A 69,624-nucleotide genomic window follows, 5' to 3' on the forward strand; every position below is an offset into this window, starting at 1 on the left:
TCAAAGAGAAGGAATCACAGCACGGAAAATGGCCCAGCTCTAAATATACAAACAACATTAAAAACAAAACAAAAAACATAACCCCCTCCCCCCCAACACATTATTATTGACATTCCTGGTACATTTCCTATAATATAATGTTGCAGACAATGCTTCTTTCCCAGGGAGTCCAGCTCACTCAGGAGACATCTAGTTGGTGCCTCAGGAAAGCCTGGGGGTGTTGAGTCCTCTCTGCCAAGCCTAAAGCTTTTTATGATCTCAGTATCTCACAGAAACATCTGTGGTATAAATGAATCTAAAAGGGGATGAAGGCAGGCAGGCACCTGTCACTGTTCTCCAAATCAGCCAAAAAGCTGAAGAGCGTGGGTTCCAGGAGACAGATGCCATTAAGAGTTGAGGGATGGAGGGCAGAACAAGAGGAAGCACCAAATGAGTGGCTGCTTTTGGTTCCAAAGCCAAAAAAATGGCCCCACCAAAAATGGCAGCTGGTGTGATGGAGGAACTCCCTGATCCTGGAGTCATGCAATGAAAATGATGGCCTTGGAGCCCCATCCCTGTGACAGCCACAGTCCAAGAACCAGAGCAATTTACATCACATTGCACAGTTTCAAATGAATGGATTGATCCTAGTTTAGGAGGGTGAGTGCTTTGACAAAGTGTGGAACAAGGTAAGCTACTACCTTGAACCCCAAAGCACAGCTGTAGCATCATCCTTGGCTTTCCATTTCTTTTTTTTTTGAGATAGAGTTTCACTCTTCTCGCCTAGGTTAGAGTGCAATGGCGTAATCTCAGCTCATTGCAACCTCCACCTCCCAGGTTCAAGCAATTCTCCTGCCTCAGTCTCCCAAGTAGCTGGTATTACAGGCGCCTGCCACCATGCCCAGCTAATTTTTTTTTTAGTGGCTGGCCTCAAATTCCTGACCTCAGGTGATTCGCCCACCTCGGCCTCCCAAAGTGCTGGGATTACAGGTGTTAGCCACCGCACCCGGCCTTGGCTTTCCATTTCTGCAAAATCAGAGGCCACTGCTGCCACTTGTTCTGTGGAGATGTGCCTTCCACTTATTACCACCCTCTTCTCAAAATGGCACTCATGGTACTAACTTTTAGAGATCTCCAGAGGTGTCAGTTGCACCTCTGGAAGTAAGATGATTTCCCTGCCCATACTTCTCAAAGCACTTCCGTTTTTTTTTTTTTTTTTTGAGATGGAGTATCGCTCTTGTTGCCCAGGCTGGAGTGCAGTGGTGCGGTCTTGGCTCACTGCAACCTCTGCCTTCCCAGGTTCAAGCAATTCTCCTGCCTTGGCCTCCCAAATAGCTGGGATTACAGGCACCCGCCACCACATCCGGCTAATTTCTTTTTGTATTTTTAGTAGATACGGGGTTTCACCATGTTGGTCAGGCTGGTCTCAAACTCCTGACCTCGTGATCCACCCGCCTCGGCCTCCCAAAGTGCTGGGATTACAGGCGTGAGCCACCGCGCCCGGCTAGCACTTCCCTTTTTAAGCTAGTGCTGGCATGCCACCTTCCCCTCAAAGCAGAGTCAACTTCCTTTTGTTTCAGAGTTTTGTACTGGCCTCTGTAGGCCCTTTTCAGGATACAAAATAAAGTGCCCTTCTGCATCCACATGCAAATGGGTTGCCTTCCAGTGTCAGATCTGTGTTCCAGAGTTTGGTCAATGCATCTTTACAAGAATAAAACCACATGCCTACACAGAGAAATGAGCCTGTAAATGGCTTTCTGGATAGGGTTACTCGTTATCTTGACACTTCCCCTAAAAGAAATTACTTTCTTGGTGTAAGATGATTAGGACATTGAATGACCTACTCTCAACTTCTGGAAGGGCAGCTCGTTTTGTCCATTTTTCAATGAGGGAGTGGGAGGAACCCAACATTTTCAGTTACAACAATAAGATTTTGTTTTGTTTTTTTTTAAAAAGGGTCCTATGTGGAAATGAGTGGGACAATGATAAAAATAAACAAATAATTAAAATTCCAAATCAAAACATAACTCCTGGCCCTGAGATCCCCAGTTAATCCTCTAAGACCACAATCTCCACATTGTGAACTTGATGCTGGTGTTCTTCCATCTCAGCCACAACTTTCTCCTCAGTCCTCAGCTCTGTCTCCAAGATGACCGCTTTGCCCTCAGTATCTTCAGCCTCTGGGTCCGGGGCTGGGTCAATCTCAATGATGGTCTGCCCATCCTCTGAGGTGCTTTCAACAGCCTGAATTGCCGAGGTTAGGCCGGACTCCATGGCCACCAATTCCACAGGGCTAACCATGGTGGTCATGTTGCCCAGTGTACTCCCATCCTGCATGGCAGTAGAGCTCAGCAGCGCCAAGCTAGATGAAGGGTGGATGGTCACTGTGTCTGGTGAGCTGCTCTTGGCAGAGGAGACCACTGTGGCATAGCGGAAGAGCTGAGGGCCAGAAGGCAGTGTGTGGACAGTCACAGGACTGGAGCCCTGGCTGAGGGTGGCCACTGGAATATTGCCCATGGAAAATGATTGACCCACTGGGGTGATGGTGATGGGTGAGATGACTGTGAACTGAGGCTGCTGGACAGGAGGAGAAGGGCTCAAGACAGTGGTGGAGGCTGGCCGCTGGAGCCGGGGCCGTTTTGGAGGCTTAGGAGTGCTCACAGGCATCAGTACCACATTTTGAACCGTCTGAGATTTTAGCCTGTGATCCTGGGCTTGTTTCTTCTGCTCCTCCAACTGGCGTTCCAAGTCTATGGAAAAAAAGAAAAGACTGTGTGGAGGGAAGTAAAATCTTGGGAGCATTAAACTGAGAGTCAGGAGACTTGGTGTCTCTGTCTGGTTTTGTTACTAAGTAGCCTCAGGCAAGTCGTGATATTGTTTTCCTTCTTGTTGTGCTTTTTTTTGGGGGGCAGGGTCTGGCTATGTTGCCTAGGCTGGAGGGTAGCGGCTATTCACAGGTGCTATCGTTGCACACTACAGCCTCAAACTTCTGGCCTCAAGCGATCCACCCACCTCACCTTCCCAAAGTGTTGGGATTACAGGCATAAGTCAGTGCGCCCAGCCTGCACAGTCCCTTGGAACTCTCATGGACCTAAAAAGAAGCTACAATGGCCACTCCAAAAAACAGTGGTTTTCAAACTATCCTTCAAGGCAAGAATGCCTTGCTGCATTGGCTGGAAAACTACTTTGCTGGTGACTCAAATAGCCACAGTTTACGATTGTTGCCCAGAAAGGTCTACAGAAAGTTACAGAAGAAGTCCCTAAAAATTACAGAACTAAAAGAGGTCTTAAGAGTTCAAACAAATTCATTTTAACAGGGATCCAGAGAGGGAAAGTGACTAACTTAAGATTATAAAGGTAGGGCCAGGACAAAAATCATCTGACGGTCAACTTGGTTACCTTTGCATTATAATATGCCTATCACTATCCCTCTCCCAAGTGTCCAGTCCAACCTAGGTGACCCCTGGTAAGTTAGGTTCCACAATGGAACCTCTTTATTACTTAGTACCTGATAAGCACCCAATAATCAGTTACACTTGTAGAACACTTTGCTCCCTATGTGTTATATTGTGATATAATAAGAAATACATATTTAGTCTCTGACCCTGGATCCTGGCACACAGCTCCTAAAAATACATGGATCTCTAGAGCAGTAAATGTCTTTATATCTCTTTTTGTTTGTTTGTTTGAGACAGAGTCTTGCTCTGTCGCCAGGCTGGAGTGTAATGGCGCGATCTTGGCTCACTGCAACCTCCGCCTCCCTGGTTCAAGCGATTATCCTGCCTCAGCCTCCCGACTAGCTGGTACTACAGGCATGCACCACCATGCCCAACTAATATTTGTATTTTTAGTAGAGATGGGGTTTCATCATGTTGGCCAGGATAGTCTCAATCTCTTGACTTTATGATCCGCCCGCCTCGGCCTCCCAAAGTGCTGAGATTACAGGCGTGAGCCAGTGCGTCCGACCTAAATGTCTTTATATATATATACACACACACACACATATATATACGTATATATTATATATATATATATTTTTTGAGACGGAGTCTCGCTCTGTCACCCAGGCTAGAGTGCAGTGGCGCGATCTCGGCTCACTGCAAGCTCTGCCTCCCAGGTTTCTGCCATTCTCCTGCCTCAGCCTCCCGAGTAGCTGGGACTACAGATGCCTATCACCATGCCTGGCTAATTTTTTGTATTTTTAGTAGAGACAGAGTTTCACCGTGTTAGCCAGGATGGTCTCGATCTCCTGACCTCATGATCCGCCCACCTTGGCCTACCAAAATGATGGGATTACAGGCTTAAGCCACCGCGCCCAGCCAATGTCTTTATATCTTAATGAGATGACCGGTATCCGGGAAGCTTTAGCTAGATTCAAGATGGGGGCTGGTCACCAGAAAGAACCAGGCATGATTGAAGGATTAAGACTTTCAGCCCTACCCCTACAACCTCCAAGGAGTGGAGAGAGGCTGTAGGCTGATTACCAATGGCCAATGAGGTAATCAATCATACCTATATAATGAAGCCTCCATAAAACCCCAAAAGTACAGGGTTCAGAGAGCATCGGATTGTTGGAGGTTCCTGAGAGTGGCATGACTACAGAGTGCATGGAAGTCCTACTCTCCTTCCCACCTTGTCCCATGCATCTCTTCCATCTGGTCATTCATCTGTATCCTCTGTAATAACCTTTATAATAAACCCAATAAACATTGAGTGACTGCTTCTCTGAGTTCTGTGAGCCACCTTAGCAAATTAATCAAACACAAGAAGGTGATTGTGGGAACCCCAATTTATAGCCAGTTGGTCAGAAGCACAGGTCATTTTGCAGTTTGCCTTCAACAATTAATTGGAAAAAAAAAAGCACAGGTCACAACCTGGGGCTGAATGGGAGGCAGTCTTTTTTTTTTTTTTTTTTTGAGACGGAGTCTTGCTCTGTCGCCCAGGCTGGAGTGCAGTGGCCGGATCTCAGCTCACTGCAAGCTCCGCCTCCCGGGTTTACGCCATTCTCCTGCCTCAGTCTCCCAAGTAGCTGGGACTACAGGCGCCCGCCACCACGCCCGGCTAGTTTTTTGTATTTTTTAGTAGAGACGGGGTTTCACCGTGTTAGCCAGGATGGTTTCGATCTCCTGACCTCATGATCCACCCGTCTCGGCCTCCCAAAGTGCTGGGATTACAGGCTTGAGCCACCGCGCCCGGCCGGGAGGCAGTCTTTTGAGACTGCACCTTACCTGTGTGATCTGATGCTATCTCCAGGTGGACAGTATCAGAATTGAACTGAATTATATATACCCAGTCAGTGTCCACTGGAGAGTTGATTGCTCGGTATATGCAGAAAAACCCCTACACATCTGATTACAGAAGTGTTCTGTGCTATACTGAGTGTATGAGCATGGGAAAAACACTTTGGTTTTTCCAATGACTTATACTATAAAACGCCAAGAGTGGCCGGGCACACTGGCTCATGCCTGTAATCCCAGTACTTTGGGAGGCCGAGGCGGGTGGATCACTTGAGGTCAGGAGTTCGAGACCAGCCTGACCAACATGGAGAAACCCTGTCTCTACTAAAAATACAAAATTAGCCAGGTGTGGTAGCACATGCCTGTAATCCCAGCTACTTGGGAGTCTAAGGCAGGAGAATCACTTGAACTTGGGAGGTAGAGGCTGCGGTTAGCTGAGATCGCACCATTGCACTCCAGCCTGGGCAATAAGAGTGAAACTCCATCTCAAAATAAATAAATGAATAAATAAGTAAATATAAATAAAAATAAAAATAAGGCTAGGCGTGGTGGCTCACACCTGTAATCCCAGCACTTTGGGAGGCCAAGGCAGGCAGAGAGATCCCCTGAGGTTGGGAGTTTGAGACCAGCCTGACTGACATGGTCAATCCCCATCTCTATTAAAAATACAAAATTAGCCGGGTGTGGTGGTGCATGCCTGTAATCCCAGTTACTTGGGTGACTGAGGCAGAAGAATTGCTTGAACCCGGGAGGCAGAGGCTGTGGTGAGCCGAGATCATGTGACTGCACTCCAGCCCGGGCAACAAGAGTGAAACTCCATCTCAAAACAAAAATAAATAAAATAAATAAATAAATGGCCGGACGCAGTGGCTCACGCCAGAAATTCCAACACTTTGGAAGTCTGGGGTGGGCGGATCACAAGGTCAGGAGATCGAGACCATCATGGCTAACACGGTGAAACCCTGTCTCTACTAAAAATACAAAAGAGTTAGCCAGGCGTGGTGGCGGACGCCTGTAGTCCCAGCTACTCAGGAGGCTGAGGCAGGAGAATGGCGTGAACCCAGGAGGCGGAGCTTGCAGTGAGCCGAGATCGCGCCACTGCACACCAGCCTGGGCGAGAGAGCGAGACTCTGTCTCAAAAAAAATAAATTAATTAAATAAAATATATAAATAAATAAATGTCATCCCTAGAAGAATGTCCAGGTATAATACTGAGTAGCAACTTGAAAAATATTAATAGGGCTGAGCGCAATGGCTCACACTAGTAATCCCAGCACTTTGGGAGGCTGAGGTGGGTGGATAACTTGAGCCCAGGAGTTTGAGACCAGCCTGGGCAATATGGCAAAACCCCATCCCTACCAAAAATATAAAACAGCTGGGCATGGTGGTACACACCTGTAGTCCCAGCTATTCAGGAGGCTGAGGTGGGAGGGTCACCTGAGCTCGGGGAAGGTCAAAGTTGCAGTGAGCCGTGACTATGCCACTGCACTGCAGCCTCAGTGACAGAGTGAGACCCTGTCTCAAAAACAAACAAAAAGAAAAATATTAGTATGTCACGATGAAAAAAAGCAGAAAACAAAACTTTATGTACACAATGATTAAAACCATCTGAAAAAATAATACAGACGGCCGGGCGCGGTGGCTCAAGCCTGTAATCCCAGCACTTTGGGAGGCCGAGACGGGAGCATCACGAGGTCAGGAGATCAAGACCATCCTAGCTAACATGGTGAAACCCTGTCTCTACTAAAAAATACAAAAAAACTAGCCGGGCGAGGTGGCGGGTGCCTGTAGTCCCAGCTACTCGGAAGGCTGAGGCAGGAGAATGGCGTAAACCCGGGAGGCGGAGTTTGCAGTGAGCTGAGATCCGGCCACTGAACTCCAGCCTGGGCAACAGAGCGAGACTCCATCTCAAAAAAATTAAAAAAATAAAAATAAAAATAAAAATAATACAGACAAGGGACCAAACGCCTATATTTCTAACAAATATCATTTTTCTGATGGTTTAAAGGTTTTCTTTTTTTTCTTTTTTTTTCTTTTTTTTTTTTTTTGAGGCGGAGTCTCGCTCTGTCGCCCAGGCTGGAGTGCAGTGGCGCGATCTCGGCTCACTGCAAGCTCCGCCTCCCGGGTTCCCGCCATTCTCCTGCCTCAGCCTCCTGAGTAGCTGGGACTACAGGCGCCGCCACCACGCCCGGCTAATTTTTTTTTTTTTTTGTATTTTTAGTGGAGACGGGGTTTCATTGTGTTAGCCAGGATGGTCTCGATCTCCTGACCTCGTGATCTGCCCGTCTCGGCCTCCCAAAGTGCTGGGATTACAGGCTTGAGCCACCGCGCCCGGCCTTTTTTTTTTTTTTTTTTTTGAGACAGAGTCCCACTCTTGTTGCCCAGGCTAGAGTGCAATGGCACTATTTTGGCTCACTGCAACCTCCACCACCTGAGTTCAAGCGATTCTCTTGCCTCAGCCTCCTGAGCAGCTGGGGACTACAGGTACACACCACCACACTCAGCTAATTTTTGTATTTTTAGTAGAGATGGGGTTTCACCATGTTGGCCAGGATGGTCTCTATCTCTTGACCTTGTGATCTGTCTGCCTCAGCCTCCCAAAGTGCTGGGATTACACAAAATTTCTGATTACCACAAACAATGGAGAAAGTGCTAAATTTATATCTACCAAACAAGCAGTATCAATAATGTGAAAAAGACAAAGATCAATTTGTGTCTTCTGCCACCAACATTATTGAATTAATGGAGCAATCTAAGAGACATCTTAATCCTCCACAAGACACAGAAGGGGGACTATGATGTCAACTGCCTTCTTTATTTCCTTTGTGCCTCTTTTGTTTCTTATCAATACACCTCACCTGCGGCTTTTTTTTTATTTTTATTTATTTATTTATTTATTTATTTTTTAATTATTTTTTTTTTTTGAGACGGAGTCTCGCTCTGCTGCCCAGGCTGGAGTGCAGTGGCCGGATCTCAGCTCACTGCAAGCTCCGCCTCCCGGGTTCACACCATTCTCCTGCCTCAGCCTCCCGAGTAGTTGGGACTACAGGCGCCCGCCACCGCGCCCGGCTAGTTTTTTGTATTTTTTAGTAGAGACGGGGTTTCACCGTGTTCGCCAGGATGGTCTCGATCTCCTGACCTCGTGATCCGCCCGTCTCGGCCTCCCAAAGTGCTGGGATTACAGGCTTGAGCCACCGCGCCTGGCCTTTTTTATTTTTAAAAGCAAAATCTGAAACTATTAAAAAAAAAAAAAGTTACCCTAACATTAGTCAACAAGAAAATGGGAAGACAAGAATATTAGCATATCACCAAAGAAGAGAGATAAGTTACACATACCTGTCAGAGTATAGAGAAACTGTTCTTCTCCCTGCTCTACTTGGTTCCTTCTGTTGTCTAAAACCTTCTTGACTGTGTCCATTAGGCCAAATGTGTGTGCTACATTGTTGAGAACAGCAGCATCTATTTAAAACAAAAGACATGCCTGTCCAGTTAAAACAGATATGTTACACCACTCTCCATTGTGCTGTTTATAAATATGAAACAACCAGAAATTATGGGACTCTCCTAACTGCATTTTAACACATTTTTAACCAAGATTTATTACATGTATAATGAATTCTGGTTTAATTGTTATATTTTTGTAAGTCTTTCCATATAAATAAATACAAAGACCAGGCTGGGCATGGCGGCTCATGCCTGTAATCCCAACACGTTGGGAGGCAAAGGCGGGAGGATCACTTGAGGCCAGGAGTTCAAGACCAGCCTGGGCAACATAGTGAGACCCTTGTCTCTACTTACATAAATTTGAAAAAACTTTTTTTTCTTTTTTTGGAGACAGAGTCTTGCTCTGTCCCCCAGGCTGGAGTGCAGTGGCGTGATCTTGGCTCACTGCAACCTCCACCTCCTGGGTTCAAGCGATTGTCCTGCCTTAGCCTCCCGAGTAGCTGGGACTACAGGCGCCTGCCACCACACCCGGCTGTTTTAGTAGAGACGGGGTTTCACCATATTGGCCAGGCTGGTCTCGAACTCCTGACCTTTTGGTCCACCTGCCTCGGCCTCCCAAGGTGCTGGGATTATAGGCATGAGCCACCGTGCCCAGCCAATTAGAAAGATTTTTAAGGGCCGGGCACGGTGGCTCAAGCCTGTAATCCCAGCACTTTGGGAGGCCGAGACGGGCGGATCACGAGGTCAGGAGATTGAGACCATCCTGGCTAACACGGTGAAACCCCGTCTCTACTAAAAAATACAAAAAACTAGCCGGGCGAGGTGGCGGGCGCCTGTAGTCCCAGCTACTCGGGAGGCTGAGGCAGGAGAATGGCGTAAACCCAGGAGGCGGAGCTTGCAGTGAGCTGAGATCCGGCCACTGCACTCCAGCCTGGGTGACACAGCGAGACTCCGTCTCAAAAAAAAAAAAAGAAAAAAAAAAAAAAAAAAGAAAAATTTTTAAGGCTAGGAGCGGTGGCTCACATTTGTAATCCCAGTCTCTAACAAAAATACAAAAATTAGCTGTGTGTGGTGGCATGTCCCTGTAATCCTAGCTACATGGGAGGCAGCCAAGGCAGGAGAATTGCTTGAACCCAGGAGGCAGACATTGCAGTGAACCAAGATCATGCCACTGCACTCCAGCCTGGGAGACAGGGCTAGACTTCACCTCAAAAAAAAATTTTTTTTTAATATCTTGCATCTGTTTATAGTTCTGACTTTAGGTTTTGAAAACATGGTCCCTATACTAGATAGAGTTAAGTTTCATCTCAATTTTGCTATTTTCTATCTGTGCAACCTTTGGTAAGTCATTTCACTCTTTTCTCATCTAAAATGAATGGAACTAATAATACTCTGCAAAATAGACATGAAGATTAGAAATATATTTTAAGTGTCAAACATGAGGATTGGCATGCAAGATTATTATTTTTATTATTATTATTTTTTTGAGATGCAGTCTTGCTCTGTCACCCAGGCTGGAGTACAGTGGCACAATCTCAGCTCACTACAAGCTCTGCTTCCCAGGTTTAAGCGATTCGACTGTCTCAGCCTCCTAAGTAGCTGGGATTACAGGTGCGCACCACCAAGCCCGGCTAATTTTTATATTTTTATTAGAGACAGGGTTTCACCATGTTGCCCAGGCTGATCCTGAACTCCTGATCTCAACTGATTCACCTGCCTCAGTCTCCCAAAGTGCTGGGCGTGGTGGCTTATGTCTGTAATCCCAGCCCTTTGGGAGGCCGAGGTGGATGAATCACCAGCCTGACCAATATGGTGAAACCCCGTCACCACTAAATACAAAAAATACAATAAAATGGCCGGGCATGGTGGTGCATGTCTATAGTCCCAGCGACTTGGGAGGCTGAGGCAGGAGAATTGCTTGAACCTGGGAAGCAGAGGTTGCAGTGAGCCGAGATTGCACCATTGCACTCCAGCCTGGGAAACAACAGTGAAACTTGTGTCTCAAAAAAAAAAAACCGGGCCAGGCACAGTGGTTCACGCCTGTAATCCCAGCACTTTGGGAGGCTGAGGCAGGTGGATCACGAGGTCAGGAGATCGAGACCATCCTGGCTAACACGGTGAAACCCTGCCGCTACTAAAAATACAAAAAATTAGCCGGGCAGGGTAGTGGGCACCTGTAGTTTCAGCTACTCTGGAGGCTGAGGCAGGAGAATGGTGTGAACCCGGGAGATGGAGCTTTCAGTGAGCCGAGATCACACCACTGCACTCCAGCCAGGGTGACAGAGCGAGACTCCGTTTCAAACAAAAAAACGCTCCGCCTCCTCGGTTCACGCCATTCTCCTGCCTCAGCCTCCCGAATAGCTGGGACTACAGGCACCCGCCACCACGCCTGGCTAATCTTTTGTATTTTTAGTAGAGACGGGGTTTCACCGTGTTAGCCAGGATGGTCTTCATCTCCTGACTTCGTGATATGCCCACCTCAGCCACCCAAAGTGCTGGGATTACAGGCATGAGCCACCACGCTTGGCCCTCTGTTCCCTTCTATATAAAACTTCTGAAAAGAACTGTAAGCCAGGTGCGGTGGCTCACGCCTATAATCCCGGCACTTTGGGAGGCTGAGGCATGCGGATGGCTTGAGCACAGGAGTTTGAGACCAGCCTGGGCTATATGGCAAAAATCCAGTCTCTACAAAAACTACAATTAGCCAGCTGCAGTGGTATGTGCCTGTAGTCCCAGCTAATTGGGAGACTGAGGCAGGAGGATCAATTGAGCCCAGATGGGTAAGGCTGCAGTGAGTTGTGACTGCATCACTGCACTCTAGCCTGGATGACATAGCAAGATCCTGTCTCCAAAAAAAAAAAAAAAAGGTCAGTATTTGTGTTCATTGCTTCCTTAACTTGGACAACTTTACCTACATTCCTTCCACGGTCACCTCACTTGGTCCCATGGTTTGAAATAACATACACATGCTGAGCACTCCCACATGTACATCTCCAGCCCTGACCTCTTTCCTGTATTCCACATTCATACTTCTGTCTAGATGAGTGACATCTCTATTTGATGGTCCAATAGTCATCTCAATTTAAGAGGTAAAACTAATTTTGATTTCCTCTCTAAACCTGCTCCTTTCCCAGTGGCCATCATCTCAGTAAATGGCATCACCACTCACAGCTCAGGCCAGAAATGTGTGAATCATCCCAGTATCTCTCTTGCTTTTTCACCCTGCATCCAATCCATCAGCAAGACTTGACAGTTTGACATTCAAAATACATTCTCAATCTAATCACTTCTTCCTAAGTCTACCGCTACCCGCTCTAATCCATGATACATTATCTCTTGCTTGGACTAATTCCTTTAAGAGCTTCCCAACTGGTCTTCTTTCTACTTTTTCCCCATAGAGTCTGAGTCTACTCTCCACACAGCAACCAGAACAATCTCTTAAAAATACAAATCTGGAGGCCAGGCACGGTGGCTGACGCCTATAATCCCAGCACTGTTGGAGGCCAAGACAGGTGGATTACCTGAGGTCAGGAGTTCAGGACCAGCCTGGCCAACATGGTGAAACCCTGTCTCTACTGAAAAATACAAAAATTAGGTAGGTGTGGTGGCAGGCACCTGTAATCCAAGCTACTCGGGAGGCTGGGACAGGAGAATTGCTTGAACCCAGGAAGCAGAGGTTGCAGTGAGCTGAGATAGCACTCCAGCCTGGGCGACAGAGCCAGACTCCATCTCAAAGGAAAAAAAAAAAAAGATTCTGTTGTCAAGTTTGCTTAAGTGTATGGTATGTAAGGTATGAGTTATAAAGAAGTAACAACAAATGACTAACAAAAATAAGAATTCGCTGGGTGCAGTGGCTCACACCTGTAATCTCAACACTTTGGGAGGCTGAGATAGGTAGATCACCTGAGGTCAGGAGTTCGAGACCAGCCTGGCCAACATGGTGAAACCCCATCTCTACTAAAAATACAAAAAACCTAGCCAGGCATGGTGGTGTGTACCTATAATCTCAGCTATTCAGAAGACTGAGACAGGAGAATCACTTGAACTTGGGAGGTAGAGGTTGCAGTGAGCCAAGATCACACCACTGCACTCCAGCCTAGGCAACAGAGTGAGACTCCGTCTCAAATAAATAAATAAATAAATAAACAAATAAGGATTCACTGAACATACGAGGTCTCACCATAATCCCATTTCTTTCTTTCTTTCTTTTTTTTTTTTGTGATGGACTCTCGCTCTGTCACCCAGGCTGGAGTGCGATGGTGTGATCTCCGCTCACTGCAACCTTCGCCTGCCGGGTTCAAGCAATTCTCCCACCTCAGCCTCCTAAGTAGCTGGGATTACAGGCACCTGCCATCACGCCTGGCTAATTTTTGTATTTTTGTAGACACAGGGTTTCACCATGCTGGCCAGGCTGGTCTTGACTTGCCGACCTCAGGTGATCCGCCCGCTTCAGCCTCCCAAAGTTCTGGGATTACAGGCATGAGCCACAGCGCCTGGCCCATAACCCCATTTCTATCAGATTAGAACATCCTTTTACATTCTGCACAGCAGCACCCTGAAAGTATTCAGAAACAGCTATAAGTGAACACAGTAGGTTCAGAAAGCCTTAAGTTAATAGGATATGAGAATAATCTAAAAGCAAGTGGATTTCTCCAATTTTCAGACTCTCTATATATACACATAGTGGACGTACACACATAATGAGTATATACAGAGAGAGTCTGAAAATACATATCTCGGCTGGGCGCGGTGGCTCATGCCTGTAATCCCAGCACTTTGGGAGGCTGAGGTGGGCGAATCACCCAAGGTTAGGAGTTTGAGACCAGCCTGGCCAACATGGTGAAACCCCATCTCTACTAGAATTACAAAAAATTAGCTGGCCGTGGTTGCACGAGCCTGTAGTCCCAGCTACTCAGGAGTCTAAGGCAGAAGAACTGCTTGAACCCAGGAGGTGGAGGTTGCAGTTAGCTGAAATCGTGCCACTGCACGCCAGCCTGGGTGACTGAGTGAAACTCCATGTCATGGAAAAAAAAAAAAAAGAGAGAGAAAAGAAAATACATATATTGAGACAGAATGCTTTCTGTCAGTTTCTTTTTTTTTTTTTTTTGATATGGAGTCTTGCTCTGTCACCCAGAGTGGAGTGCAGTGGTGTGATCTCAGCTCACTGCAAACCTCCACCTCCTGGATTCAGTGATTCTCGTGCCTCAACCTCTCCAGTAGCTGGGATTACAGACATGCACCACACCCAGCTAATATACTTTTTTTTTTTTGTATTTTTAGTAGAGACAGGTTTTCACCATGTTGGCCAGTTGGTCTCGAACTCCTGACCTCAGTAATCCGCCACTCTCAACCTCCTAATATATGGGGATTACAGGCATGAGCTACTGCACCCGGCCTGTTTTTTTTTTTTTTGAGACAGGGTCTTGCTCTGTAACCCAGGCTGGAGTACAGTTGAATGATCATAGCTCACTGCAGCATCGAACTGCTGGGCTCAAGTGATTCTTCTAAGCCTCAGCCTCCCAAGTAGCTGGGACTACAGGCACCCACTACCAACCATACCTGACTAATTTTTAAAAAGCTTTTTGTAGGCCAGGAGCAGTGGCTCATGCCTGTAATCCCAGCACTTTAGGAGGCCGAGGCAGGGGGATCACCTGAGGTCAGGAGTTCAAGACCAGCCTGGCCAACATGGCAAAACCCTGTCTCTACCAAAAATACAAAAATTAGCCGGGCATGGTGGTGGGCGCCTGTAATCCCAGCTACTCAGGAGGCTGAGGCAAACAGAATTGCTTAAAACCCAGGAGGCAGAGGTTGCAGTGAGCTGAGATTGCACCACTGTACTCCAGCCTGGGCAATAAGAGTGAAACTCCATCTTAAAAAAAAAAGTTTTTTTGTGGAGACAAAGCATTTCATGATGTTGCCCAGACTACTGGCACCATTTATAAAGACAAAAATTACCTGTGGAAAAGCATGGCCAGATCTGAGTTCAAAACCTAGTTATGAACCTTAGACAAGTGACTTAATTTATATGAGCCTTAGTTTCCTTATCTGTAAAATTAAGATAGTAATACCTATACATCAGGGTTTTTGCAAGGCTTACAGGACCTGCCTACAGAGGTGAGTATTCAATAAATGACTGCTACTGTTAAGATTAGTGCACTTACCTGTGACCTGGAAGGGAGCCTGGATGAGCCGCTGCTGAACTCCCCGGAGTAGCTCCTCTATTTCCTTCTGTATATTGCAGACAACTTCTTCCATCAGCCCTACATCAGCTATTCCTTTCCAGAACATCAAAGTGTCCTCTGGCACAAGAAGGATAAGACAGAGGGTAAAAAAGAGACACTACACAGATACTTAGGCAAATCTCTACAATGTGAAATTCAAAATTATTTTAACTCAAAAGAATTTCTTATTGGGCCATTCCTGAAAAAAAGGAATACGCTTTGGAATACCAGATGCTTCCTGAGTGGGCACCCAATTATTTGGCCCCTTCAGCAGCATAGGTGCTTGGGATAATTGCCTCAATTTGTCATTCTCTGAATTTGTCATAGTTCTCACTACAAAGAATAGTCATTTTCTTCCAATAAAGATATTAAACATTAAATAAACATATTTAATATTAAATATTTAAATTTAATTTAAAAATGAGATATTAGATATTTAATATCATAAAAGTTAAATAGTAAAGATATTAAATTAAATATTAATCAAGATATACTCTCCCTAGTCCTATACTTAAGAAAACAAAACAAAACATTTGGATAGACGGGGCTATAAGCTCTCTGAGGGTGGTGGCTACATCTTTTCTTTTTTTCTTTTTCTTTTTCTTTTTTTTTTTTCTAAGATGGAGTTTCGTTCTTGTTGCCCAGGCTGGAGTGCAATGGCGCGATATCAACTCACTGCAACCTCCGCCTCCCAGGTTCAAGCGATTCTCCTGCCTCAGCCTCCCAAGTAGCTGTGATTACAGGCATGTGCCACCACAACCGGCTAATTTTGTATTTTTAGTAGAGACGGGGTTTCTCCATGTTGGTCAGGCTGGTCTTGAACTCCCGACCTCGGGTGATCCACCCACCTTGGCCTCCCAAAGTGCTAGGACTACAGGCGTGAGCCACCGTGCCCGGCCTGTCTTTTCATCTATGCACCTAGCACCTAACAACAGTGCCAACTAAAAATGAATTAATAAATGGAGGGTGATGTGAAGCCTCTCCTGGTCCCTTCTAAGTGAACAATCATTAATCACCATGCTCTATAACACTTGGCATCTATTTTTTCCAGCTAACATCTCAAAACTTAGGTTATCTAAGAAATGTGCCAAGGTTGGAGGCAGTTTGATCGGATGAAAAGCATAGACTACATAGTCAAACAGCTAAATTCAGCTCTGACACTTGTTTGTGACTGGTCTTAGGCAAGTTGCTGAACCTTTCTGAATTCTGATTTCCTTGTGTGTAAAATGTGACTCTGCAGGGTTATTGCATGGATTAAAGTAGGATGTTTGTAGCTATAGTTAGTATTTATATGCATGAGAAAACCCAGCGAAAGTAATTAAGAGGTTTTCCGTGTCCATAATGATAATGGTGATAAGGGTCACAAGACCCTGCAAGATATCTGAGCCCTATAGAAGAATACCTGAAATTTCCTCTGAGTCTTTCTTTACACCCTCCTCCGTGGCCATGGTGACAGCAGCGGTGAGAGCTGAGTTCCATTCCAGCCCTGCCTCTTCCATGCTCTCTTCTGAGATGGCAATCTGCGTGATGCTACCTAAAAGCAGTCCAGTAGAGGTGAGAATGGTGAATGTAATGAAAAAATTATAGCCATCCTATATCTCATAGTCAACAGCTACAAAGACCTTGTTCTAGACTCTTAGGTAAGCCAGGATGAATACTGGATTTTCTAAAGAAAACCTGCCTTGCAAAGGAAAATGCTTTCTTACTTTGAATAGAAAGTGAAAGATAACTTACAAAATCACAAAAGAGCAATGTGTTTCCTGGGTGGATATGTTTTTGAAAGAGATTGAAGATAGGCATTACTACTAGGCTGCCTGACCCAGACTTATTGAGGGTGAAGAAAGCTTGAAATAATTTAAGAGAAAGGTATAGTGCTTTGCCAAGAGCTCTACTACAAGCAAGTTTGATACTAAGCATCTAACTTATTTATTAGCCTATAAAGACAAAGTAAAAGAAATGGAGACCATAAAAATCACATAAGAGATTCATGTATAGCAGATTCACAAGGGGGAAAAAATACCCTTTGCTATGACTTGTATAGTAAGATTTTGACTGGGCATGGTAGCTCATGCCTGTAATCCTACCACTTTGGGAGGCTAAGGTGGGCAGATCGCTTGAGCCCAGGAGTTTGAGACCAGCCTGGGCAACATGGCGAAACCCAGTTTCTACAGAAATTAGCTGGGTGTGGTGGTGCACATCTGTAGTTACAGTTACTCACTAGGCTGAGGTGGGAGGATCACCTGGGCCCAGGGGCTTAAGGCAGCAGTAAACCATGACTGTGCCACTGTACTCCAGCCTGGGTGACAGAGTAAAACCCTGTCTCAAAAAAAAAAGAAAGCTTTTGGCCAGGTGCGGTGGCTCATGCCTGTAATCCCAGCACTTTGGGAAGCCGAGGCAGATGGATCATGAGGTCAGGAGAACGAGACCACCCTGGCTAACGCGGTGAAACCCCATCTCTACTAAAAATAACAAAAAATTAGCCGGGCGTGGTGGCAGGCGCCTGTAGTCCCAGCTACTCAGGAGGCTGAGGCAGGAGAATGGCGTGAACCTGGGAGGCGGAGCTTGCATTGAGCCGAGATTGTCCCACTGCACTCCAGCCTGGGCAACAGAGCGAGACCATCTCAAAAAAAAAAAAAAAAAAAGAAAGCTTTTAAACAAAGAGAATTGAGAAAAAACAAACTGATCCAAAAAGCAATATAGGTAAGTATGGACTCTACACACTGGAGGATATCAATAATCAAGCAAAAGATAATCAAGTAAAGGACTTATAGCCAAATAAAAAGGAAGTACAGTTGTCCCTCAGTATACATGAGGGATTAATTCGTGGACCACCTGCATATATAACCAAATCTGCACATGTTCAAGTCCTAAAGTCAGCCCCGTGGAATCCACATATACAAAAAGTAAAAGTCAACACTTCATAGACCCGGGTTTTGCATTCTGCAAATACTGTATTTTCAATCCATGTTTGGTTGGAAAAAAAAAAAAAAAAAAGCTGCATAAAAGTGGACCCCTGCCAATCAAACCCATTGTTCAACGGCCAACTGTAAATAACATTTCACAGTATTTTTCACTTTTCAAGTGAAAAGTCAAGTGTTCAAATATTCAAACTGCCAGATATTTTATACTTTCCTGAAAGGGATTTAGGTTTCAAGAGATTTGGCTTCTACTCACCCACTGGTTACACACAGTATATTAGAACTGACCAAAAGTCTTTTTTTTTTTTTTTTGAGACGGAGTGTTGCTTTGTCACCCAGGCTGGAGTGCAGAGGCATGATCTCAGCTCACGGTAACCTCTGCCTCTCAGGTTCAAGTGATTCTCCTGCCTCAGTCTCCTGAGTAGCTGGGATTACAGGCATGTGCCATCATGCCCAGCTAATTTTTTTTTTTTTTTGAGACGGAGTCTCGCTCTGTTGCCCAGGCCGGAGTGCAGTGGTGTGATCTCGGCTCACTGCAAGCTCCACCTCCTGGGTTCACGCCATTCTCCATTTTTCAAAACAGCCTAATTGAACCTTAATATGCAAAGTGACACCAAAGTGAAACTCTTATATAATTATAACTATTGAACCACCTTTCCAATGCTTATAATGCATTGTAAGGAAAAAACAAAGAAGGAGGTCTGGCCAATAGGAATCATTTGGAAGAAAACAAAGCATGTTTCCAAAGCATGGAATCCCATCCAAGATTAGCATACTTCACAAGGCACATCAATGCTCATGAGAATTGAAATTAAGATTATACAAGAGGCCGGGTGTGGTGGCTCATGCCTGTATTCCCAGCACTTTGGGAGGCTGAGGCAGGTGGATCACCTGAGGTTGGGAGTTCAAGACCACATAACAAACATGGAGAAACCCTGTTTGTACTAAAAATACAAAATTAGCCGGGCGTGGTGGTGCATGCCTGTAATCCCAGCTACTCGAGAGGCTGAGGCAGGAGAATCACTTCAACCCAGGAGGCAGAGGTTGCGGTGAGCTGAGATCGCACCATTGCACTCCAGTCTGGGCAACAAAAGCAAAACTCCGTCTCAAAAAGAAAAAAAAAAAAAATATATATATATATATATACACACACACACACACAAGGGAGAAATAAGGAGGAAAGTTCTGCTGAAAAACACAGTGGGTTTTCAGGTGGTTTCCTACCCCCTACCATCAGCCGAAGTGGGTGTCTGCACCACACTTGTCTGCTGTCCTGGCACTGGAGCTCTTGCACTGCTGATCAGAAGGTCAAATTTGGTGCTTCTGCAGGTATTGGAGCAAACTTTGTCATGTTGGTAAAAATCAATCTGTCCGGAGTCCATCATTTTCCTGTGCAAAGGGAGACAAGAAGTACCAGTTCAGTCTATACCTCATATAGTGGGAACTAGGCCTCAGGGAAAAATAGGGACAACATTGCTGAGTCTACTGTGTAGATTAGGGAAACCTAATAGTGTTAGAAGTCATTAGGTTGCAAAAATTCTAATTTGGGCTTTAAATTTTCACTGGTCCTGCCCACATTTACCAGTATTCCTTCTCCGTCCGTAGTTTATTCATTATGAGTACTCCAGCAAGATCTGGTGCCAGTTTCACAGACACAAAGTTTCAGTCTTTTAAAAAACTCTCTTAGGCATACAGAAAAAAGTTGACTATACTAAACCCACTCTGGAAAATGTCCTTATAATTGGATCCACAAAACGTTATTATAGACCACAAGCAAAACCATGGGGTATTTTAATTATAGTAAATTCTATGTTATAATGTCACTTGGCTTTTACTAAATATTTTTTAATATTTTCTTTTTTACATTTGGGAAGAATTGGCATGTGCTTGTCTTTCTGGGTAAATAAAACCCACCAAGAACAACAAAACTCAAACTTAAAGGTATTCCTTAGCCAGGCACAGTGGCTCATGCCTGTAATCCCACCACTTTGGGAGGCCAAGGCAGGAGGATCACTTGAACTCAGGAGTTTGAGACCAGCATGGGCAACATGGTAAAACCTCATTTCTATAAAAAATACAAAAATCGGTCACGCGCAGTAGCTTACGACTGTAATCTCAGCACTTTGAGAGACCGAGGTGGGTGGGTCACGAGGTCAGGAGATCAAGACCATCCTGGCTAACACGGTGAAACTCCTCCTCTACTAAAAATACAAAAAAAAAAATTTGCCGGGCGTGGTGGCGAGCGCCTGTAGTCCCAGCTACTCGGGAGGCTGAGGCAGGAGAATGGCATGAAACCCAGGAGGCGGAGCCTGCAGTGAGCCGAGATCACGCCACTGCACTCCAGCCTGGGTGACACAGTGAGACTCTGTCTCAAAAAAAAAAAAACAAAAATCAGCCAGGCATGGTGGCTCATGCCTGTAGTCCCAGCTAATTGGTAGGCTGAGGCTGAAGAGTCGCTTGAGCCTGGGAAGCTGAGGTTGCAGTAAGCCGAGACTACGCCACTGCATTCCAGCCTGGGTGACAGTTAGACCCTGTCTCAAAAATAAATAAATAAATAAATAAACAAACAATAAAAATAAAAATAAAAATAAAGGTATTCCTTCCCAATTTCATTGGATTACTAATTTCTGCTTACAAATCATCTGAAATTTTTTTTTTTTTTTTTTTTTTTTTTTGAGACGGAGTCTTGCTCTGTGCCCCAGGCTGGAGTGCAGTGGCGCGATCTCGGCTCACTGCAAGCTCCGCCTCCCCGGGTTCACGCCATTCTCCTGCCTCAGCCTCCCGAGTAGCTGGGACTACAGGCGCCTGCCACCTCGCCCGGCTAATTTTTTTGTATTTTTAGTAGAGACGGGGTTTCACCATGTTAGCCAGGATGGTCTCGATCTCCTGACCTCGTGATCCGCCCGTCTCAGCCTCCCAAAGTGCTGGGATTACAGGCTTGAGCCACCGCGCCCGGCCTGAAATTTTTTTTAAAAAACGATGTTTCGTTGGAAGTACAGGAGTAAAATAATTTAAAAAAAATTTTTTTTTTTTTTAGATGGAGTCTCGCTCTGTCGCCCAGGCTGGAGTGCAGTGGCCGGATCTCAGCTCACTGCAAGCTCCGCCTCCCGGGTTTACGCCATTCTCCTGCCTCAGCCTCCGGAGTAGCTGGGACTACAGGTGCCGGCCACCTTGCCTGGCTAGTTTTTTGTATTTTTTAGTAGAGACGGGGTTTCACCGTGTTAGCCAGGATGGTCTCGATCTCCTGACCTCGTGATCCGCCCGTCTCGGTCTCCCAAAGTGCTGGGATTACAGGCTTAAGCCACCGCGCCTGGCCAAATTTTTTTAAATAAAAACAAAAAGAACACAAATAATGTTTGTGTGTCTCTGACTAACAAAAACGATGTGGGCTGGGCACAGTGGCTCACACCTGTAATCCCAGCACTTTGGGAGGCCAAGGTGGGTGGATCACCTGAGGTTGGGAGTTCAAAACCAGCCTGACCAACATGGAGAAACCCCATCTCGACTAAAAATACAAAATAAACTGGGCATGGTGACACATGCCTATAATCCGAGCTATTTGGGAGGTTGAGGCAGGAGAATCGCTTGAACCCAGGAGGTAGAGTTTGTGGTGAGCTGAGATCACACCACTGCATTCCAGCCTGGGCAACAAAAGCGGGGCATGGTGGCTCACACCGGTAATCCCAGCACTTTGGGAGTTGAGGTGAGCAGAGCATTTGAGATCAGGAGTTCGAGACCAGCCTGGCCAACATGGTGAAACCCCGTCTCTACTAAAAATACAAAAAAATTAACTGGGTGTGGTGGTGCGCACCTATAATCCCAGCTACTCAGGAGGCTGAGGCATGAGAATCACTTGAACCCAGGAGGTGGAGATTGCAGTGAGCCGAGATCATGCCACTACACTCCAGCCTGGGCCACACAGCAAAACTGTCTCAAAAAAAAAAAAAAAAAAAAAAAAAAAAATTCCCCCCAAAAAAAAACCAGGCCGGGCGCGGTGGCTCAAGCCTGTAATCCCAGCACTTTGGGAGGCCGAGACGGGCAGATCATGAGGTCAGGAGATCGAGACCATCCTGGCTAACACGGTGAAACCCCGTCTCTACTAAAAAATACAAAAAACTAGCCAGGCGAGGTGGCGGGCGCCTGTAGTCCCAGCTACTCAGGAGGCTGAGGCAGGAGAATGGCGTGAACCCGGGAGGCGGAGCTTGCAGTGAGCCAAGATCTGGCCACTGCACTCCAGCCTGGGTGACAGAGCAAGACTCCATCTCAAAAAAAAAAAAAAAGAAAAAAAAAACCAAAAGCCGGACACAGTGGCTCACACCTGTAATCCCCACACTTTGGGAGGCTGAGTCGGGCAGATCATGAGGTCAAGAATTCAAGACCAGCCTGACCAATATGGTAAAACCCCGTCTCTACCAAAAATACAAAAATTAGCCAGGCAAGGTGGTGTGCTCCTGTAATTTTAGCTACATGGGAAGCTGAGGCAGGAGAATCACTTGAACCTGGGAGGCGGAGGTTGCAGTGAGCCAAGACTGTGCCACTGCAGCCTGGGCGACAGAGTGAGATCCCGACTCAAAAAAGAAAAAAAAAGGCCGGGCGCGGTGGCTCACACCTGTAATCCCAGCACTTTGGGGGGTCAAGACGGTTGGATCACGAAGTCAGGAGATCGAGACCATCCTGGCTAACATGGTGAAACCCCGTCTCTACTTTTTAAAAATACAAAAAATTAACCAGGCGTGGTGGCGGGCACCTGTAGTCCCAGCTACTCGGGAGGCTGGGGCAGGAGAATGGCATGAACCCAGGAGACAGAGCTTGCAGTGAGCCGAGATCACGCTACTGGACCTCCAGCCTGGGTGACAGAGCGAGACTCCAAAAAAAAAAAAAAAACCTATATGAAGAAAATATTTAGCATTTTCAGCTGGCCACAGTGGCTCACATCTGTAGTCCAAGCTACTCTGTAGGACTGCTAGAGCTGAGGAGTTTGAGGCTGATCATGCCAATGCACTCCAGCCTTAGTGACAGAACATGACCTTTTTTTGTTTTTTCAATTGCCCTTTTTAAAAAATCTTTGGGCTGGGTGCAGTAGCTCACGCCTATAATCGCAGCACTTTGGGAGGCCAAGGTGGGTGGATCACCTGAGGTCAGGAGTTCGAGATCAGCCTGGACAATATGGTGAAACCCCATCTCTACTAAAAGTACAAAATTAGCCAGGCATGGTGACACATGCCTGTAATCCCACCTACTCGGGAGGCTGAGGCAGGAGAATCGCTTGAACCTGGGAGGCGGAGGATGTGGTGAGCCGAGATCGTGCCATTGCACTCCAGCCTGGGCAACAAGAGTAAGTCTCCGTCTCACCAAAAAAACAAACAACAACAACAACTAAAATCTTAGGCCGGGCGAGGTAGCTGACGCCTGTAATCTCAGCACTTTGGGAGGCCAAGGTGGGTGGATCACGAGGTCAGGAGATCAAGACCAGCCTAACATGATGAAACCCCGTCTCTACTAAAAAAAATACAAAAATTAGCTGGGCATGGTGGCACACGCCTGTAGTCCCAGCTACTCGGGAGGCTGAGGCAGGAGAATGGCGTAAACCCGGGAGACGGAGCTTGCAGTGAGCTGAATCCGGCCACTGCACTCCAGCCTGGGCGACAGAGCGAGACTCTGTCTCAAAAAAAAAAAAAAAAAAAAAAAAGAATTAAATGGCTGGGCACAGTGGCTCATGCCTGTAATCCCAGCACTTTGGGGGGCTGAGGTGGGTGGATTATGAGGTCAGGAGTTCAAGACCAGCCTGGCCAAGATGGTGAAATCCTGTCTCTACTAAAAACTACAATTGCTTGAACCCAGGAGGCGGAGGTTGCAGTGAGCCAAGGTCACGCCACTGCACTCCAGCCTGGGTGACAGAGCAAGACTCTGTCTCAAAAACAAACAAACAAACAAAAAATCTTTCTTGTCTCCCAGGATTTTTAAGAATAAGTTGATTGGCCGGGCGCGGTGGCTCAAGCCTGTAATCCCAGCACTTTGGGAGGCCGAGGCGGGTGGATCACGAGGTCAGGACATCGAGACTATCCTGGCTAACATGGTGAAACCCCGTCTCTACTAAAAATACAAAAAACTAGCCAGGCGTGGTGGCGGGCGCCTGTAGTCTCAGCTACTTGGGAGGCTGAGGCAGGAGAATGGCATGAACCCGGGAGGCGGAGCTTGCAGTGAGCCGAGATCACGCCACTGCACTCCAGCCTGGGAGACACAGCGAGACTCCGTCTCAAAAAAAAAAAAAAAAAAAAAGAATAAGTTGATTAAAGTCAAATAATGCATGGATTGCTCAAGCCAATTTCTCAGAAAGAATAAAAATGTCAACCTAAAGAGAAAAACCCAGATTCTAGCATGATTACGTGCCCCAAAGTTTGTTGAAAGGTATGTGCTTAACATTAGAGCTTACCTGAGCATGATCCCACCCAGACGAATAGCTCTCTTCCAGTCCTTCAGAGTGGACTTGCCAGCCAGATGAACAAAGTGCTTGGGGCTGATCAACTGATCATTGAACTAAAAGTAAAAAGAAAAGTCCAAAATAGTCTAATGTCAACTTAGGCAGGCCAAGAGGGGAAATAATGAAATGGTAACTCTATATCATTTGCATAAAAAATACCCAGATGACATCCTAAGCCTTGACTATTCAAACTCCTGCACTATTGTGTTAGAGAAGACGATGCTTCTCGGAGCACAGTCTCCATTCCTGGTACAAAGGCACAGAATACATGCAGAGATAAGAGATAAATATATTAATAAATCTCTAAAATCCATTTATGCCTGGAATCAGGTGGTTGGGTCTCGTGTGGCAAACAAAGGCTGTTCAAATAAACTGAAATAATCTATCCAGCCCTAATGAAGACAGCATAAGCAATTCTATTTTTATCAATTTTGTTTTTGGCTAGTCAATCTAATAATTTTTTTTTTTTTTTTTTTGAGACAGAGCATCACTCTGTCACCCAGACTGGAGTACAACAGCGCAATCTCAGCTCACTGCAACTCTGCCCCGAGGTTCAAGTGATCCTCCTGCCTCAGTCTCCGCAGTAGCTGGGATTATATGCACCCAACAGTATGCCTGGCTAATTTTTGTATTTTTAGTAGAGATGGGACTTCACCATGTTGTCCAGGCTGGTCTCTATCTCCTGATCTCAGGTGATCCACCCACCTCAGCCTCCCAAAGTGCTGGGATTACAGGCATAAGCCACCTCACCTAGCCAGTATATATATATATTTTTTTGAGACAGAGTATCGCTCTGTCGCCCAGGCTGGAGTGCAGCGGTGCGATCTCAGCTCATTGCAAGCTCCGCCTCCTGAGTTCACGCCATTCTCCTGCCTCAGCCTCCCGAGTAGCTGGGACTACAGGCACCCGCCACCACGCCCAGCTAATTTTTTGTATTTTTAGTAGAGACGGGGTTTCACCGTGTTAGCCAGGATGGTCTCGATCTCCTGACCTCGTGATCCGCCCGCCTTGGCCTCCCAAAGTGCTGAGATTACAGGCATGAGCCACCACGCCTGGCCGCCAATATATTTTTTGAAGATGCAAGGTTTTCCAGCCCAGGCAACATAGCAAAACCTTCCATCTCTACAAAAATTAGCCAGGCACAGTGGTGCACACCTGTGGTCCCAGCTACACAGGAGGCTGAGGTGGGAGAATCACCTGAACCCAGGAGGTGGAGGCTGCAGTGAGCCAAGATCGTGTCATTGCACTCTAGCCTGGGCAACAGAGAAAGTCACGCAATGTCTCACCATGTTGCCCAGGCTGGTCTCGAACTCCTAAGCTCAAGTGATCTTTCCACCTTGGTCTCCCAAAGTGTTAGGATTACAGGTATGAGCCACCACATCCAACCCAAAGTTCTTATTTTTTCTATTGTGACACATTAGAACAATAGCCATCAAAAAAAAAACCTGATCTAGTGCAAGAGAAAAAGGATGCATGGAACTGACACCCTTTGAAAACAAGGAGTCCCAAAATTGGCTTCAGCATGGAGAAGACAATTACCTTGACACACTTCACATTTATTCCCGGACACACAAACTTCTTCCAGAGGAGGATGGCTTTGCTCTCCCCACAAGTTATAGGGTAAGCAATTTCCATATCCTCATTTGCTTCTATAGTGCCTGTATCTGAAAACAGAAAAAAAATTCGTTATTTATCAAACAACTCTTCCCCAAAGCTGAAACTCAAAATCTCTAGTCTCCTGGTTCCTCTGAGGGACTAACACTTCACTCTTGCTGGTATCGTTTAGGGATCCTCTGGAAGAAGTCTGGCCTAACAGCTATCTCTTCCCAAGCTCCCACAGTGTGCCAGACACCGTTCTTACAACAATCCTGTGAGGCAGTGATTATTTCCTAGGTGTTTTTTTTTTCTTTTTGCCTTTTTTGAGATGGAGTCTCACGCTATCACCCAGGCTGGAGTGCAGTGGCGTGATCTTGGCTCACTGCAACCTATGCCTCCGGGTTCAAGCAATTCTCCTGCCTCAGCCTTCCAAGTAGCTGGGATTACAGCCATATACCACACACCACCACCCTGGCTAATTTTTATATTTTTAGTAGAGATGGGGTTTCACCATCTTGGCCAGGCTGGTCTTGAACCCCTAACCTCAAGTGATCCACTCGCCTTGGCCTCCCAAAGTGCTGGGATTAGAGGCGTGAGTCACCTCGCCCGGTGTAGGTGGTGTTTTTTTGGTGGTGGTTGTTGTTTTGGAGATGAAGTCTCACTCTTGTTGCCCAGGCTGGAGTGCAGTGGCACGATCTCAGCTCACTGCAACCTATGCCTCCCGGATTCAAGCAATTCTCCTGCCTCAGTCTCCTGAGTAACTGGGATTATAGGCGCCCACTACCACGCCAGGCTAATTTTTATACTTTTAGTAGAGATGGGGTTTCGCCATGTTGGCCAGGCTGGTCTCAAACTCCTGACCTCAGGTGATCCCCCGCCTTGGCCTCCTAAAGTGTTGGGATTACGGGCATGAGCCACTGTGCTCGATTAGGTTTTTTTTTAAATTAATTAATTAATTAATTGTTTCCTAGGTGTTAAATATAAGTATATGGGCCTCAGGTTAACTGACTTTCCCAAGGACACACTTAGAGGTGAGAAATTGGGATTTCAACTCAGATTTGTTAAATTTCAAAGTTTCTTTCCAGTTTCTTTCCACTGACTGCCTTCTAAACAATACCTTATCAGTCATCAACAACTTCTTTAATGACAGGTATCAACTTTGAGGCTCCAATTTCTATGTGGGATTTTTATAGATAAAAAGTCTTTTCAGTTACCCTTCCAAACTGACGTTAACCAACCAACTGATGACCCTAGCATCTTAAGTCAGTGGTGTCTCAAGATGTACCACCATCAAAATCGAGGGCTGTAGTACTGGTAGGGCACACAGGGATGGGAGAAAAACATAAGGCACAGATGGCAAGAAAACTCAACCAAGGAAGCTAAGGTCAAAGGCATTAGAATGACAAAAACAAAAAAAACAAAAAAAAACCTTACCAATCCCTTCTTCAATTTTGTGTATCGTGTGAGTTTCTACTGCTACAACTGCCGTGTTGTTCTCCGACCCAGCTTCATAAATCCTGTTGTAAAAGTGTCCATCGATAAACAAACTACATAAATCATGAAAAAATTAATATTCACAGCATGGGGTTAAGAAATTTGTTTCAATCTATCTCAAAATAAATAAAATAAATATACTTTAAACTCTGACTAGTTTCCCGTTATATTTAAACTCCAAACTTCCCAGGACTGCTTAGCAGCTTCTACCATGGAAATGAATCGACAACTCTCCTCACCTCAAAGGAAAGTAATTCTTGCTACTTATTTATTTACACCACCACTTGCTACTACTGTATTACACCAGACTTTTCCCTTCATAACTTTATTTTTTAAATGTCAGCGGTGGAATAATCCACGCTTTTTACTTGCAAAGGGTGAACAGAAAGCTACCATATTTCTCTAGGACATTTACAAACAGTTACCTTCACCTTGAGAAGAAACTGAATAAAAATAAATGTCCACTCCTTTCATAACTTTTTTTTTGTTTTTGAGACAGAGTCTCACTCTCTCTCCCAGGCTGGAGTGCAGAGGTGCAATCTCGGCTCACTGTAAGCTCTGCATCCCAGGTTTGCACCATTCTCCTGCCTCAGCCTCCTGAGAAGCTGGGACTACAGGCGCCCACCACCATGCCCAGCTAATTTTTTTTGTATTTTTAGTAGAGACAGGGTTTCACTGTGTTAGCAGGATGGTCTCGATCTCCTGACCTTGTGATACACCCACCTCGGCCTTCCAAAGTGCTGGGATTACAGGCATGAGTCACCGCGCCTGGCTCCCTTCGTAACTTTAAATGGGCCGGGCATGGTGGCTCATGCCTGTAACCCCAGCACTTTGGGAGGTCGAGGCAGACAGATCACCTGAGGTCAGGAGTTCGAGACCAGCCTGGCCAACGTGGTGAAACCCCCATCTCTACTAAAAATACAAAAAAATTAGGCTGTGTGTGGTGGCTCATGCCTGTAATCCCAGCACTTTGGGAGGACAAGGTGGGCAGATCACGAGGTCAGGAGTTTGAGACCAGCCTGACCAACATGGTGAAACCCCATCTCTACTAAAAATACAAAAATTAGTCAGGCATGGTGGTGCACCTGTAATCCTAGCTACTCAGGAGCCTGAGACAGGAGAATCACTTGAATCAGGGAGGCGGAGGTTGCAGTGAGCTGAAATTGCACCACTGCACTCCAGCCTGGGCAATGGAACAACACTCCATCTCCAAAAAAAAAAAAAAAACACTTTAAATGCCCATGGCATAGTATGGCTACAAGTACACGACTAATTCATATTATGGAATTACCCTGAGAAGACTAAAAAGTAGTACCAGCAGATAGTTTGAGACAGGAAGAACCAGGCTGACTGAAAAGTTGACGTCCCTTGTTGGAAACAGTGTATTTTGCCGTTGGGGTGGGAGGTGTTTGTTTGTTTGTTTTTAGCATCTTTTAAGGTACCATAACCAAACTATTGACATGAGCAAAGCCTAGTGGAAGAAAAGTAAGAGAGAAACTACATCCAAAGTAACTAGGAGTGACTACAGGCACCACTTAGAGAAGGTTATATAATGCAGATCTCTCCAAGATATCTCTACATTTATGGGGTCAGATAATGTAACTTGATACACCAACAATCAACATCCTTTATTTAATTTCTATAATAAACTTGATGTGCTAATTATTGCATCTTGTTACTTGAAAGCACTGCCTGAATATTCTCCTTTGTATCAATGACTACCTCCACAGTGATACCTCTAGTACAGACCTCCCTTCTGAATTTCACACTCAAACATAGCCAACTGCTAAATGAATAAATACATTTGTGTGTGTGTTTGTTTCTTGAGATGGAATTTCGCTTTTATTGCCTAGGCTGGAGTGCAATGGCACGATCTTGGCTCACCGCAACATCTGCCTTCCAGGTTCAAGCAATTCTTCTGCCTCAGCCTCCCAAGTAGCTGGGATTATAGGCATGCACCACCACACCCAGCTAATTTTGTATTTTTAGTAGAGACAGGGTTTCTCCATGTTAGTCAGGCTGGTCTCGAACTCCCGACCTCAGGTGATCCTCCCACCTCAGCCTCCCAAAGTGCTGGGATTAGAGGCGTGAGCCACCACACTCAGCCAAATAAATACATTTGGAAGTCTCATAGGACTTTGACGAATTCATTATGTCTAAAATAACCATCAAGTTCCCTTTTCCCGACCACCCTCAAACTATTATTCTTCCTATACTCTCCATCCTTGTTAACAGCACCACTCAGCACACTGCAGACAGAAATCTGGGAATCACACTAGATTTTCTTTTCCTCTTTCTCAACTCCACATAGTCAGTCACCAAATCCTGCTGGATGCATCACTTTAACACTATCCATCCTCCCTCCCTGTCTCTATCTCCACTGCTACTGCCTTAATTCAGGCCTCATCATTGCTATACTAGTATCCTTGCATCTAACTAATCTTCTACATTCCCACCAGACTGATCATGTGATTCCCTCCTTAAAATCCCTCAAATACCCTCTCTCCTCATTGTTAAAATAAAGCTCCAAATCCTTTGTTTTTTGTTGTTGTTGTTGTTGTTGTTTTTTTTGAGACAGAGTCTCACTCTGTCCCCCTTGCTGGAGTGCAGTGGCCGGATCTCAGCTCACTGCAAGCTCCGCCTCCCGGGTTCAGGCCATTCTCCTGCCTCAGCCTCCCGAGTAGCTGGGACTACAGGCGCCCGCCACCTCGCCCGGCTAGTTTTTTTGTATTTTTTTAGTAGAGACGGGGTTTCACTGTGTTAGCCAGGATGGTCTCGATCTCCTGACCTCGTGATCCACCTGTCTGGGCCTCCCAAAGTGCTGGGATTACAGGCTTGAGCCACCGCGCCCGGTCGCTCCAAATCCTTTGTATGATATTTAAGCTTCTTTAAGATCTGGCCCCTGGTTTCAACTCTTCCCAAACCTCGCCTTAAAATCCAGGCCCCGGCACTGCCAAACTATTTGTGGTTCCCAAAAGTGCCATCTTCTTATACCTTCTTTCTCTTACTTCTGCCATTTCCCAGAACATTATTCTCCACGTTTTTTGTTTTTGTTTTTTTTTGATAGGGTCTCATTCTGTTGCCCAGGCTAGAATGCAGTGGTGTGATCATAGTTCACTGCAGCCTTAACCTCCCTGGCTCAAGCAATCCTCCACCTCAGCCTCTTCAGTAGCTGGGACTACAGGAATACGCCACCATATCTGGCTAATTTTTGTATTTTTTTATAGAGACAGGGTCTTCCTATTTGGCCTAGGCTGGCCTTGAACTCCTGGACTCAAGTCAAACTCCTGCCTCTGCCTCCCAAAATGCTGGGATTACAAGCATGAGCCACTGTGCCAATCTCCTATCTGTCTTTTAATAAGTAGCCTCTAGGATGCTTTTCTTTCCCTCCCAGTCCCTTCAGTATAACCACTTACTTCCTGCTTTATGATCCAGCTGTACTTTGGGTTTGTCATAACACCTATCACACTTAATGTATGCTTATTTATCTGTCTGTCTCCCATTGAGCACAGGCTAAGAGGTCCCCGAGTGCATAGATTATGGCTTATTCATTTATGCAATGTTGTATGCCCAGCATGTAGTTGACTGACTGGAACATGGCAAAGTACCCCATAAATGGCTATTCAGGGGATGAGGATTTTGATAAACATGAGAAACCACTGCTTCAAATAAGATTGGTAAACTCATCCTAAATTGACCACTGTGTGAAAAATCTCTTAAAAGAATACATTCTCATATATGAATAATGTCTTTTTTTTTTTTTTTTTTTGAGACAGAATCTCGCTCTGTCGCCCAAGCTGGTAGGGCAGTAGTACAATCTCAGCTCACTGCAACCTCCACCTCCCGAGTTCACACAATTCTCCTCCCTTAGCCTCCCGAGCAGCTGGGATTACAGGCGTGTGCCACCACATCTGACTAATTTTTGTATTTTTAGTAGAGACAGGGTTTCACCATGTTGGCCAGGCTGGTCTGAACTCCTGACCTCAGGTGATCTGACCGCCTTGGCTTCCCAAAGTGTAGGGATTACAGGTGTGAGCCACCACACCTGGCCTTTTTTTGTTTTGTTTTTTTGACACATGGTCTTACTCTGTTGCCCAGGTTAGAGTGCAGTGGCATGATCACAGCTCACTGCAGCCTCAATCTCCTAGGCTCAAGTGATCATCCTAGCTCAGCCTCCTGAGTAGCTGTAATTACAGGTGTGAGCCACCATGCCTAGCTAATTTTTAAATTTTTTGTTGAGACAGGGTCTCGCTGTGTCGCCCATTCTGGTTTTGAACTCCTGGGCTCAAATGATCCTTGGCCTAGCACCTTGGCCTCCTAAAGTGCTAGGATTACAGGCATGAGCCACTGCACCCAGTCAAGTAATTTCTTTTTTTTTTTTTTTTTTTTTGAGACGGAGTCTCCATCCGCCGCCCAGGCTGGAGTGCAGTGGCCAGATCTCGGCTCACTGCAAGCTCCGCCTCCCGGGTTCACGCCATTCTCCTGCCTCAGCCTCCTGAGTAGCTGGGACTACAGGCACCCGCCACCTCGCCCGGCTAGTTTTTTGTATTTTTTAGTAGAGATGGGGTTTCACCGTGTTAGCCAGGATGGTCTCGATCTCCTGACCTCGTGATCCACCCATCTCGGCCTCCCAAAGTGCTGGGATTATAGGCGTGAGCCACCGCGCCCGGCCTGGCCAAGTAATTTCAGCAACCAGTAAATTGTACTTAAGGGTGGCAAGTAGGAGGCAGTCTATATTTTTACAAGCAAACAAGATTTCCCTTTTTTTGTTTGTTTCTTTTTTTTGAGACGGAGTCTCACTTTGTCGTCCAAGCTGGAGTGCAATGGCACAATCTCAGCTCACTGCAACTTCTGCTTCCTGGATTCAAGCAATTCTCCTGCCTCAGCCTCCTGAGTAGCTGGGATTACAGATGCGTGCCAACACCCAGCTAATTTTTACATTTTTTAGCACAGACAGGGTTTCACCATGTTGGTCATGCTGGTCTCAAACTCCTGACCTCATGATTCACCCACCTCGGCCTCCCAAAGTGCTGGGATTACAGGTGTGAGCCACTACAACTGGCCGTAAACAAGGTTTTTATCAGGGAAAAATTATCTAAGCTCACTCAGGATAGTGATGGATTGAGCTTAATTCTCTATATCTACTATAGCCATAGTTAAAAGTCATGAAATACGTTCAAAACGTTAAGGCATCATAAGATACTGACATTCCCTATGAATCATCATTATGTTTACTAGAGCTTAAAAGGTAAGTCTACATTATTGTATTCTTTCTTTTTTGAGACAGAGTCTTACTCTCTCACCTACTGCTGGAGTGCAGTGGCACGATCTCAGCTAAATCCCATCTCTTCTAAAAATACAAAAATTGGTCAGGCACGGTGGCAGGAGCCTATAGTCCCAGCTACTAGGGAGTCTGAGGGAGGAGAATTGCTTGAACCTGGGAGGCGGAGGTTGCAGTGAGCTGAGATCCCACCACTACACTCTAGCCTGGGCGATACAGAGAGACTCCATCTCAAAAAAAAAAACAACTCCTTTTTAAATCTTCTCTTTTTCCAATACCTTCATAATACATTGTATTGTAGTAGGTGCTAGACTCAGCTTGATAATTTCCCCTCCATGGGGGCTCAGAGAATTTATGGTCGTTGCCTTGCCTGAAGTCCTCTGACTCTAGCTACACTGTCTGTTGGTAGACACATAAGGAGCCTCTGTGAATAGTGCAGATAAATAAGATGAGGCAATCGGGGCAAAAAAGCAAGACCCCTATCTCTACAAAAAATAAAAAAGTCAACATTTGAACTCTGAAGTAAATCATGCTTTCATGGTTATGCTGAAGAATCATAACTGTGCAAGAGTGGGATTGGAACTGGAATTTTTATTTATTTAATCAAAGTTCCAGGACACATGTGCAGAACGTGCAGGTTACATGGATATACGTGTGCCATGGTGGTTTGCTGCACCTATTGACTCATCCTCTAGGTTCCCTCCCCTCGCCCCTTCACCCCGCAACAGGCCCCAGTGTGTGTTGTTCCCCTCTGTGTGTCCATGTGTTCTCATTGTTTAACTCCCATTTATGAGTGAGAATATGCAGTGTTTGCTTTTCTGTTCCTGTGTTGGTTTGGTGAGGATGATGGCATCCAGCTCCATCCATGTAGGCCTGGAATTCTTTTTTTTTTTTTTTTTTGAGACGGAGTCTCGCTCTGTTGCCCAGGCTGGAGTGCAGTGGCCAGATCTCAGCTCACAGCAAGCTCCGCCTCCCGGGTTTATGCCATTCTCCTCCCTCAGCCTCCCGAGCAGCTGGGACTACAGGCGCCCGCCACCTCACCTGGCTAGTTTTTTGTATTTTTTAGTAGAGACGGGGTTTCACCGTGTTAGCCAGGATGGTCTCGATCTCCTGACATCGTGATCCACCCGTCTCGGCCTCCCGAAGTGCTGGGATTACAGGCTTGAGCCACCGCACCCGGCCAAGCCTGGAATTCTTAAATTGAGTATGTGCCGAAATGATAATGTGCTGGGTATATTGGGTTAAATAAAATATGTTATGAAAATAAAAAAAAAAAAGAACAAAAGAAAAATCAGCCAGGTGCAGTGGCATGTGCCTATATTCCCAGCTATTCAGGAGGCTAAAGTGGGAGGATCTTTTGAGACCAGGAATTCGAGGTTGCAGTGAGCTATGATCACACCACTGCCTTCCAGCCTGGGTCACAGAGTAAGACTCTGTCTCAACAAAAATAACAATAAAATAAAATGAGGGCGCCATGTAACCTACCCTCAAGGAGCTCAAGGTGGAGAAGAGAAGCAGACATAAGGAAACATGTAACTGTTGGTAATAAGTACTAAAATGACAAATACAGCACGCAATACAGTATATTATACAGATGAAAACTGAGCCAGCTCTGATTGATGTTAAATGTTCCACTGTGCTAAGCAACCATAAAGTTGTAATTTCCCCACCCTTGAAACTTCCCAAAATACTTCAGAATACCCAAATCTCTAGCCACTTACCCTTGTTGCACAGGCTGTAACTGCAAGATCACTTGAGTTTTAGTGTCTTCAGGATTCTCCCCTTCATTTCCTTCAGTGGGTACCACAACCACATCCCCCACTGGGACACTCACTTCTGCATTGGCCATCTTTCACATGAAGTCAGATAGCTGGGACTGCTGTCAGGAATGAGAAGCACCAATAACTTAATCCGGTTTGAAAAGAGGTTAATAGGCTGGGCACGGTGGCTCACACCAGTAATCCCAGCACTTTGGGAGGTCGAGGCAGGTGGATTGCCTGAGGTTGGGAGTTCAAGACCAGCCTGACTAACATGGAGAAACCTGTCTCCACTAAAAATACAAAATTAACTGGGCGTGGTGGCGCATATCTGTAATCCCATCTACTCGGGAAGCTGAGGCAAGAGAATTGCTTGAACCCAGGAGGCAGAGGTTGCAGTAAGCTGAGATTATGCCATTGCACTCCAGCCTGGGCAACAAGAGCGAAATTCCCTCTCAAAAAACAGAAAGGAAGAAAGGAAGAGAGGGGAGGGGAGGGCAGGGGAGGGGAGGGGAGGGGAGGGGGAAAAGAAAAGAAGTCAACCGGCCGGGCGCAGTGGCTCAAGCCTGTAATCCCAGCACTTTGGGAGGCCGAGACGGGCGGATCACGAGCACGAGGTCACAAGATCAAGACCATCCTGGCTAACACGGTGAAACCCCATCTCTACTAAAAAAAAGACAAAAAAAACTAGCTGGGCGAGGTGGCGGGCGCCTGTAGTCCCAGCTACTCAGGAGGCTGAGGCAGGAGAATGGCGTGAACCCAGAAGGCGGAGCTTGCAGTGAGCTGAGATCCGGCCACCGCACTCCAGCCTGGGCGACAGAGCGAGACTCCGCCTCAAAAAAAAAAAAAAGAAAAGAAGTCAACCATATGAAAAGAATGCCAAGATAATGCCTAGAGCACCCTAGAGATCATGGGTCTCTAAAAAGGATGGGAACTATGAGATGGGCTATCACAGGCTCCGATCCTTCCAGAAACGCCTCAACAGTCACTTGCTAGTATAGGTTTTCTTAGTATGTGTGACTCATTCCATGGTGTTCTGCAGCAAGCTCTAACAGCTCCTGAGAACCAATTGTGCATACATATCTCTTCCAACTTTGAGTTTAGTGACACTAAGTTGACAGCTTGAAATCAGCAATGCTGGGCGTAAACAGACCCAAAATTGACAAGCACTACAAATCAGAGTATTTTGTTTTTCTAGAGAGCTGGTTTGCAGCATATTACCAGTTCACACCAAACAGTAAGCTCTTGAAAATTAGGAATCACATCTACTTTCTGTGCAAACAGCGATTTTGCCTCAAGTTCTCTGTCTTTTAAAATACTTAGTATCTGTGGAGGGAGTAAGTGAACTGAGCTGCATGGGAACAGGAAGATGACTTACATCATGTAGTTGCTTAATAAATGCTGAATTCACTTGTACGACCTCTAGGACTTTTTTTTTTTCAGCCAAGGTCTCACTCTGTCGCCCAGACTGGAGTGCAGTGGCACGATCTCGGCTCACTGCAACGTCTGCCTCCCAGGCTCAAGTGATTCTCCTGCCTCGCCCTCCCCAAGTAGCTTGGATTATAGGTGTGCACCACTACCACTCAGCTAATTTTCGTATTTTTAGTATAGACAGGGTTTCACCATGTTGGCCAGGCTGGTCTTGAACTCCTGACCTCAAATGATCCACCTGTCTCGGCCTCCCAAAGTGCTGGATTCCAGGTGTGAGCCACCAAGCCTGGCCCCTCTAGGACTTTTCAATACCTCTTTGCCTCAGACTGAATGGAGAGGTAATCTTGCCCAGTATCTCCCTTACAGAGTTACTGAGAAAACCAGCCTCCAGCACCATGTGCTCCTTGACTCTAAAGTTACTCCAAGCATTGTCCCAATCTTAATGAAAACTCAGAGGACCCCAAGATACTCTGCAGTTATTAGTCTTCACGGTTGAAAAGAGTCACTTAAGAGAGTATAGGTGCTGGGCACGGTGGCTCAGGCCTGTAATCCAGCACTTTGGGAGGCCTAGGCAGGGGGATCACCAGGTCAGGAGATCCAGACCATCCTGGCTAACACAGGGAAACCCTGTCTCTACTAAAAACACAAAAAAATTGCCGGGCGCGGTGGCTCACGCCTGTAATCCCAGCACTTTGGGAGGCCAAGACGGGCGGATCACGAGGTCAGAAGATCGAGACCATCCTGGCTAATACGGTGAAACCCCGTCTCTACTAAAAATACAAAAAATTAGCTGGGTATGATGGCGGGCGCCTGTAGTCCCAGCTACTCAGGAGGCTGAGGCAGGAGAATGGCGTGAACCCGGGAGGCGGAGCTTGCAGTGAGCCGAGATGGCACCACTGCACTCCAGCCTGGGCAACAGAGCCAGACTCTGTCTCAAAAAACAAAAACAAAAACAAAAAATAAGCCGGGCGCGGTGGCGGGTGCCTGTGGTCCCAGCTGCTAGGGAGGCTGAGGCAGGAGAATGGTGTGAATCCGGGAGGCAGAGCTTGCAGAGAGCCAAGATCGCGCCACTGCAGTCCAACCTGTGCGACGGAGCAAGACTCTGTCTCAAAAAAAAAAAAAAAAAAGAGAGAGTATAGGTAAGAGCACTGTATTTATTTTAATATGTGAGTGTGTAAAGATGACTATGACTGTGCCTGAACAGAGTAGCCACACAATGGATGCAAGTTTGAGTACAAAACGTGTAGTCAGGGCCAGGCATGGTGGTTCACGCCTGTAATCCCAGCAGTTTTGGAGGCCAAGGAGGGTGGATCGCCTGAGGTCAGGAGTTTGAGACCAGCCTGACCAACATGGAGAAACCCTGTCTCTACTAAAAATACAAAAAATTAGCCGGGCGTGGTGTTAGATGCCTGTAATCCTAGCTACTCCGGAGGCTGAGGCAGGAGAATCGCTTGAACCCGGGAGGCAAAGGTTGCGGTGAGCTGAGATCATGCCATTGCACTCCCCCGCTGGGCAACAAGAGCAAAACTCCATCTCAAAAAAAAAAAGTATAGTCAGGCCTAATCCACATCTCACCTCTCCCACAGCACTTGTTTGCCTATAACACACATACTTAAGCATGGCACTCAGATTTTCTCTCACTGGCCCAAAAATACTCTTCTGATCTTATCTGCAACTATCACACCCCAATAATCTTAAGTCCTAGCCATACCAGCCACCTAATATACTCTGAGCATATCATAATGTACCTTTATATTTCTTTGCCTTTTATTCCTTAAGCCTGAAATGGCTTTAATGCCTTTCTCCCTCATCTTCTCCCTTCAAAGTCCAGTTCAAAGCTCACTTCTCCACAGTCACTGCCAAACCATTTTCTTTTTTTTGAGACGCAGTCTCGCTCCGTCACCCAGACTGGAGTGCTGTGGCATGATCTTGGCTCACTGCAACCTCCACCTCCCAGGTTCAAGCAATTCTTTTTCCCTTTCTTTTTGGCTAGTCCCTTGTAACCATTTTGTGATTTACTTGAAATATCACTTCCTTGGGAAGGCCTTCTGTGAATTCCTTCACTAGGTTTGAGTTTGTGTTCTTGATCTCTCAGAACCTGCAGTACCCCTGTCACAACCATCATCTCACTTTGTTGGCTTTTCCTCCCCAGTCTGTGCATCCTGGGAAAGCAAGGATTGCTTTTTTTTTTTTTTTCCAGATACAGTTTCACTCTTGTTGCCCAGGCTAGAGCGCAAAGGCATAATCTCAGCTCACTACAACCTCCGCCTTCCAGGTTCAAGCAATTCTCCTGCCTCAGCCTCCTGAGTAGCTGGGATTACAGGCATGCAGCACCACGCCCAGCAATTTTTGTATTTTTAGTAGAGACGGGGTTTCTTCATGTTGGTCAGATTGGTCTCGAACTCCCAACCTTGGGTGATCCGCCCGCCTTGGCCTCCCAAAGTGCTGGGATTATAAGCATGAGCCACCATGCCTGGCCAAGAATTCCAAGGATTGCTTTTCTTTCTTTCTTTTTTTTTTTTTTTTTAAAGATGGTGTCTTGCTCTGTTCCTCAGGCTGGAGTGCAGTGGCGTGATCTCAGCTCACTGCCACCTCCCTGTCCTAGGTTCAAGCGATTCTCCTGCCTCTGCCTCCCAAGTAGCTGGGACTATAGGCACGCACCACCACGCCCAGCTAATTTTTATATTTTTAATAGAGACAGGGTTTCACCATATTGGCCAGGACGGTCTCGATCTCTTGACCTCGTGATCCACTCACCTCAGCCTCCCAAAGTGCTAGTATTACAGGTATGAGCCACTGTGCCTGGACAGGATTGTTTTTCTTTTTTTTCTTTTTTTTTTTTTTTGAGATGGAGTCTCGCTCTGTTGCCCAGGCTGGAGTGCAGTGGCCGGATCTCAGCTCACTGCAAGCTCCGCCTCCCGGGTTCACGCCATTCTCCTGCCTCAGCCTCCCGAGTAGCTGGGACTACAGGCGCTCGCCACCTTGCCCGGGTAGTTTTTTGTATTTTTTTAGAGACGGGGTTTCACCGTGTTAGGATGGTCTTGATCTCCTGACCTCGTGATCCGCCTGTCTCGGCCTCCCAAAGTGCTGGGATTACAGGCTTGAGCCACCGCGCCCGGCCAGGATTGCTTTTCTTATTCAGCAATTCCCCCAAGGCTACCACAGTGCCCAGGACAGGAGTTTAATAAATGGTTTTCAAATATCGGACTTATATTTTATCTACAAAACTGCTTATCTGAACCTTTGTAAACCTGAGCACACAGCAGGTATGCAATACATTTTTGTCCAATTAGTGACTCGCCTTACCCAAAAAGACTTCTGGAATTTTCTTTTTTATTATTTTTATATTTATTTATTTAAAGATAGAGACAGGGGCCGGGCGCGGTGGCTCAAGCCTGTAATCCCAGCACTTTGGGAGGCCGAGACGGGTGGATCACGAGGTCAGGAGATCGAGACCATCCTGGCTAACACAGTGAAACCCCGTCTCTACTAAAAAAATACAAAAAACTAGCCGGGCGAGGTGGCGGGCGCCTGTAGTCCCAGCTACTCGGGAGGCTGAGGCAGCAGAATGGCGTAGACCCGGGAGGCGGAGCTTGCAGTGAGCTGAGATCCGGCCACTGCACTCCAGCCTGGGCGACAGAGCGAGACTCCGTCTCCAAAAAAAAAAAAAAAAAAAAAAGATAGAGACAGGATCTCACTATGTTCACCAGGTTCATCTTGAACTCCTGGCTTCAAGTGATCATCCCACCTCAGCCTCCCAAAGTGTTGTGATTATAAGTGTGAGCCATCTGGCCAGGTGGGGTAGCTCACGCCTATAATCCCAGTACTTTGTGAGGCCGAGGCGGGCGGATCACCTGAGGTCGGGAGTTGGAGGTCAGCCTGACCAACATGGAGAAACCCCATCTCTACTAAAAATACAAAAAATTAGCCAGGCGTGGTGGCGCATTCCTATAATCCCAGCTACTTGGGAGTCTCAGGCAGGAGAATTGCTTGAACCTGGGAGGCAGAGGTTGTGGTGGGTGAGCCGAGATAGTGCCAGTGGACTCCAGCCTGGACAACAAGAGTGAAACTTCGTCTCAAAAAAAAAAAAAGTATGAGCCATCATGCCTGGCCACTTCTAGAACTTTCTACCGTCCTATCTGGGGGGGATATAAATTTACTTAGGCAGCTAGGCTAAGCTATACAGCTTATAGCTCATCATTATGGCCAGTTCAACAAATATTATATTGAGTCTCTACCTCACATCAGCTAGAGTTAGTTTCCTTAGATATGAGGAGCAACAATACCTGCTCTTGAGGAACTACAGAAGGAAAAGAGATACATGACACTACTGGATATTGCAGGGGAAAAGTTAACTGCAAGATATTACAATACAGAATATGAACTTCTACAATTTGAAGGCTTAAAATTAGAAAGGGGCCAGGCACAGTGGCTCACACCTGTAATCCTAGTACTTTGGGAGACCAAGACCGGTGGATCACTTGAGGTCAGGAGTTCAAGACCACCTTGGCCAACATGGTGAAACCCCATCTCTACTAAAAATAGAAAAATTAGCAGAGCATGGTGATGGGCGCCTGTAATCCCAGCTACTCAGGAGGCTGAGGGAGGAGAATTCATTGAACCCAGGAGGCGGAGGTTGCAGTGAGCCAAGATGGCGCCACTGCACTCCAGCCTGGGCGACAGAGCGAAACTCCATCTCAAAAAAAAAAAAATAAAGGCCAGGTGTGGTGGCTCATGTCTGTGATCCCAGCACTTTGGGAGGTCGAGGTGGGCGGATCACGAGATCAAGAGATCGAGACCATCCTGGCCAACATGGTGAAACCCTGTCTCTACTAAAAATACAAAAATTAGCCAGGCATAATCAGCCAGAGGCTGAGGCAGAAGAATCGCTTGAACTCGAGAGGCAGAGGTTGCAGTGAGCCAAGATCGCGCCACTGTACTCCAGCCTGGTGACAGAGCGAGACTCCATCTCAAAAAAAAAAACTAGAAAAGGGCCAGGCACGGTGGCTGATGCCTAGCACTTTGGGAGGCTGAGGTGGGTGGATTGCCTGAGCTCAGGAGTTCAAGACCAACCTGGGCAACATGGTAAGACTCTGTCTCTACTAAAAGTACAAAAAATTAACCAGGTGTGGTAGCGTGCACCTGTAGTCCCAGCTACTCGGGAGGCACAGGTTGCAGTGAGCCAAGATCATGCCACTGCACTCCAGCCTAGGTGACAGAGCAAGAGTCTGTCTCAAAATAAAATTATATAAAACTAGAAAAGAGCTGGGCGCAGGGGCTCACGCCTGTAATCCCAGCACTTTGGGAGGCCAAGGCGGGTGGATCATGAGGTCAAGAGATCGAGATCTTCCTGGCTAACATGGTGAAACCCTGTCTCTACTCAAAGTATAAAAAATTAGCTGGGCGTGGTGGCAGGCCACTGTAGTCCCAGCTACTCGGGAGGCTGAGGCAGGAGAACGGCAAACCCAGGAGGTAGAGCTTGCAGTGAGCCGTGATCGTGCCACTGCACTCTAGCCTGGGCGACACAGCGAGAATCTGTCTCTAAAAAAAAAAAAGAAAACTAGAAAAGAAAATCACGGGTCTCCTCTCTCAGCTTTGGAGCCCCCTTCCCTCTGTCTCTGTATAGGCGAGCTTATTCCTTTCTTCTCCCTTCTTTCTTTCTTTCTTCTTCTTTTTTTTAGATGAAGTCTTGCTCTTGTACCCCAGGCTGGAGTGCAATGGTGTGATCTCAGCTCACTGCAACCTCTGCCTCCCAGGTTCAAGCAATTATCCTGCCTCAGGCTCCTGAGTAGCTGGGATTACAGGCACCTGCCACCACGCCCGACTAAATTTTGTATTTGTCGTAGAGACGGGGTTTCACCATGTTGGCCAGGCTGGTCGCAAACTCCTGACCTCAGGTGATCCACCCGCCTCGGCCTCCCAAAGTACTGGGATTACAGGTGTGAGCCACTGTGCCCGGCCTCTTCTCCCTTCTTTCTTGCCTATTAAACTCTCCGCTCCTTAAAACCAAACCAAACTAAAAAATAATAAAAATCAATGAACTGGTTCAGCTGGCTAACAACAGTAGAACCAAAACAATTAAGACCGTTGAGTCTAGAAAAGGCCAAAAAGGAATGTGATGAAGCATACAAATGCCATCTAATCCTAGAATAATTGAACCAATAAATATCTTCAAAATTTGAACCATAAAAATACAGGCGGAATTAAAAGAATCAGCTAACCTTTATTGAGCTAGCACTCATTGTCAAGCATCATGCTATAACACATTTAATTTAAAAGATGTAATACTTTAGCAGGTAGCAAACTTATAGAATTCATTATTCCAAAAATGTGCTTTAAATTTTCAAAAATTACAGATTATGAGCCAGGTGCAGTGGCTCACGCCTATAATCTCAGCACTTTGGGAGGCCGAGGCAGGCAGATCACGAGGTCAGGAAATCGAGACCATCCTGGCTAACATGGTGAAACCCCGTCTCTACCGAAAAAAATACAAAAAATTAGCCGGGTGTGGGGGTGGGCACCTGTAGTCCCAGCTGAGATCGCACCACTGCAGTCCAACCTCGAAAAATCGAGACTTTGTCTCAAAAAAAAAAAAAATTAAGATTATACATCCCTTATTTGAAATGCTTGAGACCAGGAGTGCCTCAAATTTCAGATTTTTTTTTAATTTTGGCATATTTACATACACATAATGTGACACCTGGGGGATGGGACACAAGTCTAAACACAAAATTCAAAATTCAATTATGTTTCATATACACCTTAAACACATAGCCTGATGGCAATTTTTTTTTTTTTTTTTTTTTGAGACAAAGTCTCGATTTTTCGCCCAGGCTGAAGTGCAGTGGCGCAATTTCGGCTCACTGCAACCTCCGCCTTCAGGGTTCAAGTGATTCTCCTGCCTCAGCCTCCAGAATAGCTGAGATTACAGGCACCCGCCACCACACCCAGCTAATTTTTTTGTATTTTTAGTAGAGTCGGGGTTTCACTATCTTGGCCAGGCTGGACTTGAACTCCACCTACCTCAGCCTCCCAAAGTGCTGGGATTACAGGTGTGAACCACGGCGCCCGGCCGCTTGATCGCAATTTTATACAATATTTTTCTGTTTGTTTTTTTTTTTTAGGAGTCTCACTCTGTCGCCCAGGTTGGAGTGCAGTGGCGCGATCTCGGCTCACTGCAAGCTCCGCCTCCCGGGTTCACGCCATTCTCCTGCCTCAGCCTCCGGAGTAGCTGGGACCACAGGCGCCCGCCACCACGCCCGGCTAATTTTTTGTATTTTTTAAGTAGAGACGGGGTTTCACCGTGTTAGCCAGGATGGTCTCGATCTCCTGACCTCGTGATCCACCCGTCTCGGCCTCCCAAAGTGCTGGGATTACAGGCTTGAGCCACCGCGCCCGGCTTATACAATATTTTTCATAATTTTTTGCATGAAACAGAGCCTGCATTAACTACTAATCTGTGGGATTTTTTCACTTATGGCATCATGTTGGCTCAAAAAGTTTCAGATTTTGGAGATTTGGGGTTTCAGATTTTCAGATTAGGGATACTCAATCTGTAATACCTTAGGCAAAAAAATGGGTTACTGGATGGTTAAAGAAGCAGATTTAAAAGGATGTCTCTAACTTCAACTTTCTACCCTAAAGTAAGTCCCCTCTACAACATTCTGAATAGGTGGTTGACTAACTTCTTAATATCTTCCTCAATAGGAACTCACATTTTACCCTTTACCCACACCATATATTAGCACCCAAGAGGAATGTTCTGGCTTCTTCTCTAGCCTTCTCAGAGTTTATCAGAGAGGATAATTATAATCATCCACAATACATCTCTCAATGTCAGTCTAAGTCATGGGTCTGATTCACCATGGCAATTCTGACCTTCTTCAGAGAAGCAAGTTTGGGTTGAGTATCACTCATTACCCTAAATACCATATTCCTTGCAGGTAACCCGAAACCAGCTCTAAATGCAAGGTCATCTCTAAGCTAAGGGTAAATGGAAAAGTAGCTCTTGTTTACAGCAACAAAAAATCCTGAGGCAAGATCAGTGAGTTGATCCTTTGAGTATTTCATGGAAGGGGCTTTAGAGTATTCATTGTGAAATCACACAACTCTCTCTGGAATTCTTTTTTCTTTTTCTTTTTTTAAATTTAAACTTACTTTTATTTTATTTTATTTTGAGACAGAGTCTCACTCTGTCGCCCAGGCTGGAATGCAGATCTCGGCTCACTGCAACTTCTGCCTCCTGGGTTCAAGCGTCTTGCGCCTCAGCCTTCTGACTAGCAGCTGGGATGACATGTGCACAACACCATGCTCGACTTTTTGTATTTTTAATAGAGACAGGGTTTCACCATGTTGGCTGGGCTGGTGTCAGAACTCCTGGCCTCAAGTGATCTGCCCGCGCCTGTCTCCCAAGGTGCTGGGATTACAGGAGGGAGCCACCCTGGCCGGCCTCTACCTGGAATTCTAAGTGAACACATGTAAAGGAAATATGTCAAATGTACGTTAAATGCTTAAGAACTCACTATTCTGGGCCAGGCGTGGTGGCTCACACCTGTAATCCTAGCACTTTGGGAGGCCGAGGCGGGCGGATCACGAGGTCAGGAGATCGAGACCATCCCTGGCTAACATGGTGAAACCCCGTCTCTACTAAAAAAATACAAAAACCTAGCCGGGCGAGGTGGCTGGTGCCTGTAATCCCAGCTACTTGGGAGGCTAAGGCAGGAGAATCGCTTGAACCCGGGAGGCGGAGGTTGCGGTGAACCAAGATTGCGCCATTGCACTCCAGTCTGGGCAAGGAGAGCGAAACTCTGTCTCAAACAAACAAAAAAAAAATTAACTATTCTGGCTGGGCACAGTGGCCCACGCCTGTAAACCCAGCACTTTGGGAAGACGAGGCAGCCAGATCATCTGAAGTTGGGAGTTAGAGACCAGCCTGACACACATGGAGAAACCCCGTCTCTACTAAAAATACAAAATTAGCCAGGCATGGTGGCCCATGTCTGTAATCCCAGCTACTTGGGAGGCTGAGGTAGGAGAATTGCTTGAGCCTGAGAGGCGGAGGTTGCAGGTGAGCCGAGATTGTGCCTTTGCACTCCAGCCTGGGGGACAGAGAGAGACTCCGTCTCAAAAAATAATAATAACTATTCTGTAGTTTTTTGGTTTTTTGTTTTGTTTTGTCTTGTTTTTTGAGACAGGGTCACCCTCTGTCACCTAGGCCAGAGTGGAGTAGAGTGTTTCTGGCTCACTGCAGCCCCGACCTCAGAGCCTCAAGTGATCCTCCCACCTCAGCCTCTGGAGTAGCTGCCACTATAGGTACCAAGCACCAACCCTGCTAATTTCTGTTTTCCTTTTTTTCATTAACTCTTTTTTTTTTTTTTTTCCCAGACAGAGTCTCGCTCTGTTGCCCAGGCTGGAGCACAGTGGCAGGGTCTTGGCTCACTGCAACCTCCGCCTCCTGGGTTCAGCAATTATCTGCCTCAGCCTCCTGAGTAGCTGGGATTACAGGTGCCGCCACCACGCCTGGCTAATTTTTTCTATTTTTAGTAGAGACAGGGTTTCACCATGTTGGTCAGGCTGGTCTTGAACTCCTGACCTCGTGATCCACCTGCCTCAGCCTCCCAAAGTGCTGGGACAGGCGTGAGAGAGCATGCCTGGCCTAATTTCTTTACTTCTTTGTAGACATGAGGTCTTGCTATGTTGCCTAGCCTGGTGTCAAACTCCTGGGCTCAAGCAATCCTCTCACCTCAGCCTCCCAAAGTGCTGAGATTAAAGACCTGAGCCACTGTGCCCAGCCTGTAGTTATTTTCAAAGACAAAAAAGACGCTTTGAAACTAAGCACATCACTGCTCATATATTTACCAGAAAACTAAACAAATGACTTCTGACCCACTCTAAATTCATTTTTGCGTGTCCTGAAAATCCAATGTCTAAAATGTGGCAAGATGCAAGTATCAGGTTGCACGTGGTGGCTCAAGCCTGTAATCCCAGCACTTTGGGAGGCCAAGGAGGGCGGATCACTAGGTCAGGAGTTCGAGACCAGCCTGGCCAACATGGTGAAACCCCGTCTCTACTAAAAATACAAAAATTAGCCAGGCGTGGTGGTGGGCGCCTGTAATCCCAGCTACTCAGGAGGCTGAGGCAGGAGAATCACTTGAATCCAGGAGGCGGAGGTTACAGTGAGACGAGATTGTGCCACAGTCACTGCACTCCAGCCTGGAAACTCCATCTCAAAAAAACAAACAAAAACGGACAAGTGTCACATGATTGCAGGGAAGGACACTGGAACTAGTAATGAAAAAGGAGTAATATTGGCTGGGTGCAGTGGCTCACGCCTGTAATCCCAACACTTCAGGAGGCCGAGGCAGGTGGATCATGGGGTCAAGAGATCAAGACCATCCTGGCCAACATGGTGAAACCCCATCTCTACTAAAAATACAAAAATTAGCTGGGCACAGTGGCTCACGCCTGTAATCCCAGCACTTTGGGAGGCCGAGGCAGGCGGATCACCTGAGATCGGGAGTTTGAGACCAGCCTGGCCAACATGAAGAAACCCCATCTCTACTGAAAGTACAAAATTAGCAAGGCATAGTGGTGCATGCTTGCAATCCCATCTACTTGGGAAGCTGAGGCAGGAGAATCACTTGAACCCAGGAGGCAGAGGTTGCGTTGAACTGAGATTGCGCCACTGCACTCCAGCCTGGGCAACAAGAGCAAAACTCTGTCTCAAAAATAAATAAATAAATAAATAAATTAGCTGGGCGTGGTGACGTGTGCCTGTAGTCCCAGCTACTCGGGAGGCTGAGGCAGGAGAATCACTTGAACCCAGGAGGCAGAGGTTGCAGTGAACCAAGATAGCGCCACTGCACTCCAGCCTGGCGACAGTGAGACTCCATCAAAAAAAAAAAAAAAAAAGGGAATACTATTGGCACTTTTGGGAGGGGGGGATGGATAGCATTAGGATATATACCTAATATAAATGACGAGTTAATGGGTACAGCACACCCACCAACATGGCACATGTATACATATGTAACAAACCTGCACATTGTGCACATGTACCCTAGAACTTAAAGTACAATAATAACAAACAATAATAATAATATTGGCACTTTCTGGGGACTTAAAAAAGTAAAAATAAATACGAGATTTTCTGAAATTTTCTAACCCCAAAATATTTATTTAATTTTTTTTGAGATGGAGTTTCTCTCTTGTTGCCCAGGCTGGAGTGCAATGGCATGGTCTCGGCTCACTGCAACCTCTGCCTCCCGGGTTCAAGCGATTCTCCTGCCTCCCAAGTAGATTATGGGCATCTGCCACCACGCCCAGCTAATTTTTATTTATTTATTTATTTATTTATTTATTTTTATTTATTTATTTTTTTTGAGACGGAGTCTTGCTCTATCGCCTAGGCTGGAGTGCAGTGGCGCGATTCTCGGCTCACTGCAAGCTCTGCCTCCGGGGTTCACGCCATTCTCTTACCTCAGCCTGGGACTACAGGCGCCCTCCACCATGCCCCGCTAATTTTTTGTATTTTTAGTAGAAATGGGGTTTCACTATGTTAGCCCGGATGGTCCCCATCTCCTGACCTCGTGATCTGCCCACCTCGGCCTCCCAAAGTGCTGGGATTACAGGCGTGAGCCACAGCACTTGGCCAGTTTTTGTATTTTTAGTAGAGACAGGGTTTCACCATGTTGGCCAGGTGGGTCTCAAACCCTTGGCCTTAGGTCATCTGCCCGCCTCCGCCTCCGCCTCCTAAAGTGCTGGGATCACAGGCGTGAGCCACCGCCCCAAGCCCAAAATATTTATTTGTTCCACACTATTATAATTTTTGGAGACTGTGTAGTCGTTCTTTTTTTTTTTTTTTTTTTTTTTTTTGGTGAGACATAGTCTCACTCTGTCACCCAGGCCAGAGAGCCGAGGCTAGCTCTCAGCTCACTGCAACCTCGACTTCCGGGGCTCAAGCGATCCTCCCACTTCAACCTCTGGAGTAGCTGGGACCACAGGCAGCTAGCTCCACCACACCCGGCTAATTTTTGTTATTTTTTGTAGAGACAGAGTTTCACCATGTTGCCCAAGCTGGTCTGGAACTCGAGCTAAAGAGAGGCCAAGGAGGCCACTCACTTTGGGATTAGTGCTGTAATGCTATAGTGCTGGCATTACAGGCATAAATCACAGCGCCCGCCAGAAAACTAACAAAATTAGGCAGGCGCAGTGCCGCGCCGGTAGTCCCAGCTACTCAGGAGGCTGAGCTGAGAGGATCGAGTTTGCAGTGAACTGAGATCCCGCAATGCACTCCCACCTGGGCGACAGAGGAAAACTGTCCCCCTAAAAAAATAAAAAGAAAAAAGAAATTTCCAATCTAAACTACGGTTTTGTTTAAAACGAGGGGGAAAAATCCAAGTTAAAACTTTGTTACTTGAGGCCAAAACTCCTTGATATCCCCTTTATTTCTTCTCATGCATTCAGTGGGTGATCCAGAGTGCTACAAAATGTAATGATGTCAACAAGTAAAGTATGCAGAAATACTGAGAGAAGTATCCAGAGGAGGTGAAATTCCAAGTCACAGACTGGAGACTACTATGTAGATGTCTGAGTGAGAGATGGGATAAGAGTTCTCTGGAGTCATCCCGCTACAATCCGGTGGAGTTTGGCTTAGGGCAAGACCAAAATACTGCCCCCACAATAAACCCAATGAAGCAGAGTAGAAGCTGCCTATTCAATGTATTTGCTGAAGTAAACATGAAGCAAAAAAAAAAAAAAAATCATTTAAGATATTAAATATACATCCTTGATATAAGGCTCTCAAATTAGGAGACAGTGCAACCATTGAATGAGAAGGTTCCCCAGCCAAGCACAGTGGCTCACGCCTGTAATACCAGCACTTTGGGAGACCAAGGCGGGCGGAACACGAGGTCAGGAGATTGAGACCATCCTGGCTAACACAGTGAAACCCTGTCTCTACTAAAAATACAAAAAATTAGCCTGGTTGGGCTGGGCGCAGTGACTCACGCCTGTAATCCCAGTACTCTGGGAGGCTGAAGATGTCGGATCACCTGAGGTCGGGAGTTCGAGACCAGCCTGGCCAACATGGTGAAACCCCGTCTCTACTAAAAATACAAAGATTAGCTGGGCATGGTGGCGGGCGCCTGTAGCCCCAGCTACTCAGGAGGGTAAGGCAGGAGAATTGCTTGAACCCGAGAGGCGGAGGTTGCGGTGAGCTGAGATCGCGTCATTGCACTCCAGTCTGAGCAACAAGAGTTAAACTCGGTCTCAAACAACAGCAACAAAAAATTGCCTGGTCTGGTGGCACGTGCCTGTAGTCCCAGCTACTCAGGAGGCTGAGGCAGGAGAATTGTTTGAACCCAGGAGGCGGAAGTTGCAGTGAGCCGAGATTGCACCACTGCACTCCAGCGTGGGCGAGAGCGAGACTCCGTCTCAAAAAAAAAAAAAACGAGAAAAAAAAAAAGAAAAGGAAAGGAAAAGGTTCCCCAAATGCACTTTGGTAACTATTAGCAGAGGCAAGGGGGAAGAAGATAATCCCTCAACACTAGAATTACGTCGGGCAGTCTCTTTTCCTAAAACCCGTCTTGATTCGCCTAAACAGACATCAATCAAGGCCCCATCTGTGTCTACTAGGAAGTGGTTTTGCGATTTCTCTCATCTTGAGAGAATCCAGGGCTGCGCCTGCTCTGCTGTCTAGGTCAAGGCTTCACCCACTTGTCTGGTGGACCATCCTCCAAGACCCTCGGGTTGAGATTTTGCCTTCATCTCTCCTGCCCCTCAATTAGATAACACCTGGCAAATTCCTCTGTCATTTCAGAAAGCGGGAACACCCTAAGCGTCTTTCCTCAACGATCTCTTCTCTCAAAAAGATAGGTTTCTCCATCCTCTGACCGAGCGAGTTACTCTGTTCTCCACCTAGACATCAAGAGACACCTAGACACCTTCCATCCCCTCAGGTTTGGACGCTGCTCTTTCGTACTTCAGGAGGCTCCAGGAGTCTTCCTACCACGCGCTCATCTGTGGGGAGACCTGGGCCTGCTCACTTCCCTTTGGAGCTCCTCTTCCTTCCCTGCCTTTGGAAAAGAACCTGCTTTTTTTTCCCCCTTGTTCTGAGTGGCCGAGGCCTCTGCCGCGCCCCTCGGGAGAAGCTGGACTCTGCTTTCCTCAGAAGAACCCACTCTGTACTGTTGCTCCCCGGCCAAGGCTCCCAGAGGGTCTCCTCCCAGGCGGGCATCCGGGCTTCCAGCACCTATCGTCCCCATCCCAAGGGCGGGACCCAGGCCTCCAACCAGCTAGCTCCTCATCCAAGGGCCCGGTGCTCCCCGGACCCCGCCTCTGGGGATACCCCAGGCTCCCCAGACCCCTCGACGGGGTCCTGGGGCCCTGGCCTCTCAGTCCGGAGTCACTCCGGCCCCTCCTGGCCCCTCAGCCTAGTACTTCCGGGCCCCTCGGTCCGGGGGCGCCGGGGCCCCCCAAGTGGTGGACTCGCCGGTTCCCGCCGCCCCGGCCTGGGGCCCGAGCCCCGGCAACGCGGCCGGCTGCGCTGGGGGCGGCCCGGCTGCTCGGGCGGACCCAGCGGCAGCGTCCCCCCACCCCCCCGCGGCGCCGCGACGTCCGCTCGCTCCCCGGCGGCGGCGGCGGCACGCACAGGGCGTGGGGAGGCGCCCGCGGAGGCAGCAGCCCCCCGCCCCCTGCGCGCCCGCCCGCCCTCGCCGGCCGCCGCGCGGCCCCCGCGCCCGCCCCCCCGCCCCCACCCCACCCCGCGTCCGCGCCCGCGCGCCCACCCCTCCCCCTCCTCACCGTCTCCGTCGGGCGGGCGGGCGGCGAGCGGCCAGGGCGGGCGGGCGACGGAGCATGCGCAGAGGCCGCCACGGCAGCTACCGCCACCGCCGCCGCCAGGCCGGGCTTCAACACTTCCGGCCGCCGCCGCCGGCGAACTGGCGCCTTAAAGGGGACGCGTCCCTATTGCCGGCCCCACCGAGGATTAACCTTAGCCAAGGGATTTGGGCCTTACCTAAGCAGGATTCTTCCGCCCTTGAAAATCGGTGTTGGAAAGGTCGCTAGAGACCCCAGTAACTCTCCTTCCCGCACCCATAGATGAGGAAAATAAACCCTAAATGAAAGAATCACTTCAACCACAATTGAGGGCCAAACTAGCTTTCTCGACTCCTCTGGAGGACTCTACGCCATTTACCTCCCCAAATCCTGTTTTATGAAATTTACATCTTATCAGACCCTTCAAGTTACAATCCAGCTATCAATTTGCAATCAGAAGATCTGCATAGATCGGTAACTGGTCACGAGTCCTTGAGCAAACCCTAAGCATTGTCTGACCCATGCCTGTTTCCCAAGTTTTTCCTGCTTGTGAGTTTCTGCGTTGAAGTCTTGACTCCCCTGCTGGAAGTGTAAACGACTCTGGAGGAATTCCTTGACAGCTCTAAACCTCTGTTTCCGATAAGACATAATGTGAGTGCTAAAAAGTGATACCTGCATGAAAAGTGCTTCAGAGAGTTCCTGGGGTCAGTAATAGTAATTAACAAGTATTATGACCTTTCTTTTTTTTTTTTTTTTTTTTTTTTGAGAAGGAGTCTCGTTCTTTGGCCAGGCTGGAGTGCAGTGGCGCGATCTCGGCTCACTGGAACTTCCGCCTCCTGGGTTCAAGTAATTCTCCGGCCTCAGCCTCCCGAATAGCTGGCACTAGAGGCGCGCGACACCACGCCCGGCTTTTTTTTTTTTTTTTTTTTTTTTTTAGTAAAGAGGATTTCACCATGTTGGCCAGGTTGGTCTCGATATCTGACCTCGTGATCCACCCGCCTAGGCCTCCCAAAGTGCTGGGATTACAGGCGTGAGCCACCGCGCCCAGCCGTAGTAAGACCTTTCTATGGCCAGATGCAGTGGCTCACGCCTGTAACCCCAGCACTTTCGGAAGCCAAGGCAGGCGAATCACTTGAGACCAGAAGTTTGAGACCAGCCTGGGTAACATGGTGAAACCCCGTCTCTACTAAAAATACAGAAATTAGATGGGCGTGGTGGCATGCGCCTCTAGTCCCAGCTACTCAGGAGGCTGAGCCAGGAGAATCACTTGAACCCGGGAGGTGGAGGTTGCAGTGAGCCGAGATCAGGCCATTGCACTCCAGCCTGGGCAACAGAGTGAGATTCTGTCTCAAAAAATAAACAGGGCCGGGCGCGGTGGCTCAAGCCTGTAATCCCAGCACTTTGGGAGGCCGAGGCGGGCGGATCACAAGGTCAGGAGATCGAGACCACAGTGAAACCCCGTCTCTACTAAAAATACAAAAAAAATTAGCCGGGCGCGGTGGCGGGCGCCTGTAGTCCCAGCTACTCAGGAGGCTGAGGCAGGAGAATGGCGGGAACCCGGGAGGCGGAGCTTGCAGTGAGCCGAGATCGCGCCACTGCACTCCAGCCACAGCGTGAGACTCCGTCTCAAAAAAAAAATAAATAAATAAAAATAAATAAATAAATAAACAGACAAAAAGACCTTTCTATGGTCTATGGCTTGGTGAAGATGTTTCTGTCTCGTATAATCCTCACAGCAACCCTACTAAGTAGGTTTCTTTCTTTTTTCTTTCTTTCTTTTTTTTTTTTTTTTTCTTGAGACAGGCCTTGCTTGATCTCCCAGGCTGGGTGCAGTGGTGAGATCTCGGCTCACTGCAGCCCCAGCCTCCTGTGCTCAAGCAATCTTCCTGCCTCAGCCCCCGGAGTAGCTGGGACCACAAGCAGGAACCACCATGCCTGGCTAATTTTTATATTTTTAGTAGACATGGGGTTTTACCATGTTGCCCACGCTGGTCTCTAACTCCTGGGCTCAAGCAGTCCTCCTGCCTTGACCTCCGAAAGTGCTGGGATTACAGGTGTGAGCCACCATAATCGTTTGTTTATGTATTTATTTATTTATTTTTATTTTTGGAGACGGAGTCTCAGTCTGTCGCAAGGCTGGAGTGCAGTGGTGCGATCTCGGCTCACTGCAACCTCTGCCTCCCAGATTGAAGTGATTCTCCTGCCTCAGCCTCCCGAGTAGCTGGGACTACAGGCGCGTGCCACCATGCCTGGTTAATTTTTTGTATTTTTAGTAGAGACGGGGTTTCACCGTGTTGGCCAGGATGGTCTCGATCTCTTGACCTCATGATCCGCCTTCCTCGGCCTCCCAAAGTTCTGGCATTACAGGTGTGAGCCACCGTGCCTGGCCATTTATTTTTATTTAGTTATTTTGGGGGATAGAGTCTTCTCCTGGGCACAAGTGATCCTCCAACCTTGACCTCCTGAGTAGCTGGGACTATAGGCTTGCGCAACCACACCCTACTTTTTGTGTTTTTCATAGAGCTGGGGTTTCACCATGTTACCAGGGCTGGTCTCAAATTCCTGAGCTCAAGTGATCCACCCACTTCAGCCTCCCAAAGTACTGGGATTATAGTCGTGGGCCACCATGCCTGGATGATAACTGATTTTTTTTTTTGAGATGGAGTTTCGCTCTGTTGCCAGGCTGGAGTGCAGTGGCCCCATAATCTCAGCTCACTGCAACCTCTACCTTCTAAGTTCAAGGGTTTCTCCTGCCTCAGCCTCCTAAGTAGGGAGGATTACAGGCATGCGCTGCCATGCCTGACTAATTTTTGTATTTTTAGTAGAGATGGGGTTTCACTATGTTGGCCAGGCTGGCCCCAAACTCATGACCTTAAGTGACCCACCTGCCTTGGTCTCCCAAAGTGCTGGGATTGCAGGCATGAGCCACTGTTCCTGGCCTATAACTGATTTTTTTTTTTTTTTTTTTTTGAGACGGAGTCACTCTTGTCACTCAGGCTGGAGTACAATGGTGCCATCTTGGCTCACTGCAACCTCTGCCTCCCGAGTTCAAGCAATTCTCCTGCCTTAGCCCCCGAAGTAGCTGGGATTACAGGTCCCCGCCACCACATCTGGCTAATTTTTGTATTTTTAGCAGCGACGTCGTTTCACCGTGTTGGCCAGGCTGGTCTCAAACTCCTAACCTCAGGTGTTCCACCCGCCTCACCTTCCCAAAGTGCTGGGATTACAGGCATGAGCCACCACTCCCGGCAACTGATTTTTTAAAAGACAAAAACTTCAAGCATCATCTGCTCTCCCCTCCAGCCTGGAACAGTGTCTCTGGCTGTCCACCGACTCTCCATACTCTACATGCCCACAGCTGAATTCGTTTCTTTCCCCGCCCCCCTTAGATGTCATCAGCAAACCTGCTTCTGTCCTGATGACCCCCACCTCAGGGAATGTTGCCCTCATCTCTCAGTCACCTCCCAAAGACCCCTAGAATATCACCTCTTCTCTAACCCCTGCTGGTCTAAGATCATCATCATCTGCCTCTGTCACAGCCAGGGCCTCCTAATTGGTCTCCCTGCTTCCTGTCTTGCTGCCTTTGAATCTTCATTCTTAATTCTTCTAGTGGCCTCCTATCCCCTTTAAAAAAATTTGCTAGTGAACTCCCCGTCATGGTCAATAGGACCTGGCACTGGGATCCTCTCTTGACCTCTTGACTTCCTTTTTTTTTGAGAGAGAGTCTTACTCTGTCGCCCAGGCTGGAGTGCAGTGGCACAATCTCAGCTCACTGCAACTTCTGCCTCCAAAGTTAAAGTGATTCTCCCACCTCATTCTCCCAAGTAGCTGGGACTACAGGCACGTACCACCACACCTGGCTAATTTTTGTATTTTTAGTAGAGATGGGGTTTCACCACGTTGGCCAGACTGGTCTCAAACTCCACCTCAGCCTCCCAAAGTGCTGGGATTACAGATGTGAGCCACCATGCCTGACCTTGACTTGCCTTCTTTCTGTCTCTCTAGTCCAGCCACACTGGCCTTCCTAAAGTTCCTCCAACACATGGATTTCACAGCCTTTCCCCGTACTGTTTCGCCAGGCCGGGCACCCTCTTCCTCTGGATCTTCAGCTGCCTCCTTTGCATCTCCCAGGTCCCAGCTCCTCAGCCTGGTCTTCCCTGTCTCCTTGTCTCAAGTTGTGCCTTCTCCCCAGACACTCCTACCTCCTTTATAGTCCTTACCCATTCCTGACATATCTTGCCCCCGTCTGTATCCACAGTCCCCTCCCCTCCCCTCCATACATATATACCCCGCAATGGAACCTCTGTGAGAGCAGGGACAAAGTCGATTTTATTCATAGTAGGATTCCCCCAGCTCCTAGAACATTGCTTGGTGCCTAGACAGCACTCAAAAAAATATTTAAAAGCCTATTAAGGACTGCCTGTATTTTTGTATCTACTTCCCCAACCCCCACAGCTTACCCCACCCTTCTGCATCCACATTCTCAGAAGCCAGAAGCCACTAACAGATGGAGAGTGAATCAGAAAAGGAGGCAGAGAGAGAAAGGAAAGTCTGCCAGTTGGTGCAAAAAAAAAAGACTAGGATGAATCTAGATGCAGTAGTCAGGTGTATCACCTCCTCCACCACCCCACCGCAGCCCTACCCTCACCCAGGGTCCACCACCGCAACCAAAGCAAAAGGCAAGGCCGGTTGCGGTGGCTCATGACTGTAATTCCAGCATTTTGGGAGGCCAAGGCGGGTGGATGGCTTGAGTCCAGGAGTTCAAGGCTGCAGTGAGCCGTGATCAGGCCACTGTACTCTGGCTTACGTGACTCTGTCTCAAAACAACAACAACAACAACAAAAAACCTTCCACTGACACCAGCCACTCACTTTACAGAACTCGGAGCCCAGTCAGTGCTACCTCCCTTGTCGTAGGACCTTCATTACTTTGTTAAGGCTCTCTCTGGGCCTCAGTCTACCTATCTGTGATGGTGACCATTATGCAACTAAAATAAAGGCTGATGAGACAGAAACAATTTGATAAAGGCTTATTGGAAGGCAAATGTGAGAATTGACCCGGGAAGACACACCAACAGAGTTGGGCATGTTCCTGAGTCTGTCCTAAGAACAAAAGTTTTTACAGGAAAGGGTTTTTTTTGTTGTTATTGGTTTTTTTTTTTTTTTAAGACGGAGTCTCCATCTGTCACCCAGGTTGCAGTGCACTGGCACGATCTCGGCTCACTGCAACCTCTGCCTCCCAGGTTCAAGCAATTCTCCTGCCTCGGCTTCCGGAGTAGCTGCTGGGATTACAGGCGTGCGCCCCCACGCCCAGCTAATTTTTTTTTTTTTTTTTTTTTTGTATTTTTAGTAGAGATGGGGTTTCACCATATTGGTCAGGCTGGTCTCGAACTCCTGACCGTGTGATCCGCCCGCCTCGGCCTCCCAAAGTCCTAGGATTACAGGCTTGAGCCACCGTGCCCGGCCTACAGGAAAGTTTAAAACAAGAGTGTGGGCCGGGCGCGGTGGCTCAAGCCTGTAATCCCAGCACTTTGGGAGGCCGAGACGGGCGGATCACGAGGTCAGGAGATCGAGACCATCCTGGCTGACACGGTGAAACCCCGTCTCTACTAAAAAAATACAAAAAACTAGCCGGGCGAGGTGGCGGGCGCCTGTAGTCCCAGCTACTCGGGAGGCTGAGGCAGGAGAATGGCGTGAACCCGGGAGGCGGAGCTTGCAGTGAGCTGAGATCCGGCCACTGCACTCCAGCCTGGGTGGCAGAGCGAGACTCTGTCTCAAAAAAAAAAAAAAAAAAAAAAACAAAAAAAAAAAAAACAAGAGTGTGGGCCTCATACCAGAATTGTCCTCTTTTTTCTTTTTCCTTTTTTTTTTTTTTTTTTTTTGAGGTGGAGTTTCACTCTTGCCCAGGCGGGAGTGCAATGGCGTGATATTGGCTCACCAAAACCTCTGCCTCCCGGATTCATGTGATTCTCCTGCCTTAGCCTCCTGAGTAGCTGGGATTACAGGCATGCACCACCATGCCCGGCTAATTTTGTTTGTTTAGTAGAGACAGGGTTTCTCCATGTTGGTCAGGCAGGTCTCAAACTCCCGAACTCAGGTGATCCGCCTGCCTTGGCCTCCCAAAGTGCTGAGATTACAGGCGTGCGCCACCATGGCCAGCATTTTTTTTTTTTTTTTTTTTTGAGACAGAGTCTGTTTCTGTCGCCCAGGCTGGAGTGCAATGGCGCGATCTCGGTTCACTGCAACCTCCGCCTCCCAGGTTCAAGCGATTCTCCTGCCTCAGCCTCCCAAGTAGCTGGGACTACAGGTGTGTGCCACCATGCCCTAATTTTTTGTATTTTTAGTATAGACAGAGTTTCATCATGTTAGCCAAGATGGTTTTGATCTCCTGACCTCGTGATCCACCCACCTTGGCCTCCCAAAGTGCTGGGATTACAGGCGTGAGCCACCACGCCTGGCTTTTTTTCTTTTTTTTTTAGAGACAGGGTCTCACTTCACTGCTCAGGGTAGAGTACAATGGTGCAATCATAACTCACTGTAGCCTGGAACTCCTGGGCTCAAGGGATCCTCCAACCTCAGCCTCCAGAGTAGCTAGGACTACAGGTGCACATCAGTTAATCTTAAAAAAAAAATCAGCATCCTATTTAGTGTCCCAAAGGTTACATATTGATCACTACAACAATTTGAGGAATTTACAATAAGATTTTGTGCTGGTATGTTCCTATTGTTCTGTACAAAAAAAAAAAACAAACAAATTTTTTTTTTTTTTTTGAGACAGTCTCGCTCTTTTGCCCAGGCTGGAGTGCAGTGGCCGGATCTCAGCTCACTGCAAGCTCCGCCTCCCGGGTTTACGCCATTCTCCTGCCTCAGCCTCCCGAGTAGCTGGGACTACAGGCGCCCGCCGCCTCGCCTGGCTAGTTTTTTTTGTATTTTTTTTAGTAGAGACGGGGTTTCACCATGTTAGTCAGGATGGTCTTGATCTCTTGACCTCGTGATCCGCCCGTCTCAGCCTCCCAAAGTGCTGGGATTACAGGCTTGAGCCACTGCGCCAGGCCAATTTTTTTTTTTTGAGACAAAGTCTCACTCTTGCCCAAGCTAGAGTGCAGTGGCGCGATCTCTGCTCGTTGCAACCTCCACCTCCCGGGTTCAAGCGATTCTCCTGCCTCAGCCTCCCGAGTAGCTGGGACTACAGGCACACACCACCATGCCCAGCTAGTAAAGATGGGGTTTCACTGTGTTGGCCAGGCTGATCTTGAACTCAAGCGATCTGCCCACCTCAGCCTCCCAAAGTGCTGGGATTATAGGCGTGAGCCACTACACCCGGCCTGAGAAAGATTATTTTTGTTTTTTCTGAGACAGAGTCTCACTCTGTCACCCAGGCTGGAGTGCAGTGGCACCATCTTGGCCCACTGCAACCTCCATCTCCTGGGTTCAATCGATTCTCCTGCCTCAGCCTCTTGAATAACTGGGACTACAGGCCCTCACCACCACACCTGCCTAATTTTTGTATTTTTAGTAGAGACGGGGTTTCACCATGTTGTCCAAGCTGGTCTCGAACTCCTAACCTCAGGTGATCCACCTGCCTCAGCCTCCCAAAGTCCTGGGATTACAGGTATAAGCCACCAAGCCCAGCCAACAACAGATTCTTTACTGGGACACAGAATGTCACCATCGTGTCATAAGACTTCTCCAAGGTGGATTAATTTGGAATCTTGCTTACTTTCTTTTTTTTTTTTTTTTTTTTTTTTGAGACGGAGTCTCACTCTGTCGCCCAGGCGGGAGTGCAGTGGCCGGATGTCAGCTCACTGCAAGCTCCGCCTCCCGGGTTTACGCCATTCTCCTGCCTCAGCCTCCCGAGTAACTGGGACTACAGGCGCCCGCCACCTCGCCCAACTAGCTTTTTGTATTTTTTAGTAGAGACGGGGTTTCACCATGTTAGCCAGGATGGTCTCGATCTCCTGACCTCGTGATCCACCCATCTCGGCCTCAAGAATCCTGCTTACTTTCAAAATTGAGCTGAGGGTTATCAAATAATAATTACATTTATGAGCACTTCTGCTCTACCAGGCATGGTGTGGACACTGGCATGCACACTGTTGGCTTATTAGCATGTAAGCTCCTTGAACCAGTGACCACCTCCCAGCTCAGTGCCAGGGATATCACAGGCACATTCAAAATCTTACTCTTCAATATCTTTCCTTTTAAACTATTTCATTTTAAATTAACTTTTAATTTTTTATTGTGATAAAATAGACATTACATAAAGTTTACCATTTTAAGATTTTTTTTGAGACAGAGTCTCGCTCTGTCACCCAGGCTAGAGTGCAGTGGTGCAATCTTGGCTCACTGCAACCTCCGCCTCCTGGGTTCCAGCAATTCTCCCATTTCAGCCTCCAGAGTAGCTACTCCAGAGTAGTAGGACTACTGGCGTGTGCCACCACACCCAGCAAATTTTTGTATTTTTAGTAAAGGCGGGGTTTCGCCATGTTGTCCAGGCTGGTCTCAAACTTGTGACCTCAAGTGATCCGCCCAGCTCGGCTTCCCAGAGTGCTGGGATTCCAGGTGTGAGCCACCGTGCCTAGCCAGAATTTGACTATGCTAAGTGCCTCATATAAGTAGTATTGTACAATATTTGTCCTTTTGGGTCTGGTTTATTTCACTTAGCATAATGTGTTCAAAGTTCATTCATGCTATGGCATGTTTCAGTACTTCATTCCTTTTTATGACCAAATAATAATTCCACTGTATAGACATCCATTCATTTGGTTTATCCATTTGTCCTTTGATGGACATATGAATTGTTTCTACTTTTTGGCTATTGCGAGTAATGCTGCTATGATACTATGAACGTGGGTGTACAAATATCTATTCAAGTTCCTGGTTTCAATTCTTTTGGGTCTATACCCCGAAGAGGAATTGCTGGATCACATGTTTATTCTGTGTTTGTTTGTTTGTTTATTTTTGAGACTGAGTTTTCCTCTTGTTTCCCAGGTTAGAGTGCAGTGGCGCAATCTCGGCTTACCTACAATCTCTGCCTCCTAGCGGAATCAAATGATTCTTCTGCCTCAGCCTCCTGAGTAGCTGAGTTACAGGCATGCACCACCACGCCCAGCTAATTTTTTGTATTTTTAGTAGATTCAGGGTATCCTCATGTTGGCCAGGCTCGTCTCAAAGGATCCTGACCTCAGGTGATCCACCCACCTTGGCGTCCCAAAGTGCAGGGATTACAAGCGTGAGCCACCATGCCTGGCTTTTTTTGTTTGTTTTTTTTGAGAGGATCTTCATTCTTTTGCCCAGGCTGGAGTGCAGTGATGTGACCTCCACTCACTGCAGCCTCTGCCTCCCAGGTTCAAGAGATTCTTGTGCCTCAGCCTCCCTAGTAGCTGCAATTACAGGCGCACATCATCAGGCCCGCCTTTTTGTATTTTTAGTAGCATTCCAATCTCCCTTGGTTTAATGTAGAGGAAGGGATCCAAAGGCTTAGGGAAGTTGGAACACTAGAGTGGATTAGTTACTTTAGACCTGCTCATCCCTAATGGAAGGGTCCAGAAGACAGATCCTTCACCATAGGGTATAACCTTGTGAAACAGATTTGTGAAGGGCGCACCCGTGTCCTTGAAGAGCTCTGTGATTGCTCCTCTCTGTATGTCAGATCGTATGGTGGGAACCACACTCACTCAATTGGAAAACTTAAATGCAGTGGGAATAATTAAATCCTGAGGTGGCGGGAGCCAAGTGGCAACACTCAACCATCAAAGGCAAAGCAGACGTAGTTACTGTAATGGACAGCAGAGGCAAATCAGCAATCGGAATAGTCTGACTCATTGGTAGAAAGCTTACTGAACTCTTTTTTTTTTTTTCTTTTGAGACAGAGTCTTGCTCTGTTGCCCAGGTTGGAGTGCAGTGGCGTGATCTCAGGTCACTGCAACCTCCCCCTTCCGGGTTCAAGTGATTCTCCCGCCTCAGCCTTCCAAGTAGCTGGGATTACAGGCACGTGCCACCATGTCCAGTTAATATTTTTTTCTTTTGTTTTGATAGGGAGTCTTGCTCTGTCGCTCAGGCTGGAGTGCAGTGGTGCAGTCTCGGCTCACTGAAACCTCTGCCTCCCAGGTTCAAGCAATTTTCCTGCCTCAGCCTCCCGAGTAGCTGGGACTACAGGCCCATGCCACCATGTCCAGCTAGTTTTTGTATTTTTAGTAGAGACGGGGTTTTACCATGTTGTCCAGCCTGGTCTCGAATTCCTGGCCTCAAGTGATTCACCCGCCTCAGCCCCCCAAAGTGCTGTGGTTACAGGCATGAGCCACTGCACCCAGCCCAATTTTTTTTTTTTTTTTTTTTTTAGATGGAGTTTCACTCTTGTCACCCAGGCTGGAGTACAATGGCACAATCTTGGCTCACTGCAAGCTACACCGCCCAGGTTCAAGCAATTCTTCTGCCTTGGCCTCCCAAATAGCTGGGATTATAGGCACCCGCCACCATGCCCAGCTAATTTTTTGTATTTTTAGTAGAGACGGGGTTTCGCCATGTTGGCCAGGTTGGTCTCAAACTCCTGACCTCAGATGATCCACCTGCCTCGACCTCCCAAGGTGCTGGGATTACAGGCATGAGCCACTGTCCCTGGCCCAATTTTTTTTATTTTTAGTAGAGACAGCGTTTTGCCATGTTGCCAGGCTGGTTTCAAACTCCTGACCTCATGTGATCTGCTGCCTTGGCCTCCCAAAGTGCTGAGGTTACAGGTGTGAGCCACCATGCCCAGCACTTACTGCATTCTTACTTAATTTGTATAAATAGAAAACTTCCAGGTTGAGTGGACAAAAGACTAATTTGAATTGTAAAACAGAAAATCAGCCAGGTATGGTGGCTATCGCCTATAACCTCAGCACTTTGGGAGGCCAAGGCAAGTGGATAACCTGAAGTTGGGAGTTCGAAATCAGCCTGACCAACATGTAGAAACTCCATCCCTCCTAAAAATACAAAATTAGCCAGGCGTGGTGGCACATGCCTGTAATCCCAGCTACTTGGGAGGCTGAGGCAGGAGAATCGCTTGAACCTGGGAGGCAGAGGTTTTGGTGAGCCTGAGATTGTGCCTTTGCCCTCCAGCCTGGGCAACAAGAGCGAAATTCTGTCTCAAAAAGAAATAGAGAGTCATGGTCTCTCAAGCAATTTCCAGACTTGAGCTGGTTTACAGACCCAGAACTACTTGAATGAAGGGGAGGCCAGGTCCCATTGAAGAAGGACCCCACTACACTACGGACAATTTATACTGTTACTCTTTCTCCCATCTTTCCCCAAGGATACCTCTGGGCTAGGGTAACTGTGCATTAGGGAAAGGGGAATAATTAGACCTTCGGGGGAGTACTGGACACTTGCTCTTAGCTGACATTGATTCTAGGGGACCCAAAACATCATTATGGTCCTCCAGTTAGAGTAGGGACTTATGGAGATCAGGTAATTACTGGAGTTTTAGCTCAGGTCTGACTTACAGTGGGTCCAGTGGGTCCCTGTACTCATCCTGTGGTCATTTCTCCAGTGCCAGAATGCATAATTGGCATAGACATACTTAGTAGCTGGCAGAATCCCCACAGTGTCTCCCTGAGCAGTAGGGTGAGGGCTATTGTGGTGGGAAAGGCCAAATGGAAGCCATTAGAGCTGCCTCTGCCTGGAAAAATAGTAAATAAAAAAACAATATTGGGCCAGGCACAGTGGTTCACACCCGTAATCCCAGCACTTTGGGAGGCTGAGGCGGGCAGATCATCTGCGGTCAGGAGTTCAAGACCAGCCTGGTCAATGTGATGAAACTTCATCTCTACTAAAAATACAAAAAATTATCCAAGTGTGGTGGCAGGTGCCTGTAATCCCAGCTACTCAGGAGGCTGAGGCAGGAGAACCACTTGATTCCGGGAGGTGGAGGTTGCAGTGAGGCAAGACTGCATCACTGCACTCCAGCCTGGGCAGCAAGAGCAAAACTGCATCTCAAAACAAAACAAAACAGTATTGCATCCCTGGAGGGATTGCAGAGATTAATGACACCATAAAGGACTTGAAAGACAAAGAGGTGGTGGTTCCCACCACATCCTTGTTCAACTCTCCTATTTGGCCTGTGCAGAAGACAGGTGGATCTTGGAGAATGACAGTGGATTTTCATAAGCTTAACCAAGTGGTGACTCCAATTGCAGCTGCTGTACCAGATGTAGCATTATTGCTTGAGCAAATTAACACATCTCCTGGTACCTATTATGCAGGTACTGATTTGGCAAATGCCTTTTTCTCCATTCCTGTCCATAAGGCCCACCAGAGGCAATTTGCCTTCAGCTGGCAAGGCTGGCAATATACTTTCACTATCCTACCTCAGGGGTATATCAACTCTCCAGCTTTGTGTCATAATCTTGTTCACAGAGATCTTGATCACTTTTCCCTGCCATCAGGTATCACACTGGTCCATTACATTAATGACATTATGCTGATTAGACCCAGTGAGAGAGATGTAACAAACATACTGGACTTGTTGGTGAGACATTTGCATGCCAGGGAATGGGAAGTAATTCTGACTAAAATTCAGGGAACTTCTACCTCAGTGAAATTTCTAGGGGTTCAGTGGTGTGGGGCCTTGCCTGTCGAGATATTCCTTCTAAGGTGAAGGATAAATTGCTGCACTTGGCCCCTCTTATAACCAAGAAACAGGCACAGTGCCTACTGGGCCTATTTGGATTTTGGGGGCAACGCATTCCTCATTTGGGTGTGTTGCTCTGGTATCAAGCGACCCAAAAGGCTGCCAGTTTTGAGTGGGGTCCAAAACAGGACAAGGCTCTTCAACAGGTCCAGGCTGCTTTGCAAGCTGCTCTGCCATTTAGGCCATATGACCCAGTAGATCCAATGGTGCTTGAGGTGTCAGTGGCAGATAGGGTTGCTGTTTGGTGCCTTTGGCAGGCCCCCATAGGTGAATCACAGCAGAGGCTTCTAGGATTTTGGTGCAAGGCCCTGCCATCTTCTGCAGCTAACTACTCTTCTTTTGAGAGACAGCTCTTGGCCTGTTACTGGGCTTTGGTAGAAACTGAACGTTTGACTATGGGTCATCAAGTCACCATGCGACCTGAACTGCCTCATGAACTGGGTGCTTTCTGACCCATCATAAAGTTGGGTGTGCACAGCAGCACTCCATCATCAAATGGAAGTGGTATATATGTGATCGGGCTGGAGCAGGTCCTGAAGGCACAAGTAAGTTGCATGAGGAAGCAACTCAAATGCCCATGGCCTCCACTCCTGCCACCCTGTCTTCTCTCCCCCAGCCTGCACCAATGGCCTCATGGGGAGTTCCCCCTGATGAGTTGACAGAGGAAGAGAAGACTAGGGCCTGGTTTACAGCTAGCTCTGCATGACATGCAGACACCACCTGAAAGTGGACAGCTGCAGCGCTACAGCCCCTTTTTAAGATATCCCTGAAGGACAGCTGTGAAGGGAAATCTTCCCAGTGGGCAGAACTTCGAGGAGTGAACCTGGTTGTGCTCTTTGCTTAGAGGGAGAAATGACCAGATGTGCAATTATATACTGATTCATGGGCTGTAGCCAATGTTTTAGCTGGATGGTCAGGGGCTTGGAAGAAGCATGATTGAAAAATTGGTGACAAAGGCATTTGGGAAAGAGCTATGTGAATACACCTCTTTGAGTGGTTGAAAACTGTGAAGATAGTTGTATCCCATGTGAATGCTTACCAAAGGGTGATCTCAGCAAAGGATTTATTTTATTATTATTTTTTTTTTTGAGATGGAGTCTTGCTCTGTTGCCAGGCTGGAGTGCAGTGGCGCAATCTCAGCTCACTGCAACCTCCGCCTCCCAGGTTTAAGTGATTCTTTTGCCTCAGCCTCCCGAGTAGCTGCGACTACAGGTGTGCGCCACCACCCAGCTAATTTTTTTATATTTTCAGTAGCGACAGGATTTCACCGTGTTAACCAGAATGGTCTCAATCTCCTGACCTTGTGATCTGACCACCTCGGCCTCCCAAAATGCTGGAATTACAGGCTTAAGCAACCGCGCCCAGCCAGCAGAGGAGAATTTTAATAATCAACTGGATAGGATAACTTGTTCTGTGGACACCACTCAGCCTCTTTCCCCAGCCACCCCTGTCATCGCCCAATGGGCCCATGAACAAAGTGGCCATGGTGGCAGAGATGGAGGTTACTAATGGGCTCAGCAACATGGACTTCCACTCACCAAGGCTGACCTGGCTACGGCCGCAACTGAGTGCCCTATTTTCCAGCAGCAAAGACCAACACTGAGTCCTTGATATGGCACCATGCCTCGAGGTGATCAGCCAGCCACTTGGTGGCAGTTTGACTATGTTGGACCTCTTCCATCATGGAAAGGGCAGAGGTTTGTCCTCCCTGGAATAGACACTTACTCTAGATATGGGTTTGCCTGTCTTGCATGCAATGCTTCTGCCAAGACTATCATCCGTGGACTTACAGAATGCCTTATCCACCATCATGGTATTCCACACAGCATTGCCTCTGACCAAGGCACTCACTTGTAAGCTAAACAAGTGCGACAGTGGGCTCTTGCTCATGGGATTCACTTGTCTTACCATGTTCCCCATCATCCTGAAGCAGCTGGACTGACAGAACAGCGGAATGGCCTTTTGAAGTCACAATTACAATGCCAACTAGGTGACAATACTTTGCAGGACTGGGGCAGAGTTCTCCAGAAGGCTGTGTATGCTCTGAATCAGCACACGGTATGCTGATTCGTACTGTTTCTCCCATAGGCAGGATTCAAGCGTCCAGGAATCAAGAGGTGGAAGTGGAAGTGGCACCACTCGCCATTACTTCTAGTGACCCACTAGCAAAATTCTTGCTTCCTGTTCCCACGGCATTATGTTCTGCTGACCTAGAAGTCTTAGTTTTAGAGGGAGGAACGTTGCCACCAGGAGGCACAATGATTCCATTAAACTGGAAGTTAAGATTGCCTCCTAGGCCAGGCACAATGGCTCATGCCTATAATCTCAGCACTTTGGGAGGCTGAGACGGGCAGATTACCTGAGGTCAGGAGTTCAAGACCAGCTTGGCCAGCATGGTGAAACCCCGTCTCCACTAAAAATACAAAAAAATTGGCCGAGCACGGTGGCTCACGCCTGTAATCTCAGCACTTTCAGAGGCTGAGGCAGGTGGATCATCTGAGGTCAGGAGTTTGAGACCAGCCTGGCCAACATGGTGAAACTCCGTGTCTACTAAAAATACAAAAACTTTAGCCAGATGTGGTGGTGGGCGCCTGTAATCCCAGCTACTTGGGAGGCTGAGGCAGGAGAATCACTTCAACCTGGGAGGTGGAAGTTGCAGTGAGCTGAGATCGTCCCATTACACTCCAGTCTGGGCGACAACAGCAAAACTCCATCTCAAAAAAAAAAAAAAAAAAAAAAAAGCCAGGCGCGGTGGCTCAAGCCTGTAATCCTAGCACTTTGGGAGGCCGAGATGGGCGGATCACGAGGTCAGGAGATTGAGACCATTTTGGCTAACACGGTGAAACCCCGTCTCTACTAAAAAATACAAAAAACTAGCCAGGCGAGGTGGCGGGCGCCTATAGTCCCAGCTACTCGGGAGGCTGAGGCAGGAGAATGGCGTAAACCCGGGAGGCGGAGCTTGCAGTGAGCTGAGATCCGGCCACTGCACTCCAACCTGGGTGACAGAGTGAGACTCTGTCTCAAAAAAAAAAAAAGGCCAGATGCGGTGGCTCACACCTATAATCCCAGCACTCTGGGAGGCCAAGGCGGACAGATAACAAGGTCAGGAGATCAAGACCATCCTGGCTAACACAGTGAAACCCCATCTCTACTAAACATACACAGGCGTGGTAATGGGTGCCTGTAGTCCCAGATACTTGGGAGGCTGAGGCAGAAGAATTGCTTGAACCCAGGAGGCGGAGGTTGCAGTGAGCCGAGATTGCACCACTGCACTCCAGCCTGGGGGATAGAGCAAGACTCTGTCTCAAAAAACAAACAAACATATGATGTAAGATTTATTACCTTCATATCAGACCGGCCCTGGTGGCTCACGCCTGTAATCCCAGCACTTTGGGAGGCCAAGGCAGGCTGATCACTGCAGGTTAGGAGTTCAAGAACGGCCTGACCAACACGGTAAAACCCTGTCTCTACTCAAAATACAAAAATTAGCCAGGTGCAGTGGCACAGGCCTGTAATATCAACTACTCGGGAGGCTGAGTTGGGAGCCTCGCTTGAACCCAGGAGGCAAAGGTTGCTGTGAGCTGGGCTCACACCACTGCACTCCTGCATTGCAGCCTGGGCGACAGAGCAAGACTCCATCTCAAAAAAATATGTATCAATTTGATTGGATTGAAGGATGCAAAATATTGTTCCTGGGTGTGTCTGTGAGGGTGTTCGCAAAGGAGATTAACATTTCAGTCAGTGGACTTGGAGGGGCAGGACCACCCTCAATTTGGGTGGGCACCATCTAATCAGCTGCCAGTGTGGCTAGAATAAAGCAGACAGAAGGTGGGAGCTGACTTGCTAAGCCTTCCAGGCTTCGTCTTTCTCCCTTGTGGGATGCTTCTTGCCCTCAAATATCAGACTCCAAGTTCTTTGGCTTTTGGACTCTTGGACTTAGACCAGTGGTGTGCCAGGGGCTCTTGGGCCTTTGGCCACAGACTGAAGCCTGCACTGTCGGCTTCCTTACTTTTGAGGTTTTGGGACTCTGAGCGACTGAGCTACTATTTTTTTTTTTTTTTTTGAGACAGAGTCTCACTCTGTTGCCCAGGCTGGAGTGCAGTGGCGCGATGTTGGCTCACTGCAAGCCCCACCTCGCAGGTTCACACCATTCTCCTGCCTCAGCCTTCCAAGTAGCTGGGACTACAGGCGCCCGCCACCACGCCCGGCTAATTTTTTTGTATTTTTAGTAGAGATGGGGTTTCACCGTGTTAGCCAGGATGATCTGGATCTCCTGACCTCGTGATCCACCCGCCTCGGCCTCCCAAAGTGCTGGGATTACAGGTGTGAGCCACCGCGCCTGGCCTTCTTTTTTTTTTTTGAGACTGAGTTTCACTCCTGTTGCACAGGCTGGAGTGTAATGGCGCTATCTCGGCTCACTGCAACCTCTGCCCCGGGTTCAAGCAATTGTCCTGCCTCAGCCTCCTGAGTAGCTGGGATTACAGGCGCATGCCACCATGCCCTGCTAATTTTTGTTTATTTTAGTAGAGACAGTGTTTCATCATATTGGTCAGGTTGGTCTCAAAATCCTGACCTCAGGTGATCCGCCCGCCTTGGCCTCCAAAAGTGTTGGGATTATAGGCATGGCATGAGCCACTGCATCCAGCCCACTATTGGCTTCCTTGCTCCTCAACTTGTAGATGGTCTATCAAGGGACTTCACTTTGTGACCACGTGAGTCAATTCTCCTTAATAAACTCCCTTTGGCTAGGTGAGGTGGCTCACACTTATAATCCCAGCACTTTGGGAGGCCAAGGCAGGCAGATCACAACGTCAGGAGTTAGAGACTAGCCTGGCCACCATGGTGAAACCTTGTCTTTACTAAAAAAAATACAAAACTTAGCCAGATGTGGTGGCGTGTGCCTGTAATCCCAGTTACTCAGGGGCTGAGGTAGGAGAATTGCTTGAACTTGGGAGGTAGAGGTTGCAGTGAGCCTATGTTGCTCCACTGCACTCCAGCCTGGGCAACAGAGAAAGACTCTAGCTCAAAAAATAAAATAAAATAAAATAAAATAAAATAAAATAAAATAAAATAAAATAAAAATAAACTCCCTTTCATACATACATATGTTCTATTAGTTCTGTCCCTCTAGAGAACCCTAATACAGATTTTGGTATCATGTTGGCTAGGCTGGTCTTGAACTCCTGATCTCAAGTGATTCACCCGCCTTGGCCTCCCAAAGTGCTGGGATTACAGGCATGAGCCACCACACCCGGGCTGTGTTGATTTATTTTATTTTATTTTATTTTACTTTATTTTATTTTTATGTGACGGAGTATCATTGGAGTGCAGTGGCACGATCTAAGTTCACTGCAACCTCCAGCTCCTGGGATCAAGCAATTCTTCTGCCTCAGCCTCCTGAGTAGCTGGGATTACAGGCACCTGCCACCATGCCTGGCTAATTTTTGTATTTTTAGCAGAGATAGGGGTTTCACCATGTTAGCCAGGCTAGTCTCAAACTCATGACCTCAAGTGATCCACTTGCCTCAGCCTCCCAAAGTGCTGGGATTATGGGTGTGAGCCACAGTGTGTGACCCACACCTAGCTAATTTTATAAATTATTTGTAGAGATATCTTTAGGTCTTGAACTCCTGGCATCAAGGGATCCTCTCACCTTGGCTTCCCAAAGTGCTGGGATTACAGATGTGATCCATAGCACTGGTCTTTATTATTACTATTATTTTGAATCATTGGCAGCCTCTTGGGCCAGAGTAGGCTCAGAGAGACTCCCGATATATATATTTTTAATTAATACCTATCCTAATGGGTGTGAAGTACTATCTCATTATGGTTTTGACTTGCATTTTCCTAATGATTAGTGATGCTGAGCATCATTTCATGTGCTTATTGGCCATCTTTGGAGAAATGTCTATGCAAGTCCTTTTGCCCATTATTGAATTGGGCTGGGTTTGTGTTGTTGCTGTTGAGTTATGAGTTCCTTACGTATTATGGGTAATAATCTCTTATCAGATATGGTTTTTTTTTTTTTTTTTTTTTTTTTTTTGAGACGGAGTCTCGCTCTGTTGCCCAGGCTGGAGTGCTGTGGCCGGATCTCAGCTCACTGCAAGCTCTGCCTCCCGGTTCCCGCCATTCTCCTGCCTCAGCCTCCCGAGTAGCTGGGACTACAGGCGCCCGCCACCTCGCCCGGCTAGTTTTTTTTTTGTATTTTTTAGTAGAGACGGGGTTTCACCGTGTTAGCCAGGATGGTCTTGATCTCCTGACCTTGTGATCCGCCCGTCTCGGCCTCCCAAAGTGCTGGG

At 47.3% G+C, this 69,624-nt stretch overlaps 1 protein-coding gene and 1 non-coding gene across 10 annotated transcripts; both read right to left on the bottom strand.

The window, feature by feature from the left end:
- Positions 1–1,350: 1,350 nt before the first annotated feature.
- Positions 1,351–51,248, bottom strand: GMEB1 (glucocorticoid modulatory element binding protein 1). 9 transcript variants are annotated; one of them, XM_074014685.1, is made up of 10 exons: positions 50,856–51,248; positions 34,373–34,530; positions 27,311–27,393; positions 25,820–25,944; positions 24,233–24,336; positions 19,031–19,188; positions 16,284–16,415; positions 14,822–14,959; positions 8,553–8,675; positions 1,351–2,729 (listed from the first exon to the last, which is right to left on the bottom strand). In XM_074014685.1, the coding sequence occupies exons 2-10, from the start codon at positions 34,498–34,500 to the stop codon at positions 2,029–2,031; spliced, it is 1,692 nt and encodes a 563-aa protein (XP_073870786.1). In that variant the 5' UTR covers positions 34,501–34,530; positions 50,856–51,248; the 3' UTR covers positions 1,351–2,028. The 9 variants fall into 9 exon arrangements, with proteins under 9 accessions (XP_073870786.1, XP_045232426.1, XP_073870779.1 ...); XM_045376491.3 differs by having other exon boundaries at positions 27,311–27,423; positions 50,856–51,048; XM_074014678.1 differs by lacking the exon at positions 50,856–51,248 and adding an exon at positions 50,642–50,750 and having other exon boundaries at positions 34,373–34,527.
- Positions 27,705–27,834, bottom strand: LOC123571137 (small Cajal body-specific RNA 24). The gene has a single exon (XR_006695308.1).
- Positions 51,249–69,624: the final 18,376 nt, after the last annotated feature.

Source organism: Macaca fascicularis, chromosome 1 (genome assembly GCF_037993035.2).
Source record: "Macaca fascicularis isolate 582-1 chromosome 1, T2T-MFA8v1.1".
NCBI classification, from domain to species: domain Eukaryota; kingdom Metazoa; phylum Chordata; class Mammalia; order Primates; family Cercopithecidae; genus Macaca; species Macaca fascicularis.

Coding starts and splice junctions, on each gene's coding strand:
- GMEB1 (XM_045376491.3), bottom strand. CDS start 34,500: ATGGCCAATGCAGAAGTGAGTGTCCCAGTGGGGGATGTGGTTGTGGTA. Junction 24,337..25,819: donor TAAATGTGAAGTGTGTCAAG/GTAATTGTCTTC, acceptor TTTTACTTTTAG/TTCAATGATCAGTTGATCAG. Junction 8,676..14,821: donor GGCTCCCTTCCAGGTCACAG/GTAAGTGCACTA, acceptor TGTTTTAAATAG/ATGCTGCTGTTCTCAACAAT.